The following is a 72089-nucleotide window of genomic DNA, read 5'->3' as shown; positions in this document are numbered from 1 at the left end:
AAGTTTACATTTGTTGTATTTACCAACTCATCTTCTTCTAATATTTTTTAAAATGTGATTTTTAATATTTTTCTTAGTTGGGAGAAAGAGAGAAATAGTGCCTCACAAGTATAATTGATTTGTTGTACATAGTACTAACTCAAAAAATATCAATTATTATTATTGAACATGATAGAATTAGAGATATGAGACAATTAAATAAAATCCCCCAATACATCACATGAAAGTTTTTATTTTATTTTCTTGGGTAAGTAAGTTTAGAGCTCATGAAATTTTTCAGTATATAAATTATATATAACTAGAGTAAATTTTTTTATTAATTAATGAAATATTTACTAATAGAGATTCATATTTCATTGACAAATTAATAATATTTGCATGTATATTATATATATGTGAAAACAATATCTCACAATATAGTACAATTATGAAATTTATTGACTACATAGTAGTAATCATAAGACTTACAAGTATAATTAACCACATATTTTTTAGTCATAATAATATTAATGAAATCAAATAGCATTGCATGGAGAAGGATTTTGTTTGCCAATTGTCTTTGGTTTGATATTTTTGCACTTGGAAGTGATAGGGCCTTCTGGTCCATTATATTTTAAATCAATGTTTTCAATTGTAACATTTTGGCATGGATATCCACTACTACAAATTAAGTTTATTGCAAGTGCTGATGTAGAAGTACCATGAATATTTTTGAATGTAACATCTTTCAGCTTAATTTTGGATGGAACCTGAAAATTATAAATAATATGGTTAGAACTATAATACAATAAATATATAGGGGTTTTTTAAAAAATATATTTTTTTTTTATATTTTATTTACAATTTTATGACCTAAAGTTTTTATTTATAAAAATACGATTTTAAAATTCTAAAATAACTAAAAAAACAACGAAAAAAATCAACCCTTTAACAACTATAAATAAATTATAAAACAAAGATATTTAGCAATTTATTTTGTTTATACTGAAGTCTGTATTTTTATAAATAAAAAAGTTTAAACAGTAAAATAAAAATTTATCCATATTAACGTATTTTTGTATTTTTTTTAGTTTATGATCTATTATGTAAAAATTTCACAATATGCATGTATTTAGATATAGTAACCAATAATTGATTATGCATACCTTTTTGTTGCAATTATTCCAAGGGCAATATTCTTGATCTATAAGAATAGGATTACCAACATTTTCCATGTCAATATCTTCAAAATGCATATTTGATGCCAAACCATCTGTAGAATCTGGCCAAGTTTTGATTCTAACACCATTCATTGTATTTTTCATCGTACAACCCTTGAAAATCACTCCTTCTACGGCTTTTTCATCTTTATATTTTCCTAAACTCCCGACGCTAAAACCATGTCCAGGACCACAGGTAACATTCGTAACAGTTATTTGTTTACTACCATCTCCAATAGAAACACAATCATCGCCAGTTTGAATATTTGAGTCGATAATGTTAATTCTATTTGAACGTCCAATATGGATTCCATCAGTGTTAGGACTATTTTCAGGAGCAACTACTCGAACACCTGAGAAGGTAATATTTTCTCCACCCAAAACATTGATATGAAATTGTTTACTATCACGTGATATTACGTCTTCAATTATGGAATTAGTAACGTAGTCGAATCTTACATTCTGTTCATATTCATACAAATACAAACACATCAATAAATTTAAACATATTTATATGATTTTGTCAAATTGAGAGAAATTTACATAATATACTTAAAAATAAACTTTTTTTTTTTTCATTTTTACATTTTTTTTTATTTACATTTTCTCAAATACAGTTTGTTATAGATTTTTCACTTATTTTTTTGAATAATTACATAAGACACTATTTTTTGTAAAATATTTACATTTTTACGTTCAAAGAATGTTTTTTTTTTTTTTATATATTTTTATGGTTTTCCAAAAAATAAAACGAAAACAACATAATGAACAAGAAAACTACATAAAAGTAACATGAAAATAACATCAAAATAAGAACAAAAAATAACATATACACATAACAAAAAATCAACAATAAATATAACAGGATTACAACAAAAAAGTTCGTATTTTCTGTAAATAAAATAAAAAAATTCGTAAAAATATTTAAAATTTCGTAAAATCGTATTTTTGTATTTTTTTTTTTATTTTTATGTTTTTTTGAAATAATCTCTATTTTTTTTAATGAAGAATATTATTTTCACGTTGTTGTGTTCTCATGGTAGCAATGTGAAAACAACACATATTGTTGTAAAAAAAAATCACACTACTATTTCCCGTAGTAAAAACGTCAAAACAATGTTGTTTTGAAAAAAACAACAATACATGCAAAAAAAAAAAATTGTAAATCCGTAAAATTGTAAAAAAACTTGTCATGTGTGGGTATTTATAAAATAATATTATATAAAGATTTAAAAGCTTACTATGGGAAGTTTACTGCAATATTGTCCTTGTGAGCAATGTTTTCCCCAAACTCCTTTGCCTTGCCCATCAAAACTACCACCACCCATTAAAGTTAGTCTATCAATATGTTCAAAAGTAACCCAACCATCTCCATCTTTGAAACCATTGGGGTCACTTGGGGCTTGCAATGTGGCTTGAAGATTAATCTTGATTGGAGCCTTACAAGGTCCTTCTAATGTAACTCTTTTTAACTTGAATGTTCCCTTTGGAATTAGTAATTCAGATGGGGTAGTAGATGTACATGCTTGTTTCCAAGCATTAGAGAGAGCCTACATATAAAATTAATTAATTTTGAATCAATATTGTTGAAATAAAGAGTTTCATCACTTTCATATTCATATTGATGAGATAAATACAACTTTACAAATTCTAGCTAGGACATAATATTGTAGGATATGTAATCACTTTTGTCTCTACCGTTAAGGATATTTACGTTTAGACATCTGGAGAAACTATAACTTAATTTTTAAAATGATAATTTATATTATTATAATTGTAATAGGTATTTCATTCATTATTAATAAATTTTGAATAATTTACAATATGAAAAATAAAATTCAAAATAAATAATTGCAAGTGCATATAAAAAAGCGAGCCAGCATGCAATTAATTTTGACTATGGATTATTTTAAATGTTTCGGAAACAAGTGAAATGTCACTTATAATTACAATGCACATAATTATATAGAAAATCGATAAAGATAAAAATAATGTCTCAACTATAAAAGTTGAGATAAAAATAAAGATGTCCATGTGTTTATATATATAAAAAAGGGTAAATAGCGGCATAAGTACCCAAAGTTTTATGTTTGTAAGCGGCATAAACCCAATGTTTATTTTTAGTGGCATAAGTACCCAATGTTTGTGAAACTGTAATTTTCTTTCAGTTTTGTCAATACAGACTCTATTTTGAATTTATTTAAAGAACATTTGGAAGTAACTGATCCTATATATTTCTATTTAGACCCAATGATAAAAAATTTAGGCCTTATATGTACCCTGTTTAAGACAATATCAGAGTCTATACTGACAAAATTAGAGAAAAATTACAATTTTACAAACAATTGGGTACTTATGCCGCTAAAAATAAACATTGAGTTTATGCCGCCTACAAACATAAAACTTTGGGTACTTATGCCACTATTTACCCTATAAAAAATATGAACTTACTTGACTAATGTCACTATTGGGTTGTGCCTTGACATTGAAAATGGAAGGATTGGTTGCAAAAGTAATCTCCAATAATAAAGAACAAAATATTATTGCTAGATTAAATCTCACAGCCATCATTTTCTATGATGAATACACTAATTTTCTCTTAGTTTTGTCCTCTTTTTTTCCTTCTTTAATGAGAATGATTAAACTAAGCTTTTGTTTAAGTAGCTTGATACATGTTTATGTATTTATATATAGATTAATTGGAATTATTACCATAGATTTGTAACAAGTATACCAAACTATATACTAGAAAGAACAATATATGTAACAAAAATATTACAAAATTATATCTTTTTTTGTAACTTCATTGATTCTTTCCTAAAAGTAGCTCTTTCATTTAATTGATATGTGTGTGATTATGTGAATAAATAAGTGCTTTTACTTTCTTAATTTCATACTAAAGAAGAATATGTAAATACTTTATAATTGATGTATCATAGTAAATATATATATTATTATTTTTTCACATGAATTCACGGATTAATTTGGTTTGAAATTATAGTTTATATTTCATAATTATTCTTTTCTTTTTAAAGTTTATAATTAAGATTATTCCCTAATATTAATATTAAATATGTATATATATAAATTAAGTAATTTGGTTTGGTTTGAACCACTGTGAAAAATATTAAAACCGTGACCGAATCAAAAAATTATAAATGATTCAAATTAACCAACCATTGACACTAAATTCATTTAGTCTAGTCTCAAATAGTTTAGTTCGAATAATTTACAAATCACGTCAACCTAAGCAATGGACTAAACACATTATTTTTAGGCTAATTAAATTTTTGTACTCCGAATGACATGTATTAAATCGTGCCTTCTAAATTTTATAAGTGTTAAAAATTCTTCATAGACTATTAACATTGTTGAATAATTTAAAGACTTCTATAATTCCTTTCAGTTTTACTAATTTAGTAATTGTCCATCTATCAAGTTGTACCCTCTGAACATTAAAATACATGTATCAAATCGTGTTCTCTGAACTATTAAAATTGTTAGATTCAAGAATTTTTATCTAACTCCGTTCAATTACATTAATGTAGTAATTATCCATATACTAAATCATGTCCCCCGTACATTTGATATGTATCAAATTATTACTTGAATTTTTATCCACGTCAAGCATCCATTAGTAAAATTGAACGAAAATTCTTAAATCTAATGATCTTAATAGTTTGAAGATTATTGTGAGGGGCTGTTTTTGAAGACACAAATGAGGTTGGTACTGGTTTCGTAGCACGCGGCTGTGATGGTCAGATTCTCGAGGCGTTTTCAACTGTTTCTACCGTAAGTTGCCACCCCGAAATTGCAGAAATTCTAAGTGTCAAAGAGGCGCTTAGTTGGATAAAGATGAATAACAAGTCAAATGTGATAGTTGAGACGGATTGCATTTTAGTTGTTCAAGCCATTCTTAGCTCGGTCTCTATGCCTTCTTTTTTTGATTTGTTTGTTCAAGATTGTCAGATTATTTTATTTTCTTTAAATAATGTTTCCAATATTGGTTATGTTAAACGATTTGCTAACAAAGTCGCGCACTATATGGCACGTAGTGCTTGTTATTGGTCAAGTCATCTTTTTTTAGAGAGTGATGTTTCTCTTGCTCTTCAGTCCATTGTATTAGCAGATTTATCTGTCTAATATTGATTTACTTTATTTAAAAAAAAAAATAGTTTTACAAAAATTAAGGGTGCGATTTATTACATGTAAAAAGTTCATAGAGGAAAAGAAAAATGATCACAATTGCTATAGTATATATGTTGGAAGTACAGTAGTATATTAGAAAGCTGGGAACATATTATATGTAGAGATATTGTATATAATAGTAGTGTTCTGCTCATGATTTGAAGTATGAAACATGCATGCAAATATGCATATATATATGCAGTTGCAGAGTATATATATATATAACTATATATATAGTGTCTGCCATTTGCAACATAAAGTAGGCATGCGTAAGTATAATAATAATAAATAAATCTTGATTTTCTCAGCATGATCATCTTTAGTTTATTATTTTATTCCTTGTATATTTTGATTTTGTAAGAATAGATATACCTCCAAAAGAGAAAAAAATGTGATTTTTAGGCTATATTTTGGGTTAATTTGGACTATCAAGTTGTGTCTCTCGAGAAAGCTTTGGAAGGACCACTACCATTGTATTTTAGGTTTATTTTAAGAGGTTGGGAATTAAAAATTAATGTAAAATATTTGAGGTTGGGGGACCTAAATACAAAAAATATGGGTTATTATTATTATTATTTTAAGAAGAAAAAAATATTAATGCTATAGGGTAAATATGGTAGGATTGATTTTTACTAACAATACACAAAGTTCTACAATAAATCACATTTACGTGAGGTATGTACATTTTCTTTGTGGGAATTGACCTTGTGAATATTTGTCCTTAATAGGGTGGGAATTTTTCGTCAAATTAAGAAAGAGCAATTTGCGGCGAAACTCCCTTATGTTTTGATTTTTATACACTTAACCCCCTTATCGTTATTTTTGGTGGCAAAACCCCCTTATGTTTTAATTTTTATACACTTAACCCCCTTATCTTTTTTTTTTGGTGGCAAAACCCCCTTATGTTTTAATTTTTATACACTTAACTCCTCTATCTTTTGTTTTGGTGGCAAAACCCTTCAGTTTACTTTTCTTTGTAAATTTAAAGTTTTAGTTAAATATTACCGTTAAATACTAACTGGATTACTACTGTATCGACTTCGAGGTTTTACCGTTACATATACAAAGGTGTATACAGTGGTCATCCAGTTGATATTTAACGGTAATATTTAATTGGCGTGTCAAATTTGCAAAGAAAAATAAACATAAGGGGGTTAAGTGTATAAAAATTAAAACATAAAGGAGTTTTGCCACAAAAAAAAAAGATAAGGGGGTTAAGTGTATAAAAATTAAAACATAAGGGGGTTTTGCCACCAAAAATAAAAATAAGGGGGTTAAGTGTATAAAAATCAAAACATAAGGGGGTTTCGCCGCAAATTGCTCATTAAGAAATAGGACATGGATTTCATATTTACATTAGCCAATTATCACATCAGTGTATAATTTAACATTAAAAAAAAAAAAAATTAGACATTTTTTTTAAAAAAATCATTAAACTAAAGATCATTTAATGATTAAAAAATTACGTAAAATTAAATTTAAAAAAATAAATTACCTTTTCAAATTAATTACATATATGCTGTTGACATGACATGATAATTAATTGGGTAAGCAGACATGTCATCATTTTATTTGTCACGTCAAAACTTGATAAAATGACTAATTTATAATAGTATTGTGAATAGTTCAATGAGCATTTTTAACGGGCTGAAAAGTTAAGAAGACACAATAATGTATAGGTCATAATTTGAGGACAAAAATCCCGAATAGCCAATAAATAATATATAATATTTTTAATTTTTATGTAATATAATAATTTTGTACATTTAAATTTTTAAATTAAATTTTATTTTTACATTAGGAGATTTTCCGTCTCGTCTCCAATAAAAAATAAGCAAGAATACATGGGATTAAGATCCTTAACAAGAATAGGAACAGAAAAACACTCACCTCAATTCCCTACTCCGTGGACATTCTTACATACCATATAAATAAATAAACAATAAACAAACATTTTCTTGCATATATATAATTAATGTTCGATTAATAATAATTTACTCTAAAATTTGTCCTTTTCATAGATCATATAATCATATAATAATTTGAAAAATAACTTTTAACCACCAAACATTTTATTTTCTATTCTAAATTTCACAAAGTACATAGTTTTTGTAAGGTAATTATTACATTATTATATTAATCTTTGTCTAGCATAGCATAGCATATTAAATTTAAACATATATATAATTGTGATTTGCTTGTGTAAAAAATGGGGTCCACACATAGAGTAAACCAGGCTAAAAGCAAGCAAAGCACATCACCTAACATGTATATAAATATATGTGTTTGCAATTTCCAGCTAGAGCTAGCTTTTTCTAGCTCATATATCAAAATAATTATTGGTACATATTTTGACAAAAAAATTACTTAATATCAATTGCAAGTTTAACATTTGTTATAATTAATAACATTAGATTAGGAAGGAAAAAACAATGTCTTTTAATAATTATCACATATTATGTTATGATTGATATTCAAACCTTTTTATGTTTAGTTGTTAGTTTTTAATAATTGTACTAACATGATCATGATAATCTAAACAACTAATCAAAACTCATATGATTGTGATTATAATTTCTCTAATTAAAGAAGAGAAAATGCACAAAAAGGAGATACCATTTGTTGGGTCCGCCCCTTTATTGGTGGGCTGGACCAATAAGGGCTTAGGCCCATTTTATTTGAATCAATTAAAGAAAAAAAAAAAAGAAGAAAGGAAGCATGAGTGCTTCGTGAGCAGCAAGAAAGAAAAAGAGAGAAGAAAGGAAAAGAGGGGGAAAGAAGAGAAAGAAAGCTAGAGAGAGAAAGGGGTTTTGCCATTTTGCATTGAAGATCAAGTGGTGGATTCTTATCCATTTTAGCTCAAATTTTGGGTGGTGAATCCTTGCAAGACGCTCTACCCATCTACCGGTTCCGATTTGGCGATTGTCCTCTCTAAGGTGCTCTCCTACAATACCCACTTGGTGAGACCCAAACTTTTTCTACTTGTGTATCCATCTTTTGAGATGATGAGTAAAGTTGTATTGATCCAAGATTGTTTAATCTTGATGTTGTTGTGAGTCTCTAGTTTACTAGAGAAGAACTTTGTAGCCCCATTATTAAACTTTGGTGATAGTGGATGATTTGAGCGGACTACGGTCCCGTGGTTTTTCCCGCATTGGGTTTCCACGTAAAATCTTGGTGTCTCACTTTTACTCTTGATTTGTGTATTTTATATTGCTTGTGGTGCTTTGGTTTATATTTAATAATTGCTTGTTGTGGTGTTTGATAAGTATCCCACTTTTGACATACAAAGAGGGAAAATATTGTGGTTAATTGCAATAGGTTTTCCCAACAAGTGGTATCAGAGCAAAGGTTGATTAGTGTTGAATTCTTGTGTGTTGAAAAATGGATGAGTCGGATGGAATGATGAAATTGAACTTATCAAATTATTCTGCTTGGAAGCAATTGATGGAAGATTTGCTCTATTGTAAAGATTTGTACAAACCTATTAAAGGTAGTGAGAAGCCGTCTAAGTTAGATGATGAGGAATGGGAAGTTCAACATAGAAAAGCCATTGCCTATATTAGACGATGGATGGATATAAATCTTCATGAGCACATCTCTAATGAAACCAGAGCTGATGTTGTTTGGAAAAAGCTAGAAAATCTCTTTGCGAAGAGAACTACAGCAATAAGATTTCTCTACTTAGAAGACTTGTAAATTTGAAGTACAAGGATGGTGGTAGTATGGTTGAGCATACAAGTCAATTTCAGAGTCTTGCAAACCAGTTAGTTGCCATGAAGATGAATATGGATGATGAGATGCAAGCATCATTACTCCTCAGTTCTTTACCTGACAGTTGGGAAACGTTGGTGATAACGGTTTCTAATTCCACGCCAGAAGGGACTTTGACTATGGATTTGGTCAAAGATAGTTTGCTTAATGAAGAGGCCAGAAGGAAAGCACAAGGTGAATCTTCTTCTTCCTGCGGGGTTCTTGTTATCGAAAAGCATGACGGGCGGGGACGAAGTCGGACTAAAAATCGGCATGGTTCTAGAAGAAGATCCAAGTCTCGAAAAGATATCAAGTGTTATCATTGTAACAAGCCGAGTCACTTAATAAGGGATTGCGGGAATATTGAAAAGAGAGCAGAATCAAGGAAAGAAAAATGAGAAAGTGACTAATACAGTTTCCACTGAAGGTGATGTTGTCATTGTATGTGATGATGGGTGTGTTAGTCTTGCTACCCAAGATTGTAATTGGGTGATTGATTCTGGCGCTTCATTCCATGTTACTGCTCGTAGTGATTTCTTCACTTCTTACACTACTGGTGATTTTGGCACTGTCAGAATGGGAAACAATGGTGCATCAAAGATTGTGGGTATTGGAGATATTTGCTTGGAAACCAGTGTTGGTAGCAAATTGATTCTCAAAGATGTTAGGCATGTTCCAGACATTCGCCTTAACTTGATATCTACTGGAAGACTTGATGATGAGGGGTTCATAAACTGGTTTGGTGAAAGTAAATGGAAGCTCACCAATGGTTCTCTTGTAGTGGCGAGAGGAAAGAAAGTGAATACTCTTTATGTCATGGAAGCTAAGCTACACAAAGGAGAGATTAATGCAGTTCAAAAAGATGCAAACATTGATCTTTGGCACCAGAGGCTCGGTCATATCAGCGAGAAAGGACTTCAAACTCTTGCTAGAAAGCAATTCTTACCGAATCTGCAAGGTATGCCTCTTAAAACTTGTGATCATTGCTTAGCTGGAAAAACACATAGAGTTTCTTTTCATACACGTCCACCATCTAGAAGACCTAATGTTATTGATCTGATTCACACTGATGTCTGTACTATGCAAACTAGAACTCTTGGAGGTGCACTTTATTTTGTTACTTTTATTGATGACCATTCTAGAAAAGTTTGGGTTTTTGCTTTGAAATCTAAAGACCAGGTGCTCGATGCTTTCAAAGAACTTCATGCCAAGATTGAAAGAGAAACTGGAAGAAAGTTGAAGTGTGTTCGAGCAGATAATGGTGGTGAGTACAGGGGTCCATTTGAATACTATTGTAGACTCCATGGAATCAAGCTTGAGAAGTCAGTTCCAAAAACTCCTCAACATAATGGTGTGGCAGAAAGAATGAACAGAACAATTGAAGAAAGGATTAGGTGTATGCTTTCCCATGCCAAGCTACCTAAGTCCTTTTGGGGGGAGGCTATGAGAACTGCAGTTGATTTGATTAACCTTTCTCCTTCAGTTCCTCTGAACGGTGATGTACCTGAGAAAGTATGGAGAGGGAAAGATGTCTCATATGGTCATTTGAGAGTCTTTGGGTGCAGAGCATTTGTTCATATTCCTAAAGATGAGAGATCCAAGCTTGATGATAAGGCAAAACCATGTATTTTCTTGGGGTACGGTCATGAAGAGTTTGGGTACAGATTATGGGATCCAGTGAACAAGAAGATTATCAGAAGCAGGGATGTGGTGTTTCTTGAAGATCAAATGTTTGAAGACAGTGACAAAGTTCAGAAGCAAAAGTTCCATCCTGATGTTCCTATGAGTACTAGCTCAGTTCCTTCACCCCTAGTGCATGATGATCATGGGGGAGATGAACAAGAAAACCATGAAGAGCATGTCAATGAAGAAGCAGATGAACAAGAAGATCGTGGTGAGAATATTGATTATGATGTTCATGATGATGGTGAGCCAACTGAACAGGATCAAGAAGCACCTCCACCACCACCAGTTGAGACTCAAGTAAAAGATCCACAAGAGAGCGTAAACCAACTTCAAGATACAATCCTCATGAGTATGTAATGCTCACGATGGGGGAGAGCCAAAACTTACCAAGAAGCCATTCTACATGAGCACAAGAATGAGTGGGATGGAGCCATGCAAGATGAGATGGGATCCCTACATGAGAATCACACATATGACTTGGTGAAGTTGCCTAAATGGAAGAAAGCTCTCAAGAACAAATGGGTTTACACGCATAAGACTGAAAACAATGGCTCACAACGGTACAAGGCACGATTGGTTGTGAAAGGGTTCAGTCAGAAGAAAGGTATTGACTTTGAAGAAATCTTTTCTCCTGTTGTGAAAATATCCTCTATTAGAGTTGTTCTTGGTTTAGTTGCTCGCTTGAATTTAGAAGTAGAACAACTTGATGTGAAAACTGCATTTCTTCATGGTGACTTGGAAGAAGAAATTTACATGGAGCAGCCAGAGGGTTTCAAAGTCAAGGGAAAAGAGAATCTTGTGTGCAAGCTTAGAAAAAGCTTATATGGACTCAAACAGGCACCTAGACAGTGGTACAAGAAGTTTGATTCCTTCATGTCGAGCCATGGATATACCAGAACTACTTCTGATCATTGTGTGTTTACAAAGAAGTTTTCTGATGATGATTTCATTATTCTCCTGCTGTATGTTGATGATATGTTGATTGTTGGCCATGATGTCAAAAAGATTGAGAAGCTAAAGGAAGAGTTGAGCAAGTCTTTTGCTATGAAAGACTTAGGATCGGCGAAACAGATACTTGGAATGAGGATTTCTCGTGACAGGAAGAATGGGAAACTTTGGTTATCTCAAGAAGCTTATGTTGAAAAAGTTCTTGAAAGATTTAACATGAGCAAAGCTAAAGCAGTTAGTTCTCCACTTGCAGCCCATTTCAAGCTAAGCTCCAAACAATGTCCTACAAGTGAGAAGGATAAACAAGAAATGGCTTCAATACCTTACTCATCTGCAGTTGGCAGCTTGATGTATGCTATGGTTTGTACGAGGCCAGATATTGCTCATGCAGTTGGAGTTGTTAGCCGATTCCTTTCTAATCCTGGTAAAGATCATTGGGAAGCAGTGAAATGGATATTGAGATATCTACGAGGTACTTCCAGGTTGTGCTTATGCTTTGGTAGTGGTGAACCTATGCTTGATGGGTACACAGATGCAGACATGGCTGGTGATTGTGATTCTAGGAAATCCACTTCAGGATTCTTGATGACATTTGCAGGGGGAGCTGTTTCATGGCAATCGAGGTTACAGAAGTGTGTTGCTTTGTCTACTACGAAGCCGAATACATAGTCAGAATCGAAGCTTGTAAGGAAGCTTTATGAATTAAAAAGTTTCTACAAGAATTAGGCTTGCAGCAAGAAAGATACATTTTCTATTGTGAGTCAGAGTACCATTCACCTCTCCATGAATTCAACATTTCATTCAAGATCCAAGCATATTAATGTTAGATATCATTAGATTCGTGATGTGCTTGAGATGAAAGAATTGCACTTAGAAAATGTGCATACCAGTGAGAATGGTTCCGATATGTTGACAAAGGCTTTGCCTAAAGAGAAGCTCAAAGCTTGTAGGCGAAGAGCGGGCTTAGTAGAGCCCACCAACTGAGGCGGAGGGGGAGATTTGTTGGGTCCGCCCCTTTATTGGTGGGCTGGACCAATAAGGGCTTAGGCCCATTTTATTTGAATCAATTAAAGAAAAAAAAAAAAGAAGAAAGGAAGCATGAGTGCTTCGTGAGCAGCAAGAAAGAAAAAGAGAGAAGAAAGGAAAAGAGGGGGAAAGAAGAGAAAGAAAGCTAGAGAGAGAAAGGGGTTTTGCCATTTTGCATTGAAGATCAAGTGGTGGATTCTTATCCATTTTAGCTCAAATTTTGGGTGGTGAATCCTTGCAAGACGCTCTACCCATCTACCGGTTCCGATTTGGCGATTGTCCTCTCTAAGGTGCTCTCCTACAATACCCACTTGGTGAGACCCAAACTTTTTCTACTTGTGTATCCATCTTTTGAGATGATGAGTAAAGTTGTATTGATCCAAGATTGTTTAATCTTGATGTTGTTGTGAGTCTCTAGTTTACTAGAGAAGAACTTTGTAGCCCCATTATTAAACTTTGGTGATAGTGGATGATTTGAGCGGACTACGGTCCCGTGGTTTTTCCCGCATTGGGTTTCCACGTAAAATCTTGGTGTCTCACTTTTACTCTTGATTTGTGTATTTTATATTGCTTGTGGTGCTTTGGTTTATATTTAATAATTGCTTGTTGTGGTGTTTGATAAGTATCCCACTTTTGACATACAAAGAGGGAAAATATTGTGGTTAATTGCAATAGGTTTTCCCAACACCATTTTGGTTATTTCTATATATATATATAAAGTGTTACAATGTTTGATATATCATAATTATGGATTAGAACTAGTGGTGTTTTGGGTGTTTGCTAGCTTTAATTAGGTTATAATATATATGGGTTAAAGTCAAGCTAAGACAAATGTGTTCATGCTCATATATATATATATATATAAATATATATAAAATATACAAATATATATATATATAGAAGATATGTGGATGACCTACAATTTGTAGCTGGTTCCAATTACAAATTAAGCAATATATACTTAGGAATTTTATTCCTTATATTAGGATTCTCAGATCCTTTGGCGGCTACTCCAATAACATTTAATTCAAGAAATAAATACATTATATATATAAGTACTTGAGGATATTATAGAAAATAATTAATAACATATATATGTAATAAAATGATTTTACCTAATTAGCCACTCAATGCTGTATAAAGATTTATACTAGTTTTTCATAATGTATAGTCTACTCTTCTCTTATGATAAATTGCATATAGTTAATGTGTGTGTATATATTAAAAATTTGATATATTTTTGGTTTATAGAAAAATTAATATTCTAAAAAAAATTAAATTTAAGGGCATTCCTGTTAGACAAAATTGACTTCACATAAAATAGAATAATCAACAATATTTGAGAAATTTTATTAGGCTGGGATTATTATAATAGGTAAATAAATAAAGGAATAAAATAATATGTTTACACATTTTATAAGATATAAAATATGAGAATGCCCACCAATCTAAAATATTATATTTGCAGTGGATGGATATGGTACAGTATACAATATCATACTGGTTTGTGAACATTCAAATGTGATTGGTCTTTCTCAATTATTAATTAAGTGTCTAATTATACCTAATTTAATTTTTGGAGCAATAATCTCTCTCCCACTTTATTTTTCTTAATTAGGTTACATAGCATTTATTCTTTCGTCATTTGTTCATAATTATAAGACTAATTAAGGTTTTTCTCGTCGTGATTTTGACATGTATCAAATCATCTCTCTTAAACTTTTAAAGTCGTGAAAAATGCTACTTGAATTATTACGATTAATGGAATTAAGGACTTTTGTCTAATTTTAGTAAAAGAAAGTCTAACATGAATGAAAGTTCAGAAGACATGATTTAGTACACGTCAATGTTCGAGGGGTATGATTTAGTAAATATTAAAGTCTGGAGAGCATACTTTAGTACATAAATAATTGAATGAAATTAGACAAAATCCTTAAATTTAACAATCTTAATAGTTCAGGAAAAAATTTTAACAGCCAAAAAAGTTGAGAGGGCATGATTTAGTACATGTTAAAGTTTAAAAATCCCAATTAGCCAAATTATAAGGGCTATTCATGAATTGATCATTTGGTCTGAATTTTTATTTTTTTCTAACCAAATTAGTAATGCACTACTATCAGAAATAACTACTTTTAGTGATAAATTCTTTAGTCGATCACAATATAAATTTTTTGTGACTAAATGTGACTTTTAGTTACAACAAAATATTACTTATGACTAAAGCATTTAAATACAAATAGTCACTAATTTAGTTTTAATCACAACAAGTATTGTGATTAAAAACACATTTAGTCATAATAAATTCTGATTTTTGTGACCAATATACTTTTAGCCACAGACCTTTTAGTCACAACATAGAAATGATGATTTACAATTAGTCACAATACTTGTTGTGACTAAAAATTAAATTTTATATGGTTTTTAAAATTCAAAATTCAACTAGATCAATTAAATGCTTAAACTAAATCAAACCTATTCATTTAAAAATAGATTGGTTTGATTCAAAATTGTGTAGTTTGTAATTCGTAAATGTTCTACTTTATTTTTTACTATTCTTTTATATTATGTAGATAACAATGAAAATATATATTCTTAAAATAGCATTTACTATCAATATTATGTCTAAGATTGTTCATAAATATTAATATTCAATAAAAAAAAAACATATTAAGCATATATAAAAAAAATAAAGCAGGAGTTCGAGTTTGAAATCACATATTGCAATTAATTATATGAAGGACCTTTGTTTATATCTATGGATAAATTTTGTTGTATAACATAAAAATATATTCACAATGTATAGGCAGGTGGTTTATTTATCCTTAATTCTTTAAAAGTGCTACTGAATTAATAATATGATTATTACTAATTAAAAGATGTTTATTAGTTACACTTTGTGACTTTAAATAGCTATGTTTTGATGGCATTACTTAACTTTGAGTAACTTTTCTATTGGAAATCCATCAAAAAAAATTTCTTTTCAATATTTCATATGTGCACCAAAATCTTACACAAAGCAACCTATAGAATATATGAAGGCATAGCAAAAAAAGAAAAAAGAAAAAAGATGAATGAGCAACACTTTTTTTTATCTTTTATGACAATTTTCTCACTAAAGGATTAAAATTAAATTAGTAGTTATTATGGCTCATGTTTCCTTACTAAGTTTATACAAATATTATTATGCTATTTAAGATTTTTGTTTTGAATTATAACCTATATGTTATTATATGTGACAAACATAATGATGATATAGTAGTTTTTGACATATCAATACCATATTTATAACTAATTTGGGGAAAAAAATAATTAAACTTTTTCATTAAATTTTACTTAAGTTTTTTCAATCATTAATTGATTTTTCACTAAATCAAAAACATAATTTTATTTTGGACACTTATATTATAATGCCATAAACATTTACGTTATCATTCTATTTGACATGACACGTAAGACAAAACTTAAGACTACTTTACAGTATTCTGAATAGTTCAAGAACACAATAATACATTAATCATACTTCGGGAGAAAAATCCTAAATAGTCAAAAATATTATACTGAAAGAACAAAAAAAAACATACAAAAAGAGGAGATTTTAATAAGATTTGATACAAAACTAGTATATTCTTCTATTAGGCAAATTGAGTTCCCAAACATATCAAGAAGTCAAAAAAATACAGTTGACACGAAAGAGAAGATTAACTCAGCACAAAAAGAAAAAAAAAAGAACTTTCTATGTAACAACAATTTTTGTTTCAAACCCCATTTCAGTACTGATTTTCAAAGCATCATTAATCAATGGCAATGATAAGAAAACCAACAGATACATACATGAGAAAAACTGGGTATAACGCAAGGGCTTTTCTCCTCGGGTTGACTGCCGAGCTCATGAAAGGGTATGCCGCCCAAGAACTCCATGCCAATGTCACACATACCACTATTACTTTCACTATCACATTGTCCTTCAACATGCAGATTACCGCCCCAACGTCCAAAGGGAACAAGCAGTACCCCAAAAGGCTCAGACTCTGGAAGAAAATTATATGCCCGCCCTGGTGTTTAAAAAAGTCAGTCGTTCGATCATGAATCAATGCAAGGTTTAAAGTTCTTGATCTAGTTTTTCAGCCGGTTACCATAGTTTCCCAACAAGAAAAACAAACATTCATTTCTCAAGATTTCTCAAACTAAAAATGAAACCAATACACAAGCCAATGAATTGGTTTTTATGCATTTGAATAATGAAGTAGAAATTATCTATCAAGCCAATGAATATGAGTGAGTGAGAAGCAATTACCAGGAGTAGTACATTCAGTGTCAAAATTACAGCACCAGCAGCTAGTAGAGCAAATGCAACGGCGAAAACCTCGGACTGGCAAAAGGGTAGAAAGATATTCATTATGAGCTAATAATAGATGAATAAAATACTCAACAAAAAAAAATTGTGAAGCAGTTTTTGCTAATTATAAGTGAGCATCAGAACAAAGTAAAAACACATTACTGCACCAATTAAATGTGATTTATCTTTGAAACTTGCTCTCCAAAAAGAATGTATTCTTTGAATAATACAGCATTGTTCAAGTTTAGGAATTGCAGGAAAACACATAAACAGATCCTTGAAACTTGCCAAGGAAGACAGAGGCATGCACCTATATTAATTAGTGGGGTTAAAACTATCGTACGTGACACCCAATGCATTGCATTTTTGAAATGGAAACAAGTTTGAACCCCACTCTAATATTTTCTCAAGTCTTCAGAACAAACAACAGTCAATATTGAACTTGAAGATCAACATGAAATCAGAGAAACTACAGATATACAATAAGCAATTTTAGTTGATATAGAAGGACTAGAAAATATTGCTTGTTTAAGTTTAGTTTAGCCACTAAATAAACCGAATTGAATTTTCATATTGTTTTTTTAGATGAAAATGCTCATATAGAAATTTACACGAGACATACTAAAACCCACAATTCCATAAGATCAGAGAGAGGCTTGGCCTAGCCTCAGATTTAAGGCACTGTCCCATTTACAGTAAAACCCCACCTCAAATGGCTAATATCATTTCAAACTGTGATAACCAACACTTTGAGGACCTCCAAGTACTTCTACCGAAAATCCAAAATCTAAAATTTCAAAATATGAAATAAACATGTTTAAAAGAAAAAAAAAAATCAAATATCTAAAAGAGTTTAAAAAAATGTACCAATTTGTGTCCAACCACTCAAGCTTTCATACATCGTTTAAGAAGTTAATAAAGTTGAAAGTGTTAGCTCACTCCTATTTTACAGGATTTAAAATAATGTGCCAAGTTTAATATTAAACACAAATTGGTACAAGATTTGTCATACGTAATTTTGACTCATTAAAAAATGTGATTGTAACTGGACTAAAGAAAATCGATGTTATTTTTTTGTTTGGACTAAAAAAAGAAGAAGAAGAAGAAGTTAGTCCCACGGGGATTGAACCCCAGCCCATACTAAAATGCAGGCTAACACAACATGTGCAGTCACCCCTTCCACTTGGAGAAAGTCTTTAATAGCAATAAAACTCTAGTCTTATCTGATTCAGTAATAAAATAATGATCTAAGTTTTCAATCATCCACTAAAAGAGACTAATACAGAAAATATGCACTACAAACAAACTGTGGGACGTATAACTTTAATTGGGCCTTTATATTATCAATGCATATGGAGAGGGGTTTATCACACCAACTTAACTCTTAAAATGGTTTAACAAGCATTGCTATAATCTCCTTACAGTTGCATTAACAAACTCTAGCAACCTCATAATATTACATCTATCACAAACAAGGATTGGAGCTATAATTTTCTCAAAGTTGAGAATTAGAAGCTACTGAAAAAACAAAGTTTGGTTCAGGCAAGGCTACAAATAAAATCAAAAAATGAGTTCCACAAATAAATTAAAATTTGAAAAGCCATTTATAACCTGAGCCTTTTAAGTTGTTTCACCGGGAAAAAAAATGGCCAAATCACTTACTCAGGCAAGAACAAGATAACTAGATCACCAAACGATTCTATAGCTGACCAGTTTCCTTCGAACTACATTATTAAAAAAAAAGGGAAAAAGAAGAAGCCACTCATACCCTTTGTGTCTAGCAAACTCTACGCTACAAACATCAGTTAATACATTAGGTGCCTTGAGAAAAAAAAAGGACGGCAATAACAGATTCTTTTAATTACCACTGTGTTTCAAGCAAAATGCGCAAAACATGTAAAAGAAAACAAAGCCCTTTGATTACCAACTATCATATCAAATATTCTCAAACTTCAAAACAATCTTAGTCCTTTCAGCAGCTAAAGTTCTAGGTATTTTGTTGTGTCAAATCATCTTATCATGAAACAACTTCATAAGCTCACAATTATCAAACTCATTCCAACTACTTTAGAATTTCAAAATAAGACCATATAGCTAAGAGTTCAAAAACCAAACCGTTATCTCCTTCACAACCCAAATTATAGCCGTATGATCAGAGTTTAAAGCTCTATATTTGTGTCATTGTACAAAGGAATAAAAACAACTACCTAAAGTTCACTGATTTTACAACATTGTAGCAATGTGAATGTTAGTCAGACTTTCAAGAAATTCTTGTATAGTCATACCAACTTCTAAGTCTATCACAAAATGTTTCTATATTTAAGGCAAAGATTGAATCTACTACAGTCCTACAAAAAAAATCTCCTAATTATCTCCAATATATACTTCTGCATAGTTGCATGAGGCTCTAACTGAAAGCTCACTACAAATTCCCTAAATTATAAGAATCACACTACTCACTAATTTGAAATGGAAAAGAGTCTTAATAAAAACACAAATGCATGCAATACAAGCAACCTCATACAATGGTTCTGTTTAATTCAACACCATATCACATCCCACCCAAGTCATGAATATACATACATACATGCATACATATATAGATACACTTTCTTGTATTCCTTTCCTTCCCATTAAACCCTATAACCTTCAACCTACCTCTCACAAATCACTTAATAGAATTATGAATTCTAAATCACTACAATTATAGTCTCCTCTCATGACTCAAGTCTAAATTTTGTAACAACAATTAGAAACAAAAACCCAAAATGATCTCAATGATAAGATTTAAAACCTTGAGCAATCACAAATTATGAAATTGGGGTAAACTCAGAATTCATGAGACCTCACCTTCTTAACCGATGCAGACCACGAAAGTGTAAGACCAAGAAACACAATGAAGAAGAAAGGACCCCAAAGATCCCAATCCCTCAATGCCTTTCCGGGATCCTCGCGATACGGATTCGGAAACACAACCAACTTCAAATTGCTCACGATCCTCGACAGATCCCTCTTCACCGTATCCCAAACAGGCTCTGTCAGCGTGTTAGGAGCCGAACCAAACCCGGTAGAGGCAATGCTAGGGTTCCCATTGGTCGAGGTGGGAAGCGGAGGCGCAATGGGGACAGTTGGCGGCTTCTTATTGGTGGAAGAAGACGGAGGAGCTGGCGTAGGCGGAAGATTGGATTGTATGAATGGGGATGAAGAGACCGGGATCGAAGCCCTAGGAGGGCTTGGTGGTCTGGCTGGGAGAACGGTGGCGGAACTCGATTGGACGCTGGCGTGGATTAGATTCTCGATCTCGTCGATGTCGGATTGAGACGATGGGTGAAGCGGTACCGTGTCGCCGTGTGACATCTCTTTTTCTCTTTTTCCGGGAAAATGTTTACGGTTTTCGTTGTGGGAATTTTCCCGGGAAAGTGACAGGAAATTGGATTGGATCTAAATGAGATCAGTGAGAAGAAAGAGAGGACTTGGAGAGAAAGGGGAAGAAGAAAAGGGTGTGTTTGGGTTTGGCGATAACGGGAATCCCCAAACAGCGTTGGCTTAGTGGATCCTGTGTTTGGATAGACTCGCCTACTGTTTGGCTATTGATGTTGACTTCAATATTTTTAATTAGAATTTTTTCACTAGAACTTTGACATGTACCAAATTATGTTTTCTGAATTTTTTTTGCCATTAAAAATTTTTTTTGAACTATTGAGATTGTTAGATTTAAGGACTTTTATCTAATTTCATTCAATTTTATTGTTTCAGTGATTGTTTATGTACTAAACCATGCTCCCTAAATTTTAATATCTACCAAATCATATCCCTCAAACTTTAATATTTACTAAAATTAGACAAAAGTCCTTGAATTTAACAATCTCAATAGTTCAGGGGGAATTTTTAACGGCCAAAAAAATTCAGAAGGCATGAATTGGTCCATGTCAAACTTCGGGGATCCTAATTAGCCTTTTTTTTTTGTACTTTGGGGCCAAATTTCATAAACTTTAGAGTTTGGTACGATCAACTCCTATACTAAAATAATTAGGGCTGAACTTCTCAATCTCCACAATCGTTTTGCTCTATACTCATTCTGTCTACTTTGATCTATTAAGTGTCAAAGTAGATTGTCACTGTATACACAAGTGTAAATATGACAAAATTTCATTGGTCCAACTAATATTAATAATTTATTAAAATTAATTAAAACATTTAAAAATTTTAAAAATCAAAAAGAGAAAAAAAAAATAATTTTTCCTCTCTCTCTCTCTCTTGATTTCTTCTTCTTTCTCTCTTTTCCATTTTGTCCGATAAATCTTAGATCCACCTTTGTCTCTCTTCTTTGTGTTCTTTGTCCCTATATGGATCTCTCTCTTTCTCTCTCTCTCTCTCTCTCTCTCTCTCTCTCTCTCTCTCTCTCTCTCTCTCTCTCTCTCTCTCTCTCTCTCTCTCTCTCTCTCTCTCTCTCTCTATTTTTGCAGGTCAACGAAGGTTCATGTCGATGGAGCTTCGAGTTTCATGTTGGGGCCACCATGGTCACAAGAAAGAGAGAAGAAGAAATCAAGAGAGAGAGAAATAGATGCGATAAGATTTTCAGAGAAGAAGAAAAAAAGAAAAAGAGAATCTTTTTTCTAATTTTTAAAATTTTAAAATTTTTTAATTTATTTTTTTAATTATTAATATTAGGTGGACAATAAAATTTTGCCATGTGTACACTTATGTACACAGTGGCACTCTATTTTGACACTTAACAGACCAAAGTTGACAGAAAGAGTACAAATCAAAACAGTTTGGAGGTTGGGGATTCAACCCTAATTATTTCGGTCTAGGGGGTTGATCGTGTCAAACTATCATTTGTAACTTTATTTTTAATTTTTTTTTTCAAGTAACAATATCAAATACCTAAAATTGATTCGTCGACTTCAGTTATTGATTATAGGCACATAGCTTGTTGTAACACTTTATACAAATATATACTAAAATAATGTGGTCTAGATTGAATGAGGTCCTTCCTTTTAATCCATGGAATCAAGGTTTTTTTTTATCAAGAATAGACTCTTAGCTCACAACATCTTAGTCTTTCAAGATTTGCTTAAATGCTACACTCGAAAAAACATTTCAGCTAAATGTCTCATGAAAGTCGATTTAAGTAAGACTTATAATATGATTGACTCAGAATTTGTTGAACGCCTTCTTAATGGCCTCTGTTTCTCAACAAAATTTATTAATGGATTATAGTTTGTCCTCAAGGTACCTTGTATACTCTATTGTTAAATGGAAGACTGGAACCTTCATAGGTGAAAATGGGCTACATTAAGGGGATCAGATTTCACTATTGTTATTTATTTTGGTTATTGACTATCTCACTAGGTGTCTATTCCAAGCTTCTCATTCTAAACGCTTTAGGTTTCATTCTATATGTAAGTCTCTTAACTTTATTAATTTCTACTCTACAGAGGACTTTGTTATGTTTTGTAAAGGCAATGTTCCTTCTTTGAAAATTGTCCAAGAAACTTTTGATGAGTTTTGTGCAGCCATAGGGTTATCTACAAATGGGTCCAAATCTTCCATTCATTTTGAAGGGGGGAACGAAAGAAAGCAAGAAATGCTTGGGATATCGAAGATGGATGAAGGTTCTTTCCCTTGCGAGTGCAACATAGGCCAACAAAATGGAGGTCACCATGATGGAATTATTAGAAAAGTTAAGAAAAAATTACATAGCTGAGCGACTTGTCATCTTTCATTTGTGGGTCGTTTTTAGCTTATTCATTCTGCCTTGTTGGGTGTCCGTAATTATTGGGTGGGGATTTTTATATTACCTCAGAAAGTCAATACTTTAATTGACAAATTATGTCGTGATTTCTTATGGGCAGCAATAGAAATCGCAGTAAACTTCACTTTGGTTCTTGGAAGCATGTGTGCTTGACTAAGGACTATAGTGGTTTGGGTTTTTGAAAAAGGAAGAAGTGGAACATTGCTTTGATGACAAAGTATATTTGGCCTGTTAGTACCAAACAAGATTGCTTATGGGATCGGTGGATCAATTTGGCGTATCTACAGACGATGGGTTTTGGTCTTTGACTCCTAATTTTGATGCTAGTTGGTATGTCAAAAAGCTAATTAAACTCAGAGATTGTATTGACAAACTAGCAATGATGATTGTTGGGGTCTTGGGTAGATACAAGGTGAAAAGCTATTATCATTCTCTTATTTGCCTGGACAAAGTTAAGTACCATAAGTTGGTTTGGCATAGATTTACTGTTCCAAAGCATAGATTTATTTTCTGGCAGACTATTAACAATTAACAATTAATTTGTTGACTCGTGACCTGATTGACAAGTTCATGCCTATTAACTCTCTTGTGTGTCTTGTTTGTGATCTTGAAAATTTATAATAAAAAATGATTTTATTGTATAAATGAATTACTTTATAAATTATGATATATGTGCATAAAGTTTTAATCACCCAAAGTCACATGTCCCACTCTTAATTTTTGTGGTTAAGAAAACGTACCACCTCAAAACGGTACCGTTACTTCTTTTCTACGTACGTTAATTTATTATCATCTCATGAGAAACGTTTTTTCTTTTTTTTGTCATAATAATGTTCAAAACGTTTTTAGTACATCTTAAATCATCATAATTCAATATTTTTGGACCATTCAAAAATAAGGTCCGTTGAAGAAAACGGATTAATTAATAAAAACGTAAATTAAATGATTGACCGTTACAAATTTAACATTTATCAATAAACTAAACATATTTGAAAAAGATTTACGTACAAATAAATAGATTAGAATAATAATAACAATAATCAACACAATTTGCCATATTATAGAACACAATTTGCCAAGTAATAATCAACAAATTAAAATTCATCTTTTTTCCTAAACAAAATATGTATTCAACTCATAATTTATGAGATATTTTTAAAATTAACATACAATTGAAGAAAATATTCTTATAAATAAATCAAAAAATCAATATTCCACTTTCTTACTAATAGAAAAGAGAGAGAGAAGAGAGATCAAATTGGCAAAACAATGAATTATAATGACCAAAATTCAATTTTGTATAACAAATATAGTTCCCATCAAATTAATAATTAATAACAATGAAAGAAAAAAAAAACAAAATAAACAAATTGTATATTTTTATATATATAGTACTAATAATTAAGGTATATGATATAGCTTAGAAGGCTTTAAATCACGAGTAACATTAAAATAATTAAGTGTCCTAATCCACTTTTCTTGATTCTTCAACAAATGAACAGCAATAGTATTAGGCCAAAGTTCATGTGTACACCCAGTTCTTGGCTCTGGATAATTGTACATTGACCATTTAGCATTAATTCTATTTTTACCTCTATGCCCTTCTTTAATCCAATCACCAAAAGTCTTATCTTCAGGCCCTTCTAAGTGATTCCTAGGAATCTCAGATTCCCTAATCCATTCAACTATATCCCATGAAACCATGTATCCCATTCCTGACATGTAATGCTTAAAAGGGTCCATACTAGGACAAGGGATCACATAACCATAGTACAAGTCTTCTTTTGATGCACCTCTAAGTGAATCCACTAAGTTTTCGAGTCGAAAATAAGTGTCGTCGTCGGCTTTCATGACATAATGGTAAGGAGGGTAATCTTTGTTTGTTGTGTCGTTTAACATTTCGGGTAAACTAGAGAAGTAAGTGTAGGTTTTACCTTTGTTCATGTTCTCTTTACAATCGAGGATTATGATGTCGTCGTGTCTCATTATTTCCAATGCTACTAGGACTTTTTGGTCTTCTTTTGTTAGGTTGCAAAAGACGAATTTGACATCGATTCTGGCTCCAGCCGGTTGTGATTGTGTGCCATAGATTAGGCGGAGGAAGTGGCGGCGATGGTATTGGTCAGGTAGAGTCAATATCCCTATGAGTATGCGAATTTCGTCGTTTTTGTTATCTTCTTTGTCTGAAGAGTTGTTGTTGTTAAACGACATAGAATGGTTGGTGTCGTTCTGTTGAGGACAACGACCTAATTTTAAGAGGTACTTATCGAAACGAACTTCATTAATCGAAGCCAAAGCACAAAGACAACAAATGAAGAACAAGGAGTAGAGTATGAAGCCTCGACGATCTGTCGTTTTGTTGTTTCTTAGTACCATTTGGTTTTGCATTCTAATTTAGAGAAAAAGGCTTAGAAAGAAAAATAATGTGTGTTTTCTTTCTTTTGAGAGAGGTTTGGGTTTGGGTATGGCTTTCAAAAAAATGAGAGAAAACCCTTTATTTCTTATATGAAATGAAGTTTTGAGACTAAGAAAGATTTTGACTTTTTTTCCTTCTATATGAAAAGATAAACATCATTAAAGTTTTCTCATTTGGGTGTTTTTCTCTTTTGGGGTATTATTTTTCCTCAAAATAAGGCTAGTATTATGCAATTTGAGGCATAATAAGAAGCGTGTATTAAAGTTTGTGAAGTGGGGAGAAGGGTGGAGTTGAGCCTAAAGTTTAGGTTAAATCACTTTATTGAATAATACAAATATATTTATATATGTTGCTTAAGCATTAGCTAAAGTGGGTTTTGGTCAACTTTTCGTAATTAGGTATTTTTGCATGAACATGGTCATGGTGGTTTCTTAATTACATAATTGATTTGATAGTTCACCTTGCTTGACTATAAAGCAATGTCATTTCACAGTTTCACACACACCATTCCTCAATATATGCTCTCTTTAATGGTGCTTTTAATGTCTTTAAAAGAAATTTTGTACTTGTTTTTGGGATTGATTTGCTATTATAAAGGATTCAAGATGACCTTAACTTCATCAATTAGGCTAATAATTGTGAATAAATGATTAGTAGTAGTAGTAATTGATTGTAGTTTATCATTGACAATTATTTATGAAAAAAATGCTAAAAGTTATTTATGGTGTTTTTAATGTAATTAAGTATTGATTTTTCTATATTTTAATTTAATAATTTATTTTAAAAAATTACTAATAATAATTGACAAAGACTCTAATATATAATAGTGTTGAGCATTATTAATACTAATATGTGATTATTTATGTAAGGTTTTACAACAATTAGTTAGAGAAATATTAAAAATCACTAATGGTGTCTAGCACTTTATTGTTGTCATACTATTATTAGTTCAATTAAGTATCGGATCCCACATAATTTAATATAATAATTTTAAAAAATATCGTTAATTAATCGCAGAGCGTCATAGTGCTAGACACTATTAGTGCCTAATAACAATACTCAATTAGTTATGATCTTTATAGTAGCCCACTAACTTGGACTTATTACATTTTTGGCAAGTTTGACTAGTAAAATATGAACCATCAACATGTAATAAAGCAAAGCAAAGCAAGAAATGTCAACTTTGATTGAGTTATTTGCCTATAAAAGTTCAGGCTGCCATTTTGAAACATACTCAAATAACATGTGCAACCATATAGTATTTCCACCCATATAGTTCAAAATCCTTATACAATAAATAAATTAAAGGGTTTAGTTAGTCTTCTGAAAATTTCCCTTTCAAGTTTCAAAAATCAGTGATTTGTTTGTCTAAAATGTACATAAAATTTTCAATGAAAACCAAACCAGGTGTCATTGTTGAATTTGCTTAGCGTAACAGGACAATGGTGTAAGGAACACCGGTTCAGCAGGCATAATTCTAGCTCAAAATTGCCTTGAGATCTAGTTTTATATAATCTCAATGTACTTTAACATTAGGCAAATATGAAATCAAGAATAATAATTACCTTCACATGGAAACTTCATTGTGAAACCATGATTTTTGCTTTCTTTGTTAGTTTCAGATTCTTGGAACAGGGAAAACTAACAGCTTCTTGTTCTGTCAGAAAGAGAAAATAATGAATAAAAAACTATCACAATAGAAGTATATGCATATATCATTTCCCACCATAACCATCTTTGTTACATGTGATTTCAGAAGTATTCATTTCAAGATCATTTTAGTGTCTCTAACAATGGCTACATAGCTTACATATTTGAATCCGATACAGTTCATTAAATCTTTACTGATGCCTTAGGCTGACCAACTCAATGTCGAATAGGAGTGTCCCAAGAGTAGAGCCTTCTCCATTGGCGAGACGAGTTGGATTGAAGATGGTGGTGAACAATCTCTGCCTGTCAAAAAACTGGAAAAGTAATTGGATGAAAAGCTGTTATAGGAAGGTAAGAAATCTGGAAAACATTGGGATTGGATCACTGATCAGTATAAACAAGTGTAAATGCAATAACCCCTCGTGTTAATTTTCTAAGACAACTTGAAAAAAACCATGTTTTCACTGCAATTCTTTGTAGTTTGTAGTCATCAAACCATTCCTAAAGCTGTCTTTATCATGGTAAGACAAGAGAGAAAATAACAGCAAAATAGGAAATAGGAAATAGGAAATAAAAAGAAAAGCAAGTTCATTGATGATATGGTTTCAATAGCTAAAATTTGAAGACTAATAGAAAGAATGAAAGGATATGAAAACAAGTACATTAGGTGGTAGAGGTTCTTGTGTTGTGCTTTGATATCCTTGAGATGGTGGAATGATAACCCTACGAATACCACCTATTTTCATTGATTTCACAGCTGCTTCAATCCCTGAAATAACCTACAAAAAGATTTTGAGATATATAGAGAAGATTGAGTATTTACTTTCATAATTCCAACAACACAAGGAATTGTATACCATTCAACCATGACTATATTTGTTATCTTATTAGCCTTATTCAATCTTTTTTTCTCACTTTCTAGCCTTGTTTATCCGGATAGAAAGGAACTTGAAAGGATTGCTATATCTAGGGGGGTTGATCTTCTATTCAAATATTCTTGGAGAGGCGTTGAGCTTGAGATCAGGCACCCTACTGACCGTTCTAAAATAACTCCGACTCAGGGAAAGCAGCCCCCGTCCCCGCCCGTAGGAGATTGAGCAGGTAAAGTGAACCTGTACCCCGGAGGTACTCAAGATATTGAAGTAAACAATCACCCTTATCATGAGTGTGAGTGAATGTGTGTAGTGAAATCACTTTGCTTCAATATCAGAACTGAGAAATAAACTGTCAAAAAAACACAAGAATGACACAACAAAATCTGCTGATTGTAATTTCTTCAGAAACCTTGGGATTCCTTATACAAGAAATCAACATCCCACTTTCTTATTAATCGAAAAGGGAAAGATGTACAGGATTATTTGGATTACAAGATCAAACCAGATTATAGAACACAATTTAATAACTACTAGTAAATAAACTGAAATTTATTTCCATAATTCTTTTAGTAGCTTTTGATAGACGCGACTGTCTATATTGAACACATAATTGATCAAAGCTTCACTTTTTATGAACTCATTGCCTAAACACACCATTGAAGAAGATATTCTTACAAAATCAACATCCCACTTTTGTATAGTCACGAAAATCAATTTTGGATAAACATGGTTCCCATCAAATTAATAATTAATGTACAAGAATTGCATACAATATTGGGTGGTAATGTACATTGATGAAATTAAATAATTCAAGAACTTACTTTTCCAGACCCAAGGATGAATACAAAAGGACTTGGTTCACCATTTTGATCTTTATGTTCATATGTTGAATCAAAACGCCATCCTTGTTTAGCTGCCAATCTTCCATAGTAATGAATTGCAACCTTTCAAAATCAAAGTCCACATTCTAAATTCAGATGGGAAACTTCCATATAATCACCAAAAACAAAAGAATAATTAAGATTTTTGTTTCCCGAATTTTGACATGTAACAAATCATGCTCTTAAACTTTTAAACCGTTAAAAATTTTCCCCAAACTAATCAAATGGTTGGATTTAACTTTAAGGACTTCTGTATAATTTTGCTAACGAAAGTTTGATGTGGATGAAGATTCAAGGAGCACAATATGATATAAGGACAATCGTTAAGTTAGTAAAATTGAATGAAATTAGATAGAAGTTTTTGAATCTAAGAATCACAATAGTTCAGAAGAAAGCTTTAACGACTTCAAAAATTCGGTGGCAAGATTTGTTACATGTCAAAGTGAAAAATCCTAATTAGTTAAAATATTGGAAAATATATCTTTCTTGCATTCAAAGTGTTCGACGAAATACTAAGCTGAAAATTCAGTTGGAAACTTTCATGGACAGACATGTTTCTTTCTTCTCATTCTACCGAATTTTATTAACAAAAATGGAAACTTTAGAAATTGGGTTTACAATAATACCTAAACTCGTAATTCAATGGCAGTACCCTAGATAATAAGATGGGTATATGAGCAAAAAGACAAAGATAGATTACCTGGTCGCCATTGGAGGGAACTTCTCCTGAGCCAAGACGAAGATCTAAAGCCTTAACGCCACCTGAATTAGGGAGCTCGAAGAAGTCGGATATGGCGGAGGAGGCAGAAGCTGGAGTGAGTAAAGCAGGGAGTAGTAGGGAAGAACATGTGGCAGAGATGAAGGAAAGAGATAAAGCTTCTCTTCTGGTTTTGGATGATAATGGAGGAAGACATGCAGAGATGGTCTCCGAAGAAGATGACTTACGTGTTACGAAGCGATTGGTCAGACTTTGTGGAGCACGGAAACACTGCTGTGGCGCGAAGCACTGGAGAATCATCTTTTTTTTTTTTTTGTGAATTTTTTCTTTTTCTTTTTCTTCTTATTTTCGTATAGTAATTTTTGTTTTTTTGTTAGTTTATTCCTGACCACGTGTTTTTTATTCTGATGGAAATATTTATTTGCACTGAATAATCAAAAAAAAAAAAAACAAAATTGTGAAATAATTAACTAATTTTAATTAGAATTTTTACATGATTGATCAAAAAATTTTAAGAAAATTATAAAAATAAGTAAAACGAAAAAAAAAAAACTTATTTTAATTTAGGGATTATTTCACAAAAACATAAAAACAACAAAAAAAATTACAAAAATACGATTTTACGGAATTTTAAATATTTTTACGATTTTTTTATTTTATTTACATAAAATACGGTCTTTTATGTTGTAATCTTATTGAATTGTTGTTGATTTTTTGTTATTTGTATGTTATTTTTTGTTGTTATTTTCATGTTACTTTTATGTAATTTTCTTGTTGATTTTATGTTGTTTTCGTGTTATTTTTTGAAAATTTGTAAAAAAAAAAAAAAAAAACATTCTTTGAACGTAAAAATATAAATATAATACTCACTTTAATGTCTATTTAGAGCATCTCTAAATTTAATATTAAATTTAGTGTGACATTGTCACTAAAAATTATACTAAAAATAATATTTTTTTATTATCATATTATTTTTTATTAAAATACAATATAAAAAACAGTATTCAAATAATTTATTATCCACGCGTATAAAAGATTTATGTGTAAAATAGACTGTTTGAATTATATTTTTAACGTATTATTTTTTTTAATTTTCTTAAAATTTTATAAGATGTTTTAAATAACTACAATATACACAACCGTAAAATAGTAAATTATTTTTTATTTTTTAAAAGAAAAAGGGACAGAAATTAAAATGTAATAAAATAAAATAAAAATACGGCAAGAAAAATGGTTTGGAATTAGGGATGTACATGTGGCGAGAAATTAGTGAGTAGTGCTCCCCCATCTCTATCCCTATTAAGGATTTTAATCCTCATTCTCGTTGTATCCCCGCATATATCCTTCATTGGGGATGGGGCGAGGAATCCCCTAAGAATAGAGATGGGCCGGAAAATCCCTTAATGTAAAAATAAAATTGTATTAAAAATTTAAATGTAAATAAATATTAAACATACAAAATTTAAACTATTACACAGTATTATTATTTAATGTACTAATAATCATCTAAAACAAAACTTAAAAATTTATTAAAAAAATACTAATATACTAAAAAAAATACAAACATAAATTATAAAATATTATTAAAAAAGATAACAAAAATATTAAATAGGTCCCTATCGATACGGGAAGTGTCATTCCCGTTCCCGTTCCGTTTAACATTCAGGGACAAAAAATAATCTTTTTTTGTGCCCCATTTTCTATTTAGATGGGGAATTCTCGTCCCATTAGGAGCGGGTCTCTACTAGATCCATCTCCATAAAGATAATGTGCGTCCCCACCTCAAATTAACTTATAGTTATTTGAGGTGCCGTTTGGTGTAACACTTTTATTTTCTAATTCTGTAATCACAAAATGAAAGTAAAATTTTTGTTTTAAATAATTTTATTTTTGAAAAACAAAAATGCAATCTGTAACAACTTTTGTTTTTCAATTTTAAAAATAGAAAACAAAAAGTGTGTTCTGTAAAGTTTATTTTTATTTTTTTGATTTTATTTAAGTCGGGTCTAGGTTCGAGGTCGAATTCGGATTCAGGTCAGAGTTCGCGCCAGGGCCGTGGGAGATATTTGGGTCCGGGTCTGATTGGAATCTAAAATATTGATTAAGAAAAAAACTGTTAAAAAAAATATTGAAAGTGATTTTTTTTTTGTTTTTAAAATTTCGATTCTCAGTTAAAAAATTAAAAAGTTAAAACAGTTTTATAGAACATATTTTGAAAAATATTTTTACTTTTTTAATTTTAAAAATAAAAAATCAATTAGAAAAGTGTTATTAAACGCAACATTAATTCATTAACAAAATTATTTTTTTTGGTGGAGATATTAACAAAATTATTATTTTAATAAATCCACGTTAAATTCCTCTCTCTCAAAAAAAATAAAAAATCATTCCGTAATCAGCACGGAAACTTATCTGGAAGAAAAAAAAAATTCAAAATTACAATAATTTCAATGGAAAATTTATAATACAAGGATATAAACAAAAAAAAAAAAAACAGCTAAACTATCTTTCGAGAATATAATTATTTACAAGAAACCAAACAGAAAAAAAAAAAAAATTAAAGAATCAAAGAATCTTATATTGGCATATAATAATTTACATGTTCTTGTTTGTAAGAATAAACAAACTAATATACAAAAAAAAAAAAAACAAAAACAAAACCCAATAACCAATCATATTAATATTAAAAATTGACAATTTGGAGAAATAATGCTCTTAAAAAACAAGCACAACCTCTCCATCATCATAAACCAGAAATCAATTAATTAAAAAATGAAAAAATTCAACAAACCTTAATATTAATACCACATTATTTAATTAAATAATAATAATAATAATAATCAAATATTCAAAACCAATAAACCCTAGCCAATTTAGCTAAGCTCAAACCTTTGATCATGTTCATCATGATGATGATAATTAATTAAGGACTCCTCCAATTAAAGCTATTAAGCCTATTGGAATATCGAATTTGCAAAGAAATTTGCCTCTCCATTTGTAATTGACGACGAAAATTGTTGATAAACATCTCCGCCCTTTGATCAACATCATAATTACTACAAGTTTCTTCCCTTAATGATGGCGATGATGAATTACTATTAGGGTAACTTGTAGTCCTTTGAAGTTGCAATACTACCGATCCTGATCCTGATCTCGATCCTGATCTAGAATTAGAAGAAGATGAGCCTGTTGCTGAATAATATCCTTCTTCAGACGATTCTCTTGACTTATTTTCTCCTTCTTCTTCCTCTTCATCTTCCTCCTCGTAGGCTGCTATTAAGCCTGGTCGGTCGTTGAAGCTAAACCTACGTTGGTTAGGTGCTAAAGACGGCCGACCACCTATAATAGAGGCTACGCGCCACCTATGAACGTTGAGGTTTATCAAAACCTTAACTTTCTTGACTGCAGTTCTTAACTTGCTAAGCAAAAGCCACTTGTCCATAGCCATGTTTTGGATTTTTGAAGAAAAGATTGTTATAGTAAGAAAATGACTATGTGTTTGTGTATTTATATAAAGGTGATTGAGTGTTTGAGAAGTGGAGATTATTTAATAGATTTAATGTTGATTATATATGTATATATATAAGTTAATTAATTATTGATTAAGAAACGTATTAAAATAGAGGACCGTGTTGTGTTCATGTGTTGTGTTTGTGTACGAGAGAGAATAATATTGAAGGCTACGCAAGTTGAATTTATAGACTGTGTATAGTGGTCAATGTTGAATAAGTCTTCTTCATCATCATCTTTTTATTAATAAATTTATTTATTTTTAAAACATAAAAGTCCTTATATATAAAATAAAAAGTGTTAAAAGATATTACACTTGTATGTAATTAAATATTGGATCTCATATTAATAATTTTTAAAAAATATTACTAATTAATAATAAAACACCACTTTTAGTTAATGTTACCACTTTTAGTTAATGTACTACTGATACCTAATAACAATGTTTATATGAAATATACTAATAATAACTTATATTGGGTACTAAGTGCAGGGCTGACTATGAAACAAAGTGTGCCATAGGGAGAAAAAAAAATTTTGGGCCTTTATGTTAGAAAAAATGTGGTATTTTTCAAAATCGGTAAAAAAAATGTATAATTTTAAAAGAGGAAAAAAAAAATTTGGGCCCCTAGGCTGGGTGGGCCCTAGGCACAGGCCTAGCCCGCCTATGCCCAGGGCCGGGCCTGACTAAGTGGTTATTTAATGAGTATTGTTATTATTAGGTACTATAACATTGTTATTAGAGATTAGTGGTGCCTAGCATCTCTAGACATGTCGCCTTAAGATTGGCTAGACGATACTTTCTAAAAATTATTACATTTAATTATATAGAACATGATACTTAGTTAAACTAATGAGGATATTAACACATAATTTCTCTAGGCACCATATGGTGTCCAACACACCATAATAACGTGGCGCATTATGATTGGTTAACAATTTCTTATGTTATTTATTAAATCAAATTATATAAAACAACATATTAATTTATACTAATAACAACAGATACTCTCTTAACATTTCTCTTATTGAATTGGAGAACTATTCTTTACATGGATGAGCTATGATGGTATTCTTTTATATATATTTAACTAGCTAGGCTTTAATTATTAGTTTATATTAATTCCCACATGTTTTTACGTATAGGATCATTATGGTAATAATTTAAACATATACGTTATTTCTTACGTATATAATATAACCTTTTTTACTTTAGAATATTTAAAATTAAATTATATAGACATTAACATACAAATCGAATACGGTTTTCTTAATATATATATATATTCTGTATTTTCGGTTTACTAATTCATAGGTTTTATTAATATGTACAATAATATATAATTCTTATTTAAATTTTCAATTATATTTCCCACTATATATATATACATATTGTGCTAATTATGATTGACATATAAAGTTTGGTGTATTAATTATATTCCTTTCTAGAAATTAATCTCATCATTACTTGACATCTATATAACTAAACGCGTAGAAGTAAATGAGTTTGAAACTTGAAAGATATATATGATTACTTTATAAAACTCATCAAAATATATACATTTCCTAGAAATAGTCGAGATTATTCCTAATTAATTAAAATTATCACTATAAAAAATAACTATTTTTAGTATTAATTTTTTAGTTATAATATAATATTTTTTGACTAAATATAATTTTTGATCCCAACAAAATATTACTTGTGACTGAAACATGACATTTAGTTACAAGTTGTCACTAATTTAATTTTAATCACAACAAGTATTGTGACTAAAAAGATATTTAGTCACAATAAATTATAATTTTCGTGACTAATACTTTTAGCCACAGATTTTTTAGTCACAACATAAGAATGATGTTTTATAATTAGTCATAATTTTATTATTTTTAATTATAAATTTTGTTGTGACGAAAAGTAAAATATTTTGTAAGATATATAAATTAATAGTTATAATTAATAAATACACAATTAATTATGGATGTCGTCAGCTGCTATAATAAAATTCATGTCATCAAGAAAATGACAGGCATATATTATATATTATATGGTCAAATATGTTGATTAATGTTAAAAGTACATTAATCCAAATCATGAAAAGACAGAATTAGATAAACAAAATTAGTGGAGGATTAGTTAATTAGATTATGACATAATATATACTTTTTATTGGCTCTAAAATATGTTCTCAGAAGAATGTTGGTAATTATATATTGGGTAAATATTATTTTGGACCATGTGTTCTGCAAAAGTTACCAATTGGACTCTCTGTTTTGTTAAATAACAAAATGGACCTTGTATTTTCTAAAATAGTACAAATAGGTCCCTGAGCTTAATTTTTGACAACTTATTTTTTTAATGTAACCAACTTGAAAATACAAACAGATACAGAAAATGTAAACAGTTTTGTCATAACACATTTAGATCGGATAATTATTAAATTTTATTTTGACAAAAAAACAGTTCAGGGTCCTATTTTTACCATTTTGGAAAATACAAGGTCCATTTTGTCATTTAACAAAACAGAGAGTCCAATTAGTAATTTTTGCAAAACACATGGTCCAAAATAGTATTTACCCTTATATTATATATATGTAGGTTCAGGCTTAATAAACTTTTCATCAAATATTATACAATAATAATAAATTAATCATATATTTGCTAATATTAAATATGATTTTTTAAAGAGTGATTAAATATATAATATGAGTTAGTTTATGTTGTAACAAAAGTACTATATAGTATATGTTGGGGATGGCGGCATATTGTAATCTTTTAATGCTAAATTAGGGTATAATTATTATTTTGCTTAATAATCAATCTACAATTGTTATTATATCACACCACAAAATATCTTACTTTTAGTCACAAATTTTGTTGTGACTACAAGTAAAAAAAAATTGTGACTAATTATAAATTATTATTTCTATATTGTGATTAAAAAATTCGTGGCTCAAAAAGTATTAGTTACAAAAATTACATTTTATTGTTAATAAATTTGTTTTTATAGTCACAATTAGGGATCGATGCACATTTTCCCCACAAGGATGGGTCCCGCCCCTAATGGAGCAGGGATTCCCCGCCTAAATGGGGAACGGGGCGGAGACGGGGATTACTTTTTGTCCCCGAATGTTAAACGGGACGGGGATGGGGATCACACTCCTCGCATCGACAGAGACCCATTTAGTATTTTATCTTATATTTCTAGTAATACTTTATAATTTATATTTGTATTTTTTTAGTATATTAGTATCTTTTTTATGAATTTTAAGTTGTGTTTTGGATAATAATTAGTTTATTGGATATTAATTAATGTGTAATATTTTAATTTTATGTAGTTTAATATTTTTGTATATTAAATTTTTTATTGTAAACTTTATTTTTCTATTAGGGGATTCCCCGCCCCCATTAGAGGTTTCCCCGCTCCATTCCCGATGGAGAATGGGGATTAAAATTCTTAATGGGGATGGGGACGGGGGGAGCACTCCTCGCCAATTCTCCGTCCAGTGTGCATCCCTAGTCACAATACTTGTTGTGATTAAAATTAAATTAGTGACAAATTGTATCTAAATAATATGTTTTAGTCACAAGTAATATTTTATTGTGACTAAAAGTCATATTTAGTTACAAAAATTTATATTGTGACTAAAAAATTATCACTAAAAGTAGCTATTTTTTGTAGTGATTACTGTTAAGGGAGATAATAGTAAGTTAGTGCTAGAGCTAGTTTGCCTACTGTTCATTTCTGTTATTGTCAGTTAGGCCGCTATTGTATATATATTGTACAACTCTTTCAATAAGACAATCTTTTGTTCACTTGTCATTCTCTTTCTCTCTCTCTTGAAACATAACATGGTATTAGAGTTGAATCGTTAAGCTTCAATGGCATCTACTGCAAGTTACAATGGTGGAGCGTCAAGATCGAACCCTACTCTTCTTCCCCATTCTTACCATGTCTCGTTCAGTCATTCTTTATCCATCAAGCTCGATGAGCACAACTACCTACCCTAGAAACATCAGGCTCTTGCATCAATCAAAGGAAGCCGACTCTAAAAGTTCCTGGATAATACTTGAGCTCTTCCAAAATTCCTCAATGCAGTTGATGAAATAAACAATGTCGTCAACCCTGATTTTGAAGATTGGGAACAGCAAGATCATCTACTAGTTTCTTAGCTCCTATCTTCGATGTTTGAGAAAATAACAAATCGCATGATTGGATGCGAGACCACAACTCAGATATGGAAAGCCTTGAATGAATACTATATTGCTCTCAATTCTGCCAACATAGGCCTGTACAAGACTCAACTCAGGAACATCAAGATGACAGATTCCTTGAACGACTATCTGGTGAAAATCAAGGGGATCATCGATCTTCTTGCAACTATTGGTCACAAACAATCTCCCCAAGATCATATTGAAGCCATCTTTAATGGCTTACCACCAGAATACTATGTCTTTGTCACATCTGTCACCACAAGGAAGGATGCATACTCGTTTGCTGAGATGGAAGCCTTACTTATGGCACAATTGGTTCGAATTGAAAAGGATGCCAAAGCCTTGGATATCATCAAGACTGAGGCCAATCTTGCTCATACAAGGCCATCCTTTGGGAATACACAAGGCAAATCTTACTTTCCACAGTCTCAGATGCTTACTGGGTATAATCGTGGTGCCCTATTTCGATCCACTGAGTCTCAATCCCAAATGCAAAATGTAGCTCGAGGTGCCTTCAACACTAGTCGTGGTCAACATTCTCACAATGATGGTAATGGACATCCACCACTGGTCGAGGAGAATCTCAATCTTGGACTCGAAACCCCAGTGCCAACTATGTCACAAGCTTGGACATACTGTCAAGCAATGCTTCTACATGTTTGATAAATCTTTCACTGGACCTGAATGCTTCAATCAATTTACTGCCTCTGTCAACATTGCAGAAATCCAAGCTTGTCTTGCCACACCAGAAATTATTCAAGATGATAGTTGGTACCCAGATTCTCAGGCAACTCATCATCTCACATCATTGCCTCCTACAGTAACTACTCAGGTCAGGTACAGGTCTATGTGGGAAATGGCACTGGTCTTGCCATTGAAAACATTGGTAACTCTTCCTTTCTCTCACCTTTTACATCTAAAAAATTGTCACGAACCAATCTTCTTCATGTGCCATCCATTACAAAAAATCTCCTTAGTGTCTCCAAATTTGCTAATGACAATTTTGTGTTCTTTGAATTTCATCTCACTGTTTGTTATGTCAAAGAACAAGACACCAAGAAGACATTATTGATTGGGAAGCTTGAGAATGGTCTCTACAAGTTTTCTTCAGCTCAACTCTCTCATCTTCCACACACTTTCATTCCCAAACAACAATGCACTTCACACTATTTTACAAATCAAGTATTTGTCCCTGATTCTAATTTTTTTTTGTGGCACAGTAGGTTTGGCCACCCTATTGCTCGAATTGAAAAACAGGCCCTAAAGTCATGTAATATACCAATTAATAATAAAAAATATACTGATTTTTGTTCTGCATGTTGTCTTGGTAAACATCACAAAATGCCTTTTCCATTTTCCATAACTGTCTATCATGCTCCTTTACAGTAATTACACTCAGACTTATGGAGTCCTGCCCCTGGCAATTCATTTAATTGTTATAGGTATTATATCAGTTTTGTGGATGCATACTCTAGGTATACATGGATTTACATGTTAAGAACAAGGGATGAAACCTTACCTACATTTACCAAGTTCAAAACACAAATAGAACTTCAACTTGGTCACAAAATTAAAACCTTACAGTCAGATTGGGGAGGAGAGTTCAGGGCTTTCACTAATCTACTTGAACAATGTGGTATATTTCATAGTTTAGCTTGCTCCCACACTCATAAATGGTGCAGTAAAGAGAAAATACAGACATGTGGTAGAAACAAGATTAACTTTTTTAGCCAAAGCATCTTTTTGGGATGAAGCTTTTAGGACAACCATATTTCTTATCAATAGAATGCCTATTGCTGTCATACAAAACATCTCTCCCTTGGAAAAAAAATCTTTACATCTCCACCTAATTACACCATGCTAAAAATCTTTGGATGCCTATGCTACCCTAACCTTAAATCATACAACAAAAGTAAAATGAACTATAGGTCTGCACCTTGTGTCTTTCTTGGGTATAGCATGTCCCACAAAAGTTTTAAATGTATGCCTAAGGATAAAAGAGTTTGCATATCCAGGGATGTCATCTTTAATGAATACAATTTCCCTTATGTTGAATCTCAAAAAAAATCTGTCTCCAACAACTTCTCTGTGTCTACCTCTAGTCTCCCACCTCTTTCTTCCACGCTGCACATCAACACTGCACCACCTGAACCTCCACTACAAACTCCTGCATCATCTACCACTTCACCCATTCAATCATCTGCAACTACACTAGTGCACAACCAAACTCCATCTACTATCAGCAACACCGTAGCTCCTGTCCATGTCACTGAACCAGGGCATAGTTAGTTAGTTGACATTCAAATTCAATCTACATCCAATCTACCCCCTCTTAACATTGTTACTAATATGCCTTGTAATACATGTTACCACTAATGTTATTGCTGCAGATAACACACACAATAGGGGATCCACTACAGTTGTCTCAACTCACCCCATGACAACTAAGCTGAAAGCTGAGGTTCGAAAACCAAAGGCCTTCCTTGCCTCTTGTTAACCAATAATTGTCAAGGCAGCTCTTCAAATGCCTTAATGGAATTGAACAATGACACAAGAATTTAAGGCATTAATCAGAAACAATACGTGGGTGCTAGTAAAGATACCACCTCATAGAAAACCAATTGGCTGCAAATGGATTCTCAGAATAAAACACAATGTTGATGGCACCGTTGACATGTTTAAAGCTCGATTAGTGGCAAAAGGCTTTCATCATCAAACTGGCTTTGACTTTAAGGAAACATTTAGTCCTGTTGTAAAGCCTATTACCATCAGAATTGTCCTCACTATTCCTGTCACAAAGGGTTGATCTATTAGGCAACTAGATGTCAATAATACATTCTTGAATGGAGACCTACAAGAACAGATATACATGCAACAATCCCCTAGCTTTGTCAGCACTGAACATCCAAACTATGTTTGTAAACTCAGCAAGGCTTTATATGGCCTCAAACAAGTTCTAAGAGCTTGGTTTGAGAAACTATCCACTGCTATTGTAAACATGGGATTTCACTCATCCGAAGCTGACAATTCCTAGTTATTCAGGTTATAGTCAGTCATTGCATCTACATTTTGGTCTATGTGGATGATATTCTCATTATGAGGAGCAATGAAACTGCAGTCAACCATGTCATCACTGGTTTGAGCAATACTTTTGCTCTTAAGGATCTAGGATTGGTGGACTATTTCCTAGGTATTCAGGTCACAAAAACAGAGCAAGGATTACTCCTCACACAAACAAGTATCTATAGGACATGCTTTCCAAAGCTAAAATGCAGAATGTGAAAACTCGAAACACACCTATGAACAGTGGCCTCAAACTCTCAAGCTATGGAAGTGAACCAATGGTAGATGCCACCCTGTTCAGATCCATAGCAGGAAGGCTGCAATATGCAAATGTTACCAGACCTGAACTAGCATTCTGTGTCAACTAAGTGAGTCAATTTATGCAAGCTCCTCTACAGCAACTTTGTATGACAGTTAAAAGAATTTTAAGGTACATCGCTCGTACCCTCGACTATGGTGTCCATCTCAAAACTTCCTCTGACTTTTCCATTGAAGTATTTTGTGATGCTAATTGGGCAGTAGACCTTGATGATCGATGGTCCACCACAAGCATAGGCTACTGTATCTACTTAGGGGGAAAACTTGTTTCTTGGAAATCTCAGAAGCAAGTGACCATCTTCAAGTCCTCTGCAGAAGGTGAATTTTGAAGCTTAGCCAGCACTGTTAATGAAATCACTTGGATACAACATTACTAACAGAACTCCACATTCAACAATCTAGCATACCATCTGTTTGGTGGGATAATCAAAGCACGGTTCTCCTTGCTACAAATCTAGTCCTGCATGCTCGAACAAAGTACATTGAAATAGATCCATACTTTGTTCGAGACAAAGTGTTACAGCATCAACTTCAAGTGAAGCATGTTCTAGCAACAGCTCAAATTGTAGATTGTCTTACTAAACCAGTATCTAGCTCTAAGTTTCCTGATTTAAGAACCAAACTCAATGTTGTTTCTCAACACACATTGAGTTTGAAGGGGCTGTTAAGGGAGATAATAGTTAGTTAGTGCTAGAGCTAGTTTGTTAGAGTTAGTTTGCCTACTGTTCATTTATGTTATTGTCAGTTAGGCCTCAACTCTCTCTCTCTATATATATATATTGTACAACTCTTTCAAACTCTTTCAATAAGACAATCCTTTGTTCACTTGTCTTTCTCTTTCTCTCTCTCTTAAAATAACATAACAGTTACTAGTAATAATTAAGTTAATGTAGAGTAGATTATAAATAACTTCAATATTCAAATACAATTAAAATTACCAACTATAAAGTTTAAATTTCTAATTAAACACTATAAAATACAAATTTTAAATGTAAAATAATTTAACTATTAAACATAATTTACGTAATAATATATTATAGACAATTTAAATGAAAAATATATAAATCAATTTATTCAGATTGTTTGAGTAGGTTGGAATAATATTCAACTCACCCATTATATTCATTAGGCAATTTGAATTTTTCATTATTAGGTTATTCAAATTCTATTTTTTGTTAATTTATTCAGTTTGATTTGAGTTGTTTGTAAATTTTTTTTAACACTCCTAATGTCCAACATCTTTGGACCTTTTTTTTCATTACGTGCTGGAACAAAACTTCTTATGTGCTTTAAATCAAATCCAAATAGTTTTCGCTCATTAATTACTATCATATAAATGACACATTAATCCATTCTCCAACACCTATAATATCATAGATTTAAATTGTAACATACACTAATCAAATGTTACAATTTTGTATGTTACATATTTATTTATCAAACACTAATATGTTATTTAAATATACTAGTGTATTAATTATTTTATAAATATTTATGGTGTTACTAATACATTGCAAGGATTATATCAAGAACTAATAATGAAGAAACTAAATTAATACAAGCACATAAAATTTACAAGCTTCATTTGCATTGAAAATGCATTCCAGCCGACTAGAGCTTAGTTTCCTCGAACTAGAGTAAATAATCTCTAATAAGAATCAATGTCAAGATACAAACTCCAATTTTTAAATCAAAGAAATGTAAAATAATACAACAATGATCCTTAAAACAATTTACTTTAAGATCTTGATGACTCAATCAAGATCTAACTTTAAGGTTCGAAGACAAGCTCCCCTTGCTTCCCGTCAACTATGAATATGAACTCCCTTCAGATGAAACAGACTCCATTATCACAAAAGTTTGAACCCTTCAACAATGAAGGAATCCGCAAGAAACAAAGAAGAAGAAGAAAAAGATTTTTACCCTAACAGAGAAAAATCTCTATCAAAGAATCAAAATGAGTGAGAGTTAGTTAGAATATTCAAGAATCAATTATATAAAACACCAACTCACACAAAATTAACTTTGACAGCTCACTAATAAATCAATGATAGCTGTTCAAGATATTTTAACTTGAAAATACTGATCTGTCAAAGCTAATTCATAAACCAATAACATACATACTCAAATAGAACTATCGACTGTCGAGATGACACAAAACCCATAAATTTTCACACAAAATAATATCATGTTTATAATATATATATAGATAATTAAAAAACCAAATTGCAATTGTTATATAAAAAAGTAATAATAATTATTGTACCAAAAAAAAGTCTTGATATAACTTATTTCACCTGCATACAAAACAAGCTTCAAAACAAAATATTTTTGTATTTTTGACATTGTATGTTATAATCTCGTTATTTTTTTATATGTTGATATATAATATAGTTATTTAAAACTTCACATATTTTTTTGAATTATTTGCTGTGTCTAAATTATGAAATATTTTTATTTTAAAATTTATTTTTAGCAATATAAATATTTAAAATTTAACAAAAATCAAGAAAACACTAAAATTTTGTACATTGATATATTAGTGTATATTAATATATCAAAACTATAAACGAAGGATGTATGGAAGTTTTTCATGTCATCCCTCATGTGCACCCTATCACAACCTCAAGAACTAAAGCTCCTTAGGTAATTTTTTTCTTCTTCTTTTGATTAAGAAAAAAAGAATCACATTGGTAATTACTTCAAGGGTTTTCATTACACAAATGGTACCAAAGCTAGCTTTCGAAAGGGCTAAACCCTTTAATCCCTTTCGAGTGGGGCTGTAGTTATTGACCCAAACAAAGAAGAATGCCAGTAAAGACAATTCCTTTAGGGAAAAAAACAGGAATATTCTAAAAATGGTAAAATATTACAACAATACTGTGGGCCGGCCCAATCAACATTTGTACAGCCCAAAATGAAAATATTACAAAAATACCACTTGCCCTTACCTTCAGCCGCACGTCACAAACGGAGAGGATGAATGAAGCTCCATCGATGCAGTCGGCCACGCAACCAGAATGAAACCAGATCGAACGTAAAACAACTGTAAATCCCGTCGAATTTCAATAGGAAACGAACAAATCCAACGATCTAAACAGAAATTTTTTTAAAAAAAAGAGCAGGACAACCGTGGAGAAACTGAATTTCAACATTTGATTTCGGTTTTTATAGTGCAATATCACTCAAACGATCGTCGAAAATTCAGATTGAAGCAATGTAAATCTGTATTGAACAGATCTGGAGCTCCCCCTCAAATCCAAAAAAAAGGTATGAACTGAATTTTTTTTTCAACAATGATACACAGCATTTTTAGTTGCATTCTGGTTGATTCAATGGTGTGCAACAGGCAATACATATGGTAAAAACCAATAAACAAGAACTGATTATGATTAAGGAAACAAGGGATACTAATAACTTCGTTTCATTTTTTTTTTGCGTTGGCTTACAGTTGCATTATCGTTTGAAAATGGTTTCGAAATCATGAAGAAGTGTTATATGACAAGTACCAAGAGCTAGCATATATACAAGGTAAGATATATGTTAATGGTAGCAAATTAGTTTTATAATAGTTGTAAATCGATCTGATTCGAATAAACATGATGAAAAATGACAATGCGTAATAACTATGTAATTTTGGGGATATAATCGTGGTTTTTCAGTTGGTTTACAGTTGCATAATCATTTAATAATAGTTTCATTATGTTTTTTGCAGGAATTTATTGTGGAAAAGATAGAGTACAGAACAGTTTGAGAAATGGTTAGTTTCCCAAAATTTAAATGAAGTTTCTTAATAGTTTTATTCTCGTTTCTTTGTAGTTTATTAACTACCAAAAAAATGGCAAAATCAGGAATCTGGACAGGAAATACAATGCTTGAACAAAGGAACAGAGATAGTAGTAAGTTTGTACTCTATTTCATAACATAATAAAACCAGTTTTAAAATTCGTTGCCTCGGACTAATAACAATTGCAAAAACACAGGAAAGGAAAGACATTCCATTCCTAGTCTTCTACAATGGAAAATTCGATGATCGAATGAATTATGAAAATTATGAAGCCAGTGGACACTACATTTCTGCCAATTGTAACTATGAAGATTTGCAACAGAAACTCAAAGATGCCCTGGAATGCAACCAAGAAAACACTGTTTTGCAACTGAAATATCAAGTGAAGGAAGGATACCAACCATTGAGGATAAAGGATGATCAAAGCCTGCATTTCTACATACAACTCAAACTGAAAGACCCCGACTTCACAACATACCCAATGTGTGTGAATGTCATCAACAACCCAACAACAACCATCGATGCAACATTCTTTGGAAATGACAATTCATTAATTACACATAGAAGCGCCTTCCAACCAATCGAATACAATGCAAAGCAACAACAGAAGACTCAACAAATCAACAACATATAATTGAAGCAAGAGTACCGGAATTTGGGGAAGAAAGTTTTGACTTCATGGACTATGCAAAACTTGTGGCGAAGAGGAAATGGTTGAGCAATGGAAAACAACGAGAAAAAAGGAACCGTAAATCACAGATTATGACGAACTACTAATCACGGATCCGCATCATCCAGAAATAGAAGAAGCACAAATATACAAAGACAAAGAAACACTGCAGAGCGTGCTTGGTTTCTATGCAATTAGGAACAACTTCCAATTCAGAGTTAAAAAATCATGTGCAAAAACATACAAGATTTGTTGTTTGGATCCAAAATGCAAGTGGGCACTAACAAGATCCGAAACGGCCAACAAAGTCATTCATCATTCGAAAGTACGACGAAAGGTGATACACACTTGTGATCTAAACATCGATTTGCCGACAAGAGACAAGCTACAACGAAATTGATTGGAAACTACATCAAGCCACGGTTCACCAACATAAAAACAACTCAAACGCCACAAGACATCGGAGGAGAAATGAAACACAAGTATGGGGTCGAATGAACTACATGAAAGCATGGAGAAGCAAAGAGCACGCGCAAGAAGAATTACGAGGAAAAGCCAACGAATCATACGGAGTTCTTGCCGGTTTTTTGCACATGTTGCAAAAAACTAATCCCGGAACAATAGTGCACATGGAAACGAGAGGATGACAACGGCTTCAAGTACTTGTTTGTCGCCTTTGGATGCATCAATAAAAGGATGGAAGAAATGCAAACCTATAATAGTTGTTGACGGAACTTTCCTTAAATCAACATATGGAGGTACACTTTGCTCTCTCGCTTGTACACGGGATGCAAATGGGCACATTTTTCCACTAGCTTTTTCGGTTGTGGATTCGAGAAAACAACAACTCATGGCAATGGTTTTTCACAAAAGTGAGAGAAACATATGGGATTAGAGAGGAACGTGCTTGATCTCGGATAGACATGAGAGCATAAGTAAGGCGGCTTGTCAAGTATTTCCGAAATCACACATTGCTATTGTGTATACCACTGTTAAGCAACCTAAAAGCAACCTTCAAGAAGAATGCAAGCAAGCCGGATAAACCATTCTTCGCCGCAGGAGCATACACGAGAGGAAATTTGAATACCATATGAGCGAGTTGGACGGCTTGGACATCCGTGTAAGACCAGATTTACAACAAGTTGGATACCACAAATGGTCAAGATACCCTTTGCAAAAACAACGGGTATTCAACTATGACTTCAAACATTCTTTGAATCTCTAAATGCGGCAAACTTGGCGGTAGAGAGCTACCAATCACAACAACGATGGAGTCATTGAGAGCATTCATTCAACAATGGACATACACAAACAGGAAAAAAGCACAGAAAACAACAACATTTTTAACACCTACAGCAGAAAAGAAATTAGTCGACAACTTTGTGGAATCATTGACAGAAAATGTAATGACATGTTAAATATTTTAGTTGCATTTTAGTTTCGTTATAGTTTCTTTTTCGTTGTTATACATATTAACAGTTTTACACTTAATCCGCAGGTAAAACCAATAAACGAGACCATGTTCGAAGTCATTGAACTAACCAGATCATGGGTCATCAACCTCAAGGAGAAAACATGCAGTTGCAACAGATTCCAACTTGATGAGTTACCGTGTGCTCATGCGCTTGCTGTTATAAAAGAGATGAACTTGAATGTTTACAACTACTGTTCGGGTTATTACACCACGCGAACATGGCTTGAAACATACAGCGGCTCAACATATCCGGTACACAATCACACAACTTGGGATGTGCCACAAAACATAAAAGATATCATTGTTCTGCCACCAAACCAAAAAATAAGATCTGGAAGACCAAGGAAACGAAGGTTTTTATCTGAATGGGATACAAAAAAACATAACAGGTGCGGCAAATGTGGACAACACGGACACAATCGAAAGACATGCAACAATCAAGCAATAAAATAGATACATATGAAATATTTGAATTGTTAAATTTTGTGTGCAAATTCAAACAGGTTGATCTGTGATGCTCTAAATACATGGGATTTCATTTTTATGAAATTTGAAACAGTTTTTTAATAGTTTCAAAATCGTTTTGTTACAGTTGCGACCCTTTGTAAAATATTAAGTACCGGAATGACTTATTCTTTACAGTTTTAAAGGCAGTCAGTCAATAATTGATAAAACATAACTTGAATAAGGGAAAACAGTTAATGGAATACGAAGAATAAATATACATTCATAGCACTATTTAGGAAAAATGAAAACATAGTTTGTATTTAGTTGGTTAACAGTTTCTCCATAGTTGTGCGACCGTATATAAGAACTTGAACAATTAAAAAAACACAAAACTTTGGGAAATACAAACCTATACAATAAAGATATTATAAGTAGTGAATGTCAAATATCCTAAAAGTTTTAAACCAGCTACATAGTTTTAAACACACAACAACACTAAAACTTGTCAAGTAAATAGATTCAACAAATAACATAATAGAGCAACCAAATTAAAAGATCCTATTTCTTCAATTTAGATGCCTTAGAAGACTTGGATTGCTTCTCATCCTCGCTGTCAATACTTTCGTCAATTTTCCTTTGTCCGTACGAGTAGAAAAGTGAAGCAAGTCGGGTTCGATAAACTTCGATGTCAAAGTCTGCAGGGACATCCTTTCCGTGTATAAAGAATTCAGCAAAGGCAGCAACATATGCTCCACAATCACTGTTAAAAAATATAGAGAAAAAATAAACAGATTAGAAACTAAAAAACAACATAAAAGAAACTTAAAAGAAACACTCACTTCTTCTGCTGAGACGCAATACCACTAAGCTCCACGATTCTGAATGGAGCTGTAGGGTCAGAAACTGAGGCAGGAACTTGTGCTCTATTCTTCCAGAACCCAAGTAAATCGAAAAACAAAGGCAGCAACACGGAATAAGCCTTCATCGCATTCCTAGCTGCGGCATTCATCTTCGCGGTTCTCAAAGAATTGTACAGAAATAACGTCCTTTCGTGCACGTCAAGACGCCCAAAAACCCAATGACTTTCCCTTCTTAAATTGATGATGAAAAGCACGTGATCGGCTTCATACCAAGGCTTGGAACAGGGAATGCGCATACCTCGGATGTAATGCGCAATTGGGTGGGCAGCGTGAATGTGTGACATCTTAGTCTTCATTGACTTGGCCTTGTTAAATTTGTGGTACAATGCTTGGATCGAATCATCAAAAAGACAATCAGTGGTTGCGAAATTCAACGTCACAGCGGAAGAATACTTACCTTTTTTCCGAAGGTAATAGAATATGGTGTTCATATGCTGAGAAAAAAAACAACACAGAAACACAAATGAAAAGGTTTAACAACTGTAAAAAAACTGAAATGTAGTATCAAAACTGAAAAACATTTAGAAAGAAACTAAAAACAAACTACCATAAGTACAATATAAATTGGAAACTTTACCGAGTCGTTCATAAACATGTCGCATGTGGCCAAATGGTAAAACCAAGTTTTATCCTCAACATAATCAACACCTAGCCTAAAACCCGGGGTAAATTTCTTTGCGCCGTCTTCATAACAATTATAATGCCTACAACAACCAAAAAAACAGCAAAAAAACAGCATTAAAACAGGAATGAAACTGGAAAAAAAAAATAATACAAAAACAGATTTAATAAAAAACAGTCACCTGGGATGTTTAAGCAATCCTTCACCAATCCAAGAGTCAAATTTTGCCTCAATCTCGGTAGATACGGGATCAGCAAAAGCATCATTAAGAGCATAAAGGCCCTTCACATAAGTCACCATTTTGAAATCCCTATCATCCCCAGCAGACTGAGAACCTGAGGACATAAGCTCCATTGGAGTGCTCCCGACATCAGCAGACCCGAAATCAACAAATGGAGATTTCAAGGCCGGAGCACGCTTCCTCTTATCCAACAAAGGTGTATCAGAGACAGTATCCTCAGTTTCTTCATCAGTATGAAGGGCATCTGACTTCTCACCAACAACATCTGGATTGGGTGCGGGAACCTAAAAAATAAAGAATGCATTAAAACAGTTGCAAAACATACTAGAAACTAATGAGCAACCAAAAAGAAACCTAGTTTTTTTGAAAACAATTAAAAGTAAACTTACATTTATTTTAGCAACAGCCTCCAAGCCAGCCAACACAACTTGATCATCATCTATTACAAGCTGGCTCAATCCATCAAAGAAATCGTCCCCCTTCAATCGAGACTCATCGCCCTTCGGCTTCTCAACATCCTTAACATTTTTATCACTCCCTCCAACATCCTCAGAAGGATTCACCTCAGCAGAAGGGACAGCAGTAACAGCCTTGTCAGCATCATCAGCAACCCCACCAACTTTAACCAACTCACCACCATCGTCGGAGTCGGAATCAATATTTTCTGGATCAGGCAATTGCTTGTCATCATCCTCGGCATCATCATCATCATCATCATCATCAGGATCATCATCAGAATCTTGAGTTACCAATTCATCCGATGACTTTCCCTGTATCAGCCAACATAAATGAAACTTAAATAAAACAGTAAAGAAACTATACAAAAAAAAAATAAAAAAACCTAAACAATAAAATAAGAATAAATACCTCGTCAGAAGGACGACGATGAATGGCATTAACCTTCTCTTGGATATCCTTAATTACAGTCATTACAGATTTGAAATTAAAATCAACAAAACACCTCAACGAAATGAAGTCCTCGGCCAATGATGATTGATTCGAACTGAGCATCTCCAGCTTAGATTTCATCCAATCAATATCTGCTGAATCAGATTTCTTTGAAGATGAGCCACCCTCGAAGGATTGCTTCGCTACACCACGTTCATCAATAGATTCATCGAGAAATAGACCGTCAAGTTGAAGCTGCTGCCTCTTCATCGGTAGGACGCATGTTTTTTATCTTCAACCGAACAAAGCATAATTAAACATAATATGAAAAAAATTAAAACAATTGGAAAAACCAAAAAACAACAACATATATTAAGCGAAAAGAAACGGAAAAAAACGGTAAAGAAAGCGTAAAGTACCTTCTCCAAAGGTAAATCAAAAATCTTGCCCTTCAAGTCTCGAAGGGTTGGATTTTTGGTGACGATGGTGTTGCTCCGGTTCGAATCACGGGAATAGAAGATGAAACTCTCTTACGTAAAGAGTTCACCATTGCAGGACGGCATTCATAAAACCAAACAAGAAAAACCCAAGGACATCCCAATGCCCTATACCAGCCATCATATTGGCCTCCCTTCTCTGCCTTTCTATTTTTCATAATGATCCCATGCTCAATCCTACCTTTGAATGAGTCAATTGTCAATTCAAATGATTCCCTACCCCAACAATACTCATCCCACCGACCGCTATCAACTACATCTAGAACAAACCTAGACACTTCTTTGTCAGGAGTATTGCTAAGAAGAAAACACTGAATGAAATACAAAACAGCCATTTTCAAACCAATAGACTCATCCAAACCCCACCGACTACCCAAAAAAGCATCCTCGATGGCTTTGTTGTCAATAGTTTTTACACCACGGAAACATGTTTCTACCAATTGATTAGTTTCCTGTGAAAACAACAACTTGTTGCAATCACCGAAACAATCTAAACCAGAAATAAGGTAAAATTCTTCGGCACTAAACCGTATGCAACGGCCAGCAACCTTAGCCCAAAACTCCTTAGGATTAGGCTGTAAAACTTCCCTTAGTAGTAAACTATGAACAACTTGTGGGTGAAAAACAAACTCAGACATATCCAGAAAATGCCCAAACTGAGTTTGACGAAACAAAGAAATCAAATTAACAGATAAAGTGTTTTTAATATTATTTATCACAGAATACACACTGGTGCACACACACTTAGATCTGTAAAAATCAGAAGGACTAAATTTACGATCCCAAACTCCGCAACATAACAAAAAAGGGCCAATATAAATTATAAATCACGATTTAAACAAGATGAAAACTGTAATACAACTACAAACAAACTAAAAACAAACTATCAATGGCAAACAACTACACAGAAAATAACAGCAAAGACCTTAAATCGTTTGGAAACATAAAAAAAACAGTAAAGAACTAACCCTAAAAGAAATCGAAAAATGCAGTATAAAAAGAACAACAAAACTATATTAAAACAACAAACAAACTAAAAAACATATACAACTATAGGAAAATATAGAGCAAAGATTTGAAAATCGTTTTGAAATCTAAAATATAACAGCAAACAACAAAAACTTATGAAAATCGAAAACACATCAAAACATACGGTAACAAACTATTTAAAAGCGAAAAGAAACTAACGAAGAATGATTGAAAACACCAAAAACGAAAACAAAACACATAACCTGTAAGCACAAAAAAACACTAAAAATAAAGAAAACAAAACAAAATTAAATAACAACACCCAGACCAGAATCAAAAGGAAAGATCAAAAGCAACAATAAATAACTAAAAAATTTAAAAACATGAAACAAAATGCACAAAGGAAACCCTAAAATCAAACAAAGCAAAATGAACATGAAAACGCCAAAAATCTGGGTAAAGCAGAAATGGAAGAAAAGGGGGAAACGAAAATAAAACTAAAAACCAACCTCAGTCCGATCTGCAGAATGTGTAACAGGTTTTTGAAATTTTTTCCCAGAAATTTCTGGAAGCGAGGACTCCTCCAAGTTCAGCTTCGATTTCTTCGAAGAAGTGGGTTTCACACGCTTCGGCATGGGAGCTTCAAAATCAGAATCAAAATCATCAATGATTGGGCGTTTACCCTTGGATTTGTTGGCCAAAGATTTCTTGCCCATTTTTGATTTCTTTTTGAGAACTGGAGAAGGGGATGAAGATGACCGAGTGATTGCCATGGTATAAATAAGATTGAAAAAAAATGAAACAGAGAGGGAAAAACAGTTGCTAAATCGTGGGCTAAGAGGAAGTTGAAAATTCGTGGATGAACCAAAAATAAGAGGGAAAAACGTGATAAATTGTGAGTGGTTAATGGAGGTTACTTGAATTCAAAATGAACTTAGAGAACAGAAATGAAGAATAGAAAATGAAATCAAAACAAAATGAAAAAAGAGAGGGAAGAGAGTATGATTTGATTGATGATGCATGGGGATAGAACACGTGTATGCATGGTATGATGAGTAAGTGGTAAATGTGTAATAAAAATAAGTTTGTAAGTATAAATGTAGTAATAGGCGTGTGAGGGTAATTATGTAATAAAGTGAGTAAAAAGGATTTTTCATGTAAAAATTTCATTCCTTTATTGGCATCTATTTTATAACTATAAGTCGTGTCAAAACATGAGATTAATATTTATTAATTTATTTTAGAATTGGGCTTTCAAATATATTATCAAGAAGTGTTTTCACAAGCAGTGCAAATAAGAGAGCCCAACCCATTTAAATAGAGGCCCAATAAACGGTAGCCTCAAGAAATTAAAATAGAAAAAGTAACAAACTTACAAAAGGGAATTTTTTATGGAAATTTACATGGTATACTAACTTTAGTTATTTTTTTACAAAAATACTGCCCTGCGGTATTTTTTACTTTTTTACTGTATTTTTTTTATAAGTTTTATACTGCAGTATACTGTGTTAAGTTTTCACTGGTGTTCTACTATTGTTTTGAGTTGTTCTGCTTTGTGTTTTACTGGTGTTTTATAAAAACACAGTATTTTTGAAAAGATTTCCGTGTAACAGTATTTTTGTAAAAGTTAATCCAAATTACAGTATTTTTGTAAGTTTCCCAATTTTTAACAAGGAATTTAAAATTGTATTTCTTTTATATTTTTTAGGGACTTTTGTTTTAATTTCTTATGGATTTATTTTTAAGAGTTTTTACACAACATACTGAAATTTATAATTTTTTTATTGTTTTACTGTGAGGTAGAATTTTTTTTTCAAAAATACTGTGTATTGTGTTAAGTTTTTACGGTTGTTTTTTAGTTGTTCCGCTGTTGTTTTAATTATTCTATTTTGTTGTTTTATGGTTGTTTTATAAAAAAAATAGTATTTTTGTAAAAAAAAATTCGTGTTATAGTAAAATTGTGTACTTTTGTCTAAAATCTAGTATTTTTGAAAAAAAAAACCCATTTTAACTAGGTATCTAAACTCGTATTTCTTTTAATTTTTTAAGAACTTTTGTTTTAATTTTTTATGGATTTATTTTTATTTCATTTTTACATAACCTCAGAAAAATAACGTGTAAACAATAAAATAAAAATATAAAACAATATGAAGACAACTTGAAAGCAACATAGAATAATGTTGTTGTTAAAATATTTAAAAAAACTGTAGGACTGTAATTTTGTAAATTTGTTATCTTTTTTGGGTATTTATGAAAAAAAAAACCAAGTGATCTCACATGTATCATTTACCATAGCTTCTAATTTGGTATTTATAAAAATATTCTTTTTATAATTTTTCAAAGATACTCTAAAATTAAATTGTGGAGATATTTTCATAAATACCTAAAATGACAAATTTATTCATTCTATTCATGGGCTATGGATTTTTGAATTTGGGCCAAATTTATCAATGTAACTTCCTATTGGTTTCATTTCCTTTTTTTGGTCCCAATATTCTGCTGCAAATAAGAAAAGGATTTTAGTAATCAATTTGAATATTATTTATTTATTTATTTGTTATTATTGTAATGAATCAATTTGAAATATTAAATATGAATTTTTTGTACTCAATGTTTAGAGAGTCTTGATAGAAATAAATGTATTAACATATTTTATGGTACTTTCACAAACTTCATAATATATTGTGATTATAGTAGATATCCTATAATTTTTTTTTTTTTTTTTGAAAAAATGTAATTTACAAAATATGATGTTAAAAATATGATACAAATATTTTTACATATATGTGTTTTATTTTACTTTATTTTTTATATGCAGGCTATTATTTATTTTGAATTATATAAATTATTAAAAAAAAACTATGGTAAGATGTTTGTTATATATGAATATAACATAAAATAATATTATATATGTGGCAAATTATGTTACATAATTACATAATTTTCCATTAAATTTCAACATAAAATATGTATTTTTGGTATTCATTAGTGGTAATTAGTTAATGGCAAAAAAGTACTCTAACTGTTATTTTATTTTTTAATAATGGTTACCTATTTTTGTTGTGCAATTTTATTTATTTATTTATTTTTCAAATTTTACTTTATTTAAATTCCTTGTCTCTTACTCTTCATCAAACCCATTGCAGAACATTTGCTTTTCTTCTTCTATTCTCTACTTTATCTACTTTTGGCTTTGTTATTTGGTGAACTTTTTGGGAACCTTTTTTTGATCTCTTTTATTGCAATAGATTTTCTCAAAATTTGTAATTTTTTGGAGTTGCAGACATTTAAGAGCTTTCAAACTAAAATTCTTGTGCAATCACTCCAAATTTTTAATTCATTCTTTTCTTGAAATTCAAAGGTATAAACAAATTGATGAAGTTTGTTTTTTGATAAAAAAAAATAAATAAAAAAATTATTGTCTAACATAAGAATAATCAAATACATAGACCAATACAAACTTCTTGATGGAAAATACTATTGGTTAAAGAGTAAATACATATGCCAATAAAACCAAATTACATATTTAACCCTTATCAATATACTTATTTACTTGAAAACAAAAAGGCCATTGAATAATAGGTTAATACTATTTTAGATCTTATGTTTTGTAACCGATTTGACTCACTGTTTTATTAAAAGAATTATTTTCCAAATACACAAAAACAACCAAAAAAATTACAAAACTACGATTTCACGAAATTTTGAATATTTTTACGATTTTTTTTATTTTATTTACAATATATACGATCTTTTTATGTTGCACTCTTGTTAATTTGTTGGTAATTTTTCGTAATCTGTATGTTATTTTTTGTTGTTGTTTTGATATTTAGATGTTATTTTCATATTATTGTTATGTAGTTTTCTTGTTGTTTTTATGGAAAACTGTAAAAATGTAAAAAAAAATTCTTCAAACGTAAAAATGTATTTTTTTTTTTTTTACAAAAAATGGTGTTTTATGTAATTATCCTTTTATTAAATAACGAAATAAACTCTGTATTTTTTAAAATAGTACAAACAGAACCATGAGCTCAATTTTTTATTTTTTTTTAATATTATCAACTTAAAGATAATTTCTAGCACGAATAGATGTAGAAAATATAACAATTTTATCATAAGAATTATAATTAAATTTTATTTTAAGAAAAAAAAAAATAGTTCAAGATACTATTTAGTATTATTTCAGAAAATACATAGTCCAATTTAATATTTAAAAAAAAAAATAAAGAATTCAATTAGTAAATTTTGTAAACTACAAGATCTAACATAATATTTAATTATTTCTCTCACTAAAATTTGTGTAGAGATTTTACATAAATTCCTATCTATATAAAAAAAAAATTAGGTTATAATTTCTCCCTAGAAAATTGAATGTCCAATGGATAGAAGAAATGTATTAAATTTCCATAAGTATTAAATTAGAAAAAGAAAAAGGTATTAATTAAAAGGAATATGTAGTATAGGGCAATCTACCTTATTACTTTTTTTATATCTTGGACTAGAGAAAATAAAATGTACCAAAAATTAGTTTAATTAATATTGAAATGTAGATCTCTATTTCCTACTCATTAGGGGTTTGACTGAATTTTTTTTTCTATTTAATAATATTTGTCACTTATTTGTGGGTAGTTGTTATGGGTAGGAATATCTAACCCTATATATATGCTTCTAATAGATTTCACATGCTTACCAAACCATTTAAAACAAGTATTCACATGCAATATTCATAATCGAAAAACATGATCATAATTATTAATTCAGAATGAAAAATAAAAAATCAGAACATGCATGCATGTGATCTCATTCTCATATAATATATAAATTATTATATCATCATAGTTAATTAAAGATATATATATTTGTTGTTTTTGTTTTTTCAATTATATATATAATTTAGAGACTTTTTACTTTTATCATGCACAATGAAAAAAATTATGTCACATATAAGATTCCGTAAAAAGAAATTATTTTATATATTATTTTTTAATTCTTTTTTTAAATTTACATTTTGGATTGTTCCGGTTCTATGTCAGTTGCTATGTGAATTTTGATTACGATTTAAGTTGATCCATTAGTCTCTATATGGATTTTTATATAAATTTTCGTAAAAATATAAAAAAAAAATTATTTTAAAATGTAAAAATAAAAAATTAAAACTTCAAAAAAAATATACTAATTTTTAATATGTATTTTAAATTAAGTGGTTGATTGATCAAATAATATTAATTTAACGTAGTAAAATAGGAGAATTACCATGTATAAGATATTTTTTATTTATTTTTTATTTTTACGTTTTTTTATATTTTTTTATTTTTATAAAAACTGTTTCCATTTTGAGGTTATGTTGTTTCTATTTTATAAAGGAATAAAAGATTATTTATAAAAGTATAAATAAATAAAAATTAATTATAAAAGTATAAATATATAAAAAAAAAACTCCTATAAAATAAGTATTTATTGAATTTAAATTTAATCCATATATATTATACTATATTTAAATTTTACTTTTTATTATTTTTATAATATATAAAAAGAAATATTAATTCTAAATAGTTTAAATTTATATTTTTTAATTTTTTTAACATTACAATTTAAATTTAAACTCACTATTTAACATAAAATACTTTTTTGTATTAACATTGCAATTTAAATTTAGACCCATTGTACTCATCTAAACAAAATATATCTAATATTACTTTCTTGTAAAAAAAAATCGATATTTTTTTATTACTATTTGAAAAAAATAAAGAAACTATATGATATTATCAATCTTATCTTTTATCTTATATTAATATGACTACAGAACATAATTTATTATAACATTTATATTCAAAAATGAACCTATTGTAGGTCTATTTTGTTTTTTCTTACTAGCTAATCAAAGAGTATTAGTATGTTTTTAAAGTATATAAGCTAATAAAATCGAGCTAATTTTTGCACAATAATTTAATATTTTTGATGTCTCGGATTTTGTGCATGCCTTTAGCGGCTTTTGTACCTTTTACAGCTATTGTGTCATTTATTATGACTTGTCTTTAATTGTTTAAGGTAGTTTTATGGTATGATTATTGGGCAAGAGAAGTGATCTATTTTATACTCATACCTTCTATTTCAACGACTTTTCAACTTTTAGTCTTTTGCAGGTTAGTATTTCAAGTCTTTATATTTGATATGGATTGTTTTATATTATATTATGAATATGGATTGTTTTGTCATCGTTCTTTCACATTATTTAACTTTTATTAAATGTTGTTGTAATATAGTTTTATTTATTGTTATTTAATTTGTTGCTTGGTTTTGTGGAGGGCCTACAATTATTAAGACTTTGCCAATAAGTTTAATTTTAATATAATCAAAATCATACGTGTTTTGCTTAGTGTTTTTAAATTATTCTTTTTAGCCAAATGGTTATACTTTTGGCTGGTTCTTAGTAGGTTTTAGTCAGGATTTCGTTCTCTTTCTGTAGTTGAGTTTTAGTTTTTCAATTAGGTGTTTAAATTTGAATTTAGTCTATTAAGTTTAATTCAAGGATTTTCTTTTCTAATACCTGTTGTTTTTTGGTGTTGTTTGTTTTTTTTTTTTTTTCAGGTAGTATTTCTGTATTAGAAGTCGAAACTTTGGCTCTCTAGTAACAACTATCAACAAAAGAAATATATTTTTTTAATGAGCTGGGAGTGCTATTTGAGGATGTTATAATTTTATTGTCTAAATTTTTGGGGGTAGTTTTGTCCCATGTAGCTCGCGATAAGAATTTTACAGTGCATGGTTTGGCAGAGCATGCTCTTTTGTTAGACGATGAGCTATATTGGTTTGAGGAGGTGCTGCCGATTGTGGATTACTGCATTGTTAATCATGTGTGATTTTAATCACGACAAAAAAAATATTAACCTATTGTACATATCTAAAATATATCTTCCTGTTATCACTTTTCTTAGCCAAAAAATTATATTTCTATTATTGTGTAAAAATAAAAAGTAAAAGTGTGATATTTCTAAAAAAAAATGAAGAGTATTATAAAATTATAAGTATTACGGGTAAACTATATATTATTATGTTCTTTTTACAGGGATTTTTTTCGTTTTTACACTTTAATTTTTTTTTTTTTACATTTTTACAAAAATCAACACAGCAACCCATATAGCAACTAACGGAGCAACTAAAATTCACATAACAACTCACATAGAAACTACTAGAACAACACAAACCATAAATTTAAAAAAAGAAAAAAAATTAAAAAAATGGTATAAGGGATAATTCCCTTTTTTTTTATATATATATAGCACTTAAATTAAATATTTTTTAATAAAAATAAATTATTTATTAAAATAACATTAAAAAAATTAATTATACCACTAAAAATATACACATATTTTAACTAAGAAATTGCACAAAATATTAGGCTAATATAAATAATTATCCTATATAGAGTGATCAGTAAAGATATAATACATGTTAAAAAATTGTGACTAAAATCCCATTTAGTTACAATTAGCTACAAATTTTTTAATCACAACAAATGATAATTTATAATTAATTATAATTTTTTTATTTTTAATCATAAATTTATTTATGTGTAGAAGTAAATTAAATATACCTATAATATATACATGGAAAGACCGATTGATATCTTTATTCCCAAAAGTGACCAATCTTTAATATGTTTGACACGTTTATATATTAAAACAAAGAAATAATCTCCACTCCACCACAAGTCACCTCTTTAGTTTAGGTGTTTTTTCTTTCTTTTTTGACAAAGTGATCGTGAATCATAAGACAATCGTCTAAGCCAACAAACTTTTGAAGCAAAATATTATCTACAACACAAACCGCGAAAATACTAATAATGATGACATGTCTTCGGTATAGGTGTCCTCGTTACAGACCCACTTTTTTGTAGTGAAGATAAAGAACAATGAATTACCATATAAGTGGTCACATGTTAGAATAAATATTTCCAAATTAAAATGAAGCTTATAGAAAAAGTTAAAAAGAAAAGCTAGCTAAATGTAGTGATAATATTTAGGTCACACACAAAATTTATCTTATGATTAAAAATTATTATAAATTATCATTAATTTTGGTTTAATCACAGTGATTTTATAATTAGTATATACTTTTAACTACATAAAATAATTATTATTCACTAATAGTGATTTTGTGCGCAATGACTCGTGTGAAATAATGAGAATAAGATTGTTAAAGAAGTGGTTTTATTGGCAAAGAGTTTTGAGTTGTGCTCAAGATAAAATTTTTAGTTTTCTTTGTTCTCTTTACAAGACGGCGAGTGACACGAGCACTGGAATGATCACCGTTGGTAATGTGATCAAAATCAATATCGATGCAACTATCATTAGTAACTAGAATAAGTATGGGTATGGTTGGGTGGCGCAGAATTCTTCTGGTCAAATTATTATGGCTAGGACAGTAAACCGAATGAGGATGGTTAATCATGTTCTTGCTAAAGCTATCAGGGTTAAGGAGGTGTTGAGTTTGTTGAAAGAAACAGAGCGACATGATGTGGTGGTAGAGTCAGACAGTTTGGTCACAATCTAAGCTATCCAAAGTTCGTTAGATATGATTTCTGTTTTTGGGTTCTGCATTTCAAAGTACAGACAGATATTTTTTCTAGTTTGAATGTTTTTTTTTTTTTATTTTTGTCAAGCGATCGGCTAATCGTGTTGCACATTATTTGACTAAGTTTTATAGTTAAATGTTGATTGTACGTACTTATTTAGATTTTATAATTTTAAGTAGTTTACGTATTTTTTTTTTTAAATGATGATTTGAATTAATAATAAAATTGTATTTCTATTAAAAAAATATTAGGTACCACATTGAACCTAATTATGAAGTTATATATAGTCGAATATACACTTGGCATATCATAAACACTCTTAGCTAACTTTACATAATTATTAATTTATATATATATTAATATTATTATTACAAAGTGAAGTTATTGTTTCAAATTGTCATAAAAAGTTGGTGAGATAGCTACGTTTGTTTCTTTTAAATTGGGTTTTGACAATATATAATACAATTTACAATGAAGGAGTGTTGAAAATGATAGTAATTGGTATAGACTTGGATATTTGTTACTTAATTAGCTTGATATTATCATTATATTATTTTCCTTTTCAACCAACAAACTCAATTATTTTCTAATTATAGATGAAGTGAACGCCCAAAAAATGTGACTATTTAATATTATATTTTGTAACCATAATAATTATATTTTTTATTTTTAATAACAAGTTATTAATATTAATAAATTAAATTAATTATGATTAACTATATACTAAGAAAAATTAATTAATTAATATATTTAATAGATTTTTTTAGTAATTAATATTTATAAATGATTTTATTTTGGGAAATTACCCCAAATACTATTTTTTTAACTTTTTTTTTTCTTTTCAAATTTACGGTTTGGGTTTCTAAAGTGGTTGCAGCGCTAGTTGCAATAGAGGAATCTATACGATTTTTTGTTGCAATTTAGGTTGCAGCGCTAGTTGCAATAGGGGTTTCCATGTAGAATTCCGTAAAAATACAAAAAAAAAAAATTATTTTGAAGTGTAAAAATGAAAAAGCTCCTTTTATTTTTATATTTAAGTCCCTATTATAATTTTTTTAATATTCAAACTATTTGATTATAATATTTGCAATAATTTTTTTTTTTTTACAAAAAAATAGACTATCCTACCTCTTCTAAAATAAATTTAATTAAGCGATAAATAACTATTTAGTACCCTGTGTTTTTTCAAAATACAAACTTAATACTTTATATTTCTAATAATGATCAATAATTAGTACTCTTTATTTACAAATCCTACAAATTTAGTACCATTTCTTTGAATTTAGTAGACTTAAATTTTTAGTATGACTAGATTACCCCTCATTCAAATATTTTATATGATTTTAATATTTTTATATTATATGATTTAATAAATAAAATCCTATTCAATTCTACTTTCACTTTTATCCACTTTAAAAAAAATTATTTTTATTTTCGTTGTTCTCTTCTTTGTTCCTCTCAGTTCATATATACAATAATCAGGCCAATGCTAATATATTTTATATAAATAAATACAAGACTTGAAATCAAACAAAAGAAAACATTGAATATATATTATCTAAATTATCACAAGTCAACTATTTATATATAAATATATTAGCTCTAAACCATAAGACTACTATTAAGTAGTTGTTGTGCTGCGAACATAATACACGAACAAAAAATAAATAGAAGAAAGAAAGAAAGAAAAGACCAACCTTCAGATTTAGGCATAAAAAATATGACTAAGCGGAGATTTAGGCATATTAATTATCAAAAGTCATCTATTTATATATATAAAGTGAAGTTATTGTTTCAAATTGTCATCCCACTTGATTTTTCTCAGACGGTGTGGGATTGCACAGCTTACCCAATATTTTCTTTTACGGATCACAAGACTACTGACTGTCACAATCAACCTTGTTTTTCGGTAGCCCATCATGAAAGAACTCCATGGTTAAGCGTGCTTGACCTGGGGTAATTTTAGGATGGGTGACCTCCTGGAAAGTTTTCTCAAGAAGCATGCGAGTGAGGACAAAGCACGCTGGAAATACTTGTGTTGGTTTGTAGGGCCAGTCGTCAGTTCATAAAGTAGCCAAAGTGACGTACTCGTGTATAAGAGTCATGATTCCGTAGGTGTAAGGACCCAATAGAGACTTGAAGTAAGGACGTTACAAATGGTATCAGATCCTTGACCCAGCCAGAAGTGTGGTCAACGAGGACGTCGGACCCCGTAAGGGGGGTGATTGTGACAGTCAGTAGTCCTGTGATCCGTAAGGAAAAATACTAGGTAAGTTGTGCAATCTCACACCGCTTGGAGAAGGTCAAGTGGGATGATTTTGAGACTGTGAAGGTATGAGGCTACATAGTTGAAGAGAGCTTTAATGGATTGAATGGTACTAGCTATATCAACAATGTGCATCTTGTTTTTCGGTAGCCTATCACAAAAGAACTCCACTGTAAAACGTGTTTGACTTGGGGTAATTTCAGGATGGGTGACCTCCTGAAAAATTTTCCGAGGAAGTGTGCGAGTGAGGACAAAGCATGCTGAAAACACTCGTGTTGGTCTGTAGGGCCAGTCGTCAGTCCATGAAGCAGCCAAAATGACGTACTCGTATATAAGAACCATCATTCCGTAGGTGTGAAGACCTAATAGAGGCTTAAAGCAGGGACATTACATACATAATATCTTGAATATAATATATACAATTACCAAAAAAAAAAAAGAATTTAAAAAAATTCTAAATATCAAAACAGAAAAAAAAAAAAAATCAATGCACTCGTTTTATGTGAGTGTATTGTTAAATATTACGAAAAATTGTAATAAAAACTTGTAGAGAAAGAGTTGGGCCAATAAATACGATCAAAAACATTTTTTTTATATAAAATAAATAAAAGAATTCAAATAAGTGATCAACATGAAGACCAAGAAACGTAGAGAGAAAAAATGTGTATTAATTAAATGTTAATTAGAATTTTTGCTTCCCGAACTTTCACATGCACTAAATTATGTCTCTTGAATTTTCTAAGTTGTTTGAACTATTGAAATTGTTGTATTCAAGGATTTCTGTCCAATTTTACTAACGGAAGTTTAACATTAATGCAAGTTCAGAGAATACAATTTGGTACATGTTAAAGTTCAGGAATACGATTTGTTACATGTAGGTCAAAGTTTGGGAATACAATTTGGTACAAGGATACAAAAGTCTTTGAATCTAACAATTTTATAGTTCAAAAAAAAAAAAAATTAACTAACGACCTGAAAAGTTCGAAAAATATGATTTGAACAGGTCTGCCCCTAGGCTAGACAAGCTAGGCCCATACCTACTGCGAACCCAAGCCTAAGCCTTAAAACTTTATACACATATATAAATATGTTGAGAAAAAGATTGGTAATTTTGTGAATATATAATGTGAAATAGGCCCAATAATGCCTAAATCCATTACCCCGAGTTATTTTTTAGGCCCATAAAATGACATGGCCGACTATAGATTTAATACATGTCAAAGTTCGGTAGGTAAAAATCTCAATTTACTTAATTAAAATTATATCTCAAATGGTACTATATATATATATATTTTTGACATAGTGATGAAGATCACTATCGAAATATTATATCCACCATTGAATCAAAGTAGCTCTTTGTCTAATCGAAGAAGATGCTTTGCCAAACTATGAGTTGCGGGAGTAAGAAAGTAACATGGGATAAAATTGTCCAGAAAAATTTAGACAATAAAACTATAATAACATAATAAAACAATACACTAAAAAAGCAAATGCTTCCGTTTGTAACATTAAAAATTACTTGAAACATCACAAAATGAGCACCAAAAAATAAATTGTATTAGAATATAATCATCTATAAACAAAATAATATATTAATAAAGTACTAAATTCTACTCTACCATTTGATTCTAATAAGTAAAAATTAATGAAAAAAATCATAAAAATACTTAGCCAAAGATATAAACCTTTTGCTATGTATAGTAACTTATTATCACCCAACTATTTATAAACCACTAAAATTTAAGAATCATACAACATTACCTATAAAACACGATAATTTCTTAATTATTATCAAAATGTAATGTATAATAGATTTTCCTTAATAATAACTTTTCAATGGTGTGATCAGAATAAATAAATAAATAAATCATTTCATATATTATTGAAATTTTTACACCAAAAATACAAATTACACACTTTATTACATATAAATCTACACACGGTTAAAGCAACTTTTTTACCTTTTCTCTATATTTTATTACACATATACCACATACACATCACATCTATGCACCAGACACGTCAACTCTCCTATCAACCATCATGCATCCCTCAATCACTTCCCTCTCTCTTTTTCTATTGTTTTCCTTTGATTTTTTTATTTCATTTCAGTTTTTTTTTTTTTTGAAATAACAAATAACCTCCATTGTTGAACCTTAACTCCCCACGATTCCTCAACCATTTTCCCTCTCATTTTTGTTCTTCAAAATTTTTTCAACTCCCACTAAACCATCCCATAACCTTTTTCTCTCTTTCTTTTTGTTTCCCAATCTTTATATAAAATGGATGTGACCCGTTCTTCTTCATCTCCTTCCCCTGTTCAAAAAAAAAAATTCAAAATGGGTTTGAAATCACTAGCTAATAAAGCTAAGGGAAAACGTCCTATTATTGAGGAGGAAGACTCTGATTTTGCTCCTCCATTAACGAAGCGTGAGAGAGCTCCTCCTAAGAAGAAAACAAAGGTCGGTGTGCAAGAAAAATGGCTGAAGATGTTTATGGGAAAAACAATAATGTTGGTGCTGCTGTTCGAACTGAGGTTTGTTTTCGGTTTCATTTTCGTTTTCCCCCATTTTAAACATTTTCTTGTATTTCCATTTCATCGTTTTGGTTTTTTCTGGTTTGTGATATTTTAGGTTTTTCATTTTAAAATTTTATTTGGTTTTCTTTGGATTTTTAGGACTTTAATTTTGTTTAATCAATTTTATTTTGTTCTTGGGTTTGGCATTTTAGTTTGTTTCTTATTACTTTCGTTTCATTTTTGTTGTGTTTTATGTTCTGTTTGTGTTTCTAGTTTTTTTAGATATTTTGAAACATTTGTTTTTGTTTTAGTGTCTCTAATCAGTGGGTTTTAATTTTTTTTTTCTCTAGTTTTTTAATAGTTTAATATGTTTATGTATGATGTGTTTTGGGAATATTATTAGGTATATTTGTTTGCTGTTCTTTTTTAGGTAACAATTCGATTTAGATGTTTGTAGTTTATATTCGTAGAGTTGTTTCTGCTTGTCATTTTATTTTTAGTTTTTTTATAGTTTTATTATAGTTTGTATACTTGTTTATTTACAATTTATATTTATTGTTGCAAAATAGTGTTTTTTTAGTTGCATTCCAGGACCTCTTTCAGCTTCCGTTGTAATTCTTCACAGTTACAATTGACTGAAATGTAATGTCCACTAGCTTCATAATTTTCATAATTCATTCGATCATCAAATTGTCCATTGCAGAAGACTAAGAATGGAATGTCTTTTTTTCCTGTGATTTTGAAATTGTTATTAGTGCAAGGCAACGATATTGAAACTGGTTTGATTCTGTTATGAAATAGAGTAGAAACTTACTTCTATTTTCTTCCCTTTGTTCAAGTCTTATATTTCTTGTTCTGATTCCTGCTTTTGTCATTTTTATTTATTTTATTGCTGTTAATAAACTATAATAAAACTAAAATGAAACTATTAAGAAACGTTTAAATTTATTTCAGAAACTAACTATTTCTCAAAGTGTTTTCTCCTTTTCTTATTTCCAAAATAAATTCTTGCAAACAATTGAATTAAACTAATATAAAATAATGATGCAACTGTAAATCAACTTGAAAAACCATAACACTTAATTCAATTTAATATAGTTGTGGTCATTGTGCTTTTTCATCAGTTTTATTTGAATCAGATCAATTGAATTAATAGTTGTATTTTTATCGTTTTGGTTTCATTTTGGTTGTTTTGCGGTTTTGAAACGATCGCGGTATTTTCACCTTCATGGTTCGCTCTGTACAGCTGAAGGCTTAGTGCATGTGGTATTTTTGTAAATATTTGTATGTGGACTGTATAAATGTTTAATGGGCCGGCCCAAAGTATTTTTGTAATTTTTTTTTCCTTTTTTGTATTTTTCTGTTTTTTTTTTTTAAATTAAACTCTTATTAACAACAATCAGAGCTTAATACATCAATAAGAAAAGAGGGAAAATCCTCAATCCAAGCCAATTCACCATCCACCCTAAGTGCATGCACAGCTAATTCATGAGCAGCCTTGTTGGCTGTACGACGAACATGAATTAGGGATGCCTCAGGAAAATTGGAAAGCAAACTAGCAATATCATCCAATAAAGAACCAAGTTCATTACAAAGGGAAAAACGCTTTGGGAGAGCCGAAACCAAGGCTAAGCAATCTGACTCCACCACATGAAGAGGAAGACCAAGAGTGAGAGACCAATCCAGCGCAACCATTAATGCAACAGCTTCTGCTAATATGACTGTAAAATTTCCTACAAAAATTAACAAACAGAGAATAAGTGAAAAAAAAAAAAAGTTGAATCCTAATAAATGAAAACAACAACAAAAGAAACAAAATTGCAAATCCGGTAAACAAAAACCATACACCGGAGGGAAAAGCTTCCCTCCGGTCCAACCAAAATCCCAACACAACTACTCCACACCCTCCTATCTTAGGAATATCATAATATTTTAAAGTCATACACTATACCAAATAAGGATCTACATAGACATCCCAGCACATTCCCAGTAGTATCTCGAACTATTGCCCCAATGCCAATAGTGTTAGAATTAACATCCAACGACGCATCAACATTTAGTTTATACGCTCCCAAAGGCGGCTTAACCCATCGTTCTGGAGATAAGCATGTGGATCCCTTTGCCATAACATTATGCCTCGAACATTAACTGTACTCATTAAATAACTTAAAGATTTGTGAGACCACAACATCAGAAGGGTTGGCTTTGCGACCATGGACAATTTGGTTCCTTTCACTCCAAATATACCAAGCCGCAACTAGGAACAATTCGTACTCAGATCTAGATAGTATCTCCGAAGCCTTCAGAACTATTTGTTTGAATGAGATATCCATAGAGAGGTTATTCAGCATAGAAACACGCAATTCCTTCCAAATTTTCTTAAAACCACGACATAGGAACACAACATGACTGTTTGAATCCACACTGAAACCACATATTGGACAATTAGTATGATCAAACACTTTCCTTTTCTGAAGCCCGACATACGTAGGGAGAGCATCATGAAACCCACGCCAAGCAAATATTATTTGTATATATAAGTTAGGAAAATTCTACAATGCACCCCCTAAAAATAAATACATTGATGCACCCTTATTTGTTTTAGCACCTGAAATAATTTTTTAGTCAAATTTTTTCTCATGGTCATGTACTTTATAGTTATTTAAGACTTTTGCAAAATTTTAAAAAATTTGAAAAAGTTTAACACGTCGAAAATATGTTCAAACAGTGTGTTACATGCGTGACTATTTTATTTTATACGCGTGTAAAATAAACTGTTTGAACATTATTTTCTATATTGTAAATTATTCTGAATTTCTTAAAATTTTGTAGTTATCTTAAATAGTTATAACGTACATAAATATATAAAAAAAAAATTAAACTAATTTTTTTTTCTGGATAGTGAAATAGTTCAAGAGTGCATTAGTACATTTCTTTTAAAGGGGTACATTGTAGAATCACCTTATAAGTTATTTGGAATAATATTGGTAATAATAAATAGAAGAAAAAAAATTATTTTTTAAACGCCGCAAACGAGCAATACATAATATTATTTAATAATAAAAATTAAAGCCAGCACGTAATATCAAACACCTAAGTTTTGGTGACCAAAATTCAAAACATTTTTTTTTTTAAAAAAAATAATAATAAGTTTTTTTTTTAAAGAAAATAATAATAATAACAAGTTTTGTTTCTTTGGGGAATAAAAACAAAACCTTCTTCCCACTTCGAAGGTCTCTAAATAATTATATGTATAGATATAAAAATGATATTGAAAGTCATGATATAAATTAAAGACCAAGTCTTGGGGTGGAGTAGCTGTTTAAGAGTGACCCATAACTAAAGGTCGTGTGGACTCATGTGTGTATATCTAACTTTTTCGAAGCTGCATGCACACCCAAAAATCAACCAAATGATACTATATATGTATAATGTATAATGTATAATGTATAATTAAAGATTATTTGAACACAATAATAATAGATAAGAGATTTTTACACTTGGTGTCCTTTTTTATCTTTTTTTTACTTTTTTGTCAATGCTGGGTTATTTAAACTTTTATATAAGTTTTATTTTTCAATTTTACATTTTCAAAAGTTTCATAATTACAAATATACCTATCCCTATGCTTATGTCATGGTTTTCTCTCTTCTTACACTCCACCACTTCCATAACTCCTCCTTTCTTTTTCTGTTTTGTTTTTTTGTTTTTTATTTTCTGTTTCTCTTTCCTTGGTTCTTCATTACCACAACCCACGATCATCCCGTCCAAAGCCCTAACCCATGATTTTTCAACCTCTCATCTATGTCACTATCTCCATTATCTTCCATAAGCTCTGTAAGTTGTTCCTCCCACATTGTCTTCTCTTCTTCTATAAATGGCCACTACATAGTCGGGTTCGAAGTTACCTTCCCCAGCTAAAAAAATTTCTAAAATTTCTAAGAAACCTCCTACAAATTTATCATTTTATTGAGTTTGTTTTTACAGTAACTATTTTGTTTTTTTTTTTTTTGTCAATGTTTTACTTGTTTATCATGACGGTTTTATGTATTCTGTCATTCTTTTTGTATTTCTTTTATGTATTTTTGTTGATGTTATTTTTGTGTTGTTATTGAGTTATTTTTTAGTTGTTTTTATATTAATCTATTGCTGTAGTTTTTTCTTTGTTGTTTTCTGGTTGTTGTATGGTTGATTATGATGTCACGGTCCCTGTTCCTAGAAAAAATGTATCGTCTTGAACTGATCCAATTGTGTGCGCAGATAGTTGTTGCTTGGAAGTTGTTCTTAGGGTTGTTTCCGGATTGCCGCAAATGCACGTGTCGAGTTGTTGTCATCCCAATGCCCATTGCTCTGTACCAAAATTTGTAATGGTTCCGTATCCTGAAATAATGTAAATTATTTATTTGTTTCAATTTCAGAAGTTGCAAACAACTATTTCAATCTGGCAAAACAACTCTTTCTAACAACAACATTTGCAGATAACATTTTGATCTGGACGACTATTTTAATCTGTCAAATCAACTATTAAACAACTATTTTAAAGCATTCAGTAATTAATAAGAATAGATTCATCATTTCTCGTTTGCAGATCCCAAACAACCATTATTTTACTGGAAAACAACTTATAAACAACTGTTTGCATATTAAAACTCTGTAGCATATAATTATATGCATTAATATTTGTTTTATGCAAACCGTTGTTGTTTTTTTGTTCAAATTCACCAATATTTTATTATTATTTCAATTTATTCCAGTTTTCCTCAATTAATAACAAATTCTCATTTATGTAGAATAAAAGATTAGAAGATGTTCATGAAGAAATTGTATTACCTTCAATTATTTCTCTGATTCAATCATGGGTGAGTTTCAATGATTACAGATCTCCTTCTCTTCGATTCTTCTCCTCTGAACGCGTTGGGCTTTTGACTGAATGTTGTTTTTGAGTTTTTTTTTTTTTTTTGTACAACAATGGAGGTTGGATAATTTTTTTTCCCTTTTTGTATTTGGATTTTCGGGATCTGAGTAGTTTTTCTTTGAGATCTACATTTTTTTAGATATGATTTTCCTAGTTTTGAAATGAAAATGGTTGAAAATGGTTGTTAGGGTCCTACAGCTGGGTCACGAAGAAGGAGGATTCCCTCTGTTTTTTTTTTTGGCAGGTATTTTTGTAAATAACAACTTTTAGTTTCTATTTTTGTTTATTTTCTCTATGTAGGTCATAAATGTAAATTTTTTCCATTTTCAGTTTATTATAGAAAAAATCCCAATAGATAATAATTAAGGATTTTTTCATTTTTAAACTTTAAAATAGTTTTTTTAGCATTTTTACGAAATTCTACATAAAAACCCCTATTGCAACTAGCGCTGCAATCTAAATTGCAACGAAAAATCGTACAGTCCCTATTGCAATTAGCGTTGCAAACACTTTAGAAACTCAAACCGTAAATTTGAAAATAAAAAAAAAAAAAGTTAAAAAAAATAGTATACGGGGTAATTCCCCTAATAATTAGGTATATATATTTGATTGATTCATAGTAAATATCGTAATTTAATAGTATAATACTATCAATCAAGTCTTTCTCCCTAGATTTCTAAATCAGAAGTAATTTTATTTTTCTGATTATCAAAAGTATAGAATTATGATGTGACGATATATTTATAGAGTTAAGAATAAGTCTTACATAATCTTAGTTAGATTGAATCTGCTCATCAAAGACTTTAATTAGTTAGAAAAGTACACACTTCTGCTTCAACTAAACTTTCCACACATAGATACTAAGCCCATTAACTATTGATCACTAACAATATGAGCTGACACAACAAAAAACTATTTATTCAACCCATATTATATTAAAACTAATAAAAGTTAATGTAGCCCAAATAAGAAGTCTAAAATTCTCTCATTTAGGCTACATATTAATTTTAATACATATAGTATATATCAAAATAATTTTGTTTGAAAACGACTCATAGATTGAACAACAGAAAAATATTTGTGGCCACTTCAAAAATGATAATTTTTTGATAGCATCTCAATATATCCTTTGATATTGAACTATGACAATCATATTATTTTTTAAATCAACAAAAGACATTCATAATCACAAATACCGAAGTATTAAATCGACATGATCAATAAGTCTAGTATGGGGGTAAGATATTATGTTCAACATGCGATCAATTTAAAATAACATGATATTCTTATCAGTCCTCAATTTCACTAGTTATGTGATGCTTAATAAATAAGCTAGTGAAATTTATTATACACTACTTAATAAATAAGTCAGTGTCACTAAACATGATTAAAAAATTAGGCCAACAAAATATTATTGTCCTTAAGCAAATAAACTTAAAAAATAATAATCATAACAAGATATGAAATATATATATGCTTTCAATTCAGTCATTCTCGAGAATATAACAACATAATTAAAAGTATAAACATCTAATAATAAAAAATTATTGGCCCACAAAACAAACCAAGTAATTCATAACATTAACAAGTAAATTACACATAAATATAATCTTAAATGATAGAACAAGAAACTCCTACTAACCCAAAAGAACTGCTTATATCAACAACATATTTATTATACAGCATGACACTTAATCCTTTGGTTAGAGAATCTGCGAAAATCGACTTTGTCTTGCAATATTCTATCACAATATCTCATTGACCAAGTATCTAACAATGAGATACTTTACTTCCATTTGTATTGGAAGCACTACTAATCTCATTATTCGTTGAAAAGAAAGCAACAGTACTATTATCACAATAGATTAGTATAGAAGATGAAATAGAATAAACCAGTCGTATCTCTAAAATCAAATTTTTTAACCACAAAACTTGCAGAGATGCCCCATAACATGCGAAAAACTCAACATACAAATTAGATGATGTGATTAAAGTCTATTTAATATTTTTTTAAGAAATAGTTGCACCAACCAAAGTAAAAATATAGTGAGAAGTTGACTTTAAATCATCTACACAACTACTAAAATTTGATTCTGAATAACCAATAACTCAAAGATTGTCGACATGTCTACACACAAGCATAAAACTTTTAGTTCTTTGAAAATATCCCATGACTTTCTTGGCTACAACCCAATGATCATGATCAAATAAATATCTCCCAAGAATATTGACTATAAAAGCAATATCAGGTCTAATGCAAACCTAAGCACATACATCAAAATCCCTACTACACTTGCATATGAAATATTTTTCATTGCTTCTCTTTCCAGGTCATCCTTAGGACATTGTTACATAGTAAATTTTTCCCCTTTTAGAATAGGAACAACACCAACCTTATATAAATTCATGTTGAACCTTTTGTGCACACAATTAATGTAAACTTCTTGAGATAAGCCAAAAACTTTTTGATTTTTATCACAATGAATCTCAATCTCCAGAACAAAAGATGCCTATCCAAGATCCTTCATATCAAAGTTGGTAGATAAAAATTTTTTGGTCTCATATAGTAATGGCAAATCACTGCTGGGAAGTAAAATGTCGTGCACATTAAGGACGAGAGAAATATAACGACTCCCACTGATCTTCATATAAATACACTGGTTAAACTTGTTCTCTATTAAAACTAAACGATGTCACAACCTTAACAAACTTCAAATACGATTGGCGAGATACCTGTTTGAGACCAAACAAATTGTCATTTA

General features: G+C 30.7%; 8 protein-coding genes across 8 annotated transcripts; 1 reads left to right on the top strand and 7 right to left on the bottom strand.

Annotated features, from left to right (window-relative positions):
• Positions 1–193: 193 nt before the first annotated feature.
• LOC115694864 (exopolygalacturonase-like) lies at positions 194–3767 on the bottom strand. The gene is made up of 4 exons (XM_061117895.1): positions 3651–3767; positions 2441–2749; positions 1146–1688; positions 194–749 (listed from the first exon to the last, which is right to left on the bottom strand). The coding sequence occupies exons 1-4, from the start codon at positions 3765–3767 to the stop codon at positions 516–518; spliced, it is 1203 nt and encodes a 400-aa protein (XP_060973878.1). The 3' UTR covers positions 194–515.
• Positions 3768–16404: 12637 nt separating this feature from the next.
• Positions 16405–20721, bottom strand: LOC115725591 (protein YIP4b). Its single transcript, XM_030655169.2, has 3 exons — positions 19987–20721; positions 17095–17169; positions 16405–16852 (listed from the first exon to the last, which is right to left on the bottom strand). The coding sequence occupies exons 1-3, from the start codon at positions 20491–20493 to the stop codon at positions 16592–16594; spliced, it is 843 nt and encodes a 280-aa protein (XP_030511029.1). The 5' UTR covers positions 20494–20721; the 3' UTR covers positions 16405–16591.
• A 3256-nt stretch (positions 20722–23977) lies between these two features.
• On the bottom strand, positions 23978–26480 carry LOC115724576 (uncharacterized). Its single transcript, XM_030653894.2, has one exon. The coding sequence runs from the start codon at positions 25280–25282 to the stop codon at positions 24296–24298; it is 987 nt and encodes a 328-aa protein (XP_030509754.2). The 5' UTR covers positions 25283–26480; the 3' UTR covers positions 23978–24295.
• Positions 26481–26625: 145 nt separating this feature from the next.
• On the bottom strand, positions 26626–29768 carry LOC115724577 (peptidyl-prolyl cis-trans isomerase FKBP17-1, chloroplastic). The gene is made up of 5 exons (XM_030653895.2): positions 29417–29768; positions 28657–28779; positions 27623–27739; positions 27121–27274; positions 26626–26967 (listed from the first exon to the last, which is right to left on the bottom strand). Exons 1-4 carry the CDS (start codon positions 29732–29734, stop codon positions 27152–27154), a joined length of 681 nt encoding a protein of 226 aa, XP_030509755.2. The 5' UTR covers positions 29735–29768; the 3' UTR covers positions 26626–26967; positions 27121–27151.
• Positions 29769–31991: 2223 nt separating this feature from the next.
• Positions 31992–33082, bottom strand: LOC115725692 (uncharacterized). Its single transcript, XM_030655283.2, has one exon. The coding sequence runs from the start codon at positions 32880–32882 to the stop codon at positions 32358–32360; it is 525 nt and encodes a 174-aa protein (XP_030511143.2). The 5' UTR covers positions 32883–33082; the 3' UTR covers positions 31992–32357.
• Positions 33083–43376: 10294 nt separating this feature from the next.
• On the top strand, positions 43377–45018 carry LOC133038708 (uncharacterized). The gene is made up of 4 exons (XM_061116896.1): positions 43377–44069; positions 44254–44298; positions 44390–44437; positions 44522–45018. The coding sequence occupies exons 2-4, from the start codon at positions 44296–44298 to the stop codon at positions 44957–44959; spliced, it is 489 nt and encodes a 162-aa protein (XP_060972879.1). The 5' UTR covers positions 43377–44069; positions 44254–44295; the 3' UTR covers positions 44960–45018.
• A 1272-nt stretch (positions 45019–46290) lies between these two features.
• Positions 46291–49857, bottom strand: LOC133039093 (uncharacterized). The gene is made up of 6 exons (XM_061117893.1): positions 49567–49857; positions 49089–49469; positions 48640–48983; positions 48414–48540; positions 47756–48270; positions 46291–47676 (listed from the first exon to the last, which is right to left on the bottom strand). The coding sequence occupies exons 1-6, from the start codon at positions 49855–49857 to the stop codon at positions 47475–47477; spliced, it is 1860 nt and encodes a 619-aa protein (XP_060973876.1). The 3' UTR covers positions 46291–47474.
• Positions 49858–65801: 15944 nt separating this feature from the next.
• LOC133039092 (uncharacterized) lies at positions 65802–66538 on the bottom strand. The gene is made up of 2 exons (XM_061117892.1): positions 66364–66538; positions 65802–66145 (listed from the first exon to the last, which is right to left on the bottom strand). The coding sequence occupies exons 1-2, from the start codon at positions 66536–66538 to the stop codon at positions 65802–65804; spliced, it is 519 nt and encodes a 172-aa protein (XP_060973875.1).
• Between the last annotated feature and the right edge of the window lie 5551 nt (positions 66539–72089).

Source organism: Cannabis sativa, chromosome 6 (genome assembly GCF_029168945.1).
Source record: "Cannabis sativa cultivar Pink pepper isolate KNU-18-1 chromosome 6, ASM2916894v1, whole genome shotgun sequence".
Taxonomy (NCBI): domain Eukaryota; kingdom Viridiplantae; phylum Streptophyta; class Magnoliopsida; order Rosales; family Cannabaceae; genus Cannabis; species Cannabis sativa.
The sequence above is the reverse complement of the archived record's forward strand: the minus strand, read 5'-3'. Positions and strand labels throughout refer to the sequence as shown.

Coding starts and splice junctions, on each gene's coding strand:
- LOC115725591 (XM_030655169.2), bottom strand. CDS start 20,493: ATGTCACACGGCGACACGGTACCGCTTCACCCATCGTCTCAATCCGAC. Junction 17,170..19,986: donor GGTCTGCATCGGTTAAGAAG/GTGAGGTCTCAT, acceptor CCCTTTTGCCAG/TCCGAGGTTTTCGCCGTTGC. Junction 16,853..17,094: donor CACTGAATGTACTACTCCTG/GTAATTGCTTCT, acceptor TTTAAACACCAG/GGCGGGCATATAATTTTCTT.
- LOC115694864 (XM_061117895.1), bottom strand. CDS start 3,767: ATGGCTGTGAGATTTAATCTAGCAATAATATTTTGTTCTTTATTATTG. Junction 2,750..3,650: donor CCAATAGTGACATTAGTCAA/GTAAGTTCATAT, acceptor TTTTATATGTAG/GCTCTCTCTAATGCTTGGAA. Junction 1,689..2,440: donor ATTGCAGTAAACTTCCCATA/GTAAGCTTTTAA, acceptor AATTTATTGATG/TGTTTGTATTTGTATGAATA.
- LOC133039093 (XM_061117893.1), bottom strand. CDS start 49,857: ATGAAGAGGCAGCAGCTTCAACTTGACGGTCTATTTCTCGATGAATCT. Junction 48,271..48,413: donor ACATGTTTATGAACGACTCG/GTAAAGTTTCCA, acceptor TTTTTTTCTCAG/CATATGAACACCATATTCTA. Junction 47,677..47,755: donor ATTGCGTCTCAGCAGAAGAA/GTGAGTGTTTCT, acceptor ATTTTTTAACAG/TGATTGTGGAGCATATGTTG.
- LOC133038708 (XM_061116896.1), top strand. Junction 44,438..44,521: donor ACAAAGGAACAGAGATAGTA/GTAAGTTTGTAC, acceptor GCAAAAACACAG/GAAAGGAAAGACATTCCATT.
- LOC115725692 (XM_030655283.2), bottom strand. CDS start 32,882: ATGGCTATGGACAAGTGGCTTTTGCTTAGCAAGTTAAGAACTGCAGTC.
- LOC115724576 (XM_030653894.2), bottom strand. CDS start 25,282: ATGCAAAACCAAATGGTACTAAGAAACAACAAAACGACAGATCGTCGA.
- LOC115724577 (XM_030653895.2), bottom strand. CDS start 29,734: ATGATTCTCCAGTGCTTCGCGCCACAGCAGTGTTTCCGTGCTCCACAA. Junction 27,740..28,656: donor TCATCCTTGGGTCTGGAAAA/GTAAGTTCTTGA, acceptor ATCTTTTTGTAG/GTTATTTCAGGGATTGAAGC. Junction 27,275..27,622: donor AAGAACCTCTACCACCTAAT/GTACTTGTTTTC, acceptor TTACTTTTCCAG/TTTTTTGACAGGCAGAGATT.
- LOC133039092 (XM_061117892.1), bottom strand. CDS start 66,538: ATGGCAAAGGGATCCACATGCTTATCTCCAGAACGATGGGTTAAGCCG. Junction 66,146..66,363: donor TCTATGTAGATCCTTATTTG/GTATAGTGTATG, acceptor TAATTTTTGTAG/GAAATTTTACAGTCATATTA.